The following is a 70,683-nucleotide window of genomic DNA, read 5'->3' on the forward strand; positions in this document are numbered from 1 at the left end:
GGTGCAGTCATCCACTAGCCCATTCAGCTTCAGACCTTTTCAGGCAGATGGCTCTCTCGCAGGTGAGGTTCTCCAAGAGTTGGTCATTGTGGGGACCAGGTCTGGACCCTGGGGGTGTGGTTGAGAACAAGGTCAGGGGAGACCAGGGCTGCCCGTTCCTAGATCCTGGGGCTCTCAGCTGCCACATTTGACTGGTCAGCCTGAAGGTGGGTTTTCTGGGAGGCTCTGGTGCACACCCAATCGCCAAGCTCCAAGCTCCAGGGTGAGTGTGTGCAGGTGTAACCCGAGCACAGACTGGCTGCTGCCTCTTGCCTGCCTGCAGCCCTCCCTTGATGTGGGTGGTTTTAGACATCTTCCCCTGGCCTGGGTGATTTCCTAGACACCCTGCCCAGTGCTGCCCCTGCCTGCTGTGGCACTGGGCCTTCCAACTCTTTCTACAGAGCCTGATGACTCTGGCCAGGTGCTTGAGCAGAAGGACCCACACTTGGACCTGCCAGAGCCTCACAGCCCAGTCAGGTCCACCACCCTCCCTGTAGGTAAATGAGGACTCCCAGAGAGAAGTTACCTCATCCTGGCCACTCCCTGGCCCTCCCAGTGCCATAGCCACAGCGAAACTCCCAGGACAGCACAGTGCCTACACACTCCACCTGCTGGGGGTGTGACCAAGCAAGGCCACAGATGCTTTGTCAAATAGGTGAGCCTAGCACTAGGGAACTTGCTGAAGCCCTGACTGCTTGTTCTTGGAATGAATCAAGAGGTCCTGCCCAAACAGTTCTGAAATTCACATGGAAGAAGCAGCAAGCAATGAAATACAGAAATTAAAAGTAAACAAACAAACAAATGTTCTGAGGTATATTGGCCATGTGGGATCCTAAAATATATTCTAAAACTACAATAATTAGCACAACTCATAGACAGCATATGACGGGAAAGAAAGAAAGTCCAGGAAGAGACACAATGCAAACATGGGAAAGGACAGGTTAAATCCAAGAGGGAAAATGGATTATTCAATAGATAATTCAAAACATGATTTTAGGACAACCAAACAGAAACTTTGGGATCCTTACCTTTCTTCTCAATACTAAATAAGTTCGAACAGACTGAAGATTTAAAAGTAAAAATGAAACTACAAAACTAGTAGAAGAAATAAAAAACATATTACCTTGAATCATTATAAAAATTATACTTAGAAGCCATAAAATAAAAGATGGATATAGTCAACCTCATAAAAATAAGAGGCAGATGCAGAGGGGGAGGCAAAATAAAAGATAACAAATTGTGGGGATATCTGCAGCTCATTTCACAAAGGGTTTTCTGTTACATGAGATGAATTCTTACACACCAGTAAGAAAAACACCAACAACCCAAGAGGAAAATGGGCTGAATAATGAAATAAGCCCATCACAATAGACTCAACTTCACTCAAAATGAGAAAGACGCAGTGAGATGCAGTCCCCTTAACCCCTAGCAGGGGGACAGGTTCATCAAAGTGGGGAACTCCCTATGATGAGAGAAGGGGCACTGTATGGACAGCTGGCAGGGAGATGCATGTGCATGTGGCTAGAGTGAAGGGAAGGAGTCATCTTCAGGTAGAGCTGGGGTGTCAGGTGGTTGGGTGTGGGGATGAGGGAGATGCTTCTTTGTGTCCTTTTGCTTCCACCTCAAAGGCTGGGGGATAAAGTCAAACTAGAAAATAAAGCACTACATTAAAATAAACCAAATGAGGACCTCCCCGGTGGCACAAGGGGTTAAGACGCAACCTATGAAGCTATCTGTAGCCACTGCAGTGCAAGTTCGATTCCTGTCCAGGAAGCTACCCACATGGCATAGCAGACCTCTCCTGTCTCACCCACTGCTCCCTTCAGCAGTGTAGTCTGCCTGTTCTGTTCCCCACTCTGTCTCTGGTGAATCCTCTCACCGCCCCCCTACACCTCTGGCCTGTATCCCAGTTTTTGTATGCATAAATAAATTTAAAAAATTAAAAAAAAATAAACTAAATGATACTCTGGATGCTACCACTGACAAGGCAGTGGGCAGGTGTTCTCTTATAATGTCCCACCTGAATGGAGCTGCCACAAGTTTCACCACCAAGTGCTCTCTGTGTCTTCATCAATGTCTTGTTAGCAGAAGCCTGTTTTCATTAATCTTTTGTCTTGCTTCTTGGGAGCAATGCAAAATTCAGCAGGGGTGTGTGGGTGTCCTACCTGGCCCCCAGTCCCTAACCATGAGTTTCACTACCACTCCTTGTGGGGTCCAGTTAGCTTCACCCGCATTGCCTATCACACACATCAGCTGGCCCCACTTGCCTCAGGCCTCCCATAGACTGGTCACCTGTCCCTGGGCATTCCTTTTGTCCCCCAAATCAGTTCCCTTGATAATAAAATAGGCATGAGACTAATTCAGAAGGAGAAGCTTCATCCCTGAGGGGGTCTTAGAGTGGGTTGGAGGTCAGCTTCCACAGTAGGCCAGGGGTTCCTGAATTTTCAGGCCTGGTCATAGGAGGTTGGAGAAGGGAAAAGTTACCCAGTAGGACTGCCTGGAGGAGGAGGAGCCAGATCACTGGTCCCTGAGTGCCTGCAATGACCCACCCATTCACCTCAGCCTGCCCAAATATGAAGAGGGTTACCTAGTGGGCCTGAGCTCTGGGAAGTCCCCAGGCTGAGCTTCAGGCACCAGAGCAAGGTGGGAGCTGCTCTCACTTGACCAGATCATGTGGTTCTTCTCGCTCTGTAACTTGCTTGTCTTGTCCTGGCAGTTTTCTGGTAAAAAGATAAGCTTTTCAGCTGATGCAGAGCTGGCGGTAAAAGGATGACAAGAAAGTGATGGCTGAAGGGAAGAATTGGTAGGTTTAGAGCTGGAGGTGGGTGAAAGTGGGAAAGCACCTCTAGAAGTGACTCCACCTGTAATGTCAGGAAATTCCTGCTGTGTGCCCCATGAGGAACAGGCCATATCTCCTCTCATCCCTGCCCTACTTGGGACCACAGCAGAGGAAGATCCTACTGGCAAGCTCCTGGGTCAAAGGAATCCATTCATGAGAGCATCTAATCACAGCTGCTATGGTCAGAGAAAGCAGGAGAAAGGCTCCGATACCTGCCCACAAGCACCTAGGACACTGCACCTGTGGCAGCAGCCTGGGCCCACAGATGAGGAAATTGAGGTCCAGGAGGGTCCTCATGGTACACAGGGAGTAAAGAACGGGGAAGGATGACAACCAGAAATGTGGTGGGTCATTTTCTCCACCTTAGCTAGGCCTAGTCTTGGGGAAGCCTTCTGAAAGCCTAGGGGGTCAGGGCATCGGGGGTAGGTAGCAGCTTGACACCCAGCAGGCCATCTGCACTTCCATGCCCCCTTGTTCTTGAGGAGTTTCAATAACTAAAGTCGGGCAGATCCTGCAACAGAAGAAGGACATAAGGTGAAAACTAAAGAAGCAGGAATAAAGTATGGGCTTCAGTTGATCATAACATCTCAATAGTGGATCATCAATTATATCATTCTAATGTAAAATGTCAACAGGGGAAACTGGGTGTGTGGTATATGGGGATTCTCTGAATGATCCTCTCAATTTTTCTGTAAATATAAAACTGTTCTAAAATAAACAGTATATTTTTAAAAAGTTTTTTTTTTCTTTAGCAAAAATCTGGGTTATATAGAACCAAGCAGTAGGCTGCCCTCTTTCCAGTGGTGACCTGGACCATTGCTCAGTCACCCATTTTTTACTCAGTCAGGCTCAGTCCGGTAGACTTCCTCTGCCCTCTTCTCTTGGACATGTGTCCCTGCCCAGAACATCCTCTGAAAGTCTCTTACTGGGGATGGGAGCCCTCATGGGTTTTACCCTCCATCCCCCACTGTCAGACATGGTGGTGGTGGGATCACAGGCTTGCTCTTACTCTGCAGAGTCTCAGCATCTAGGACCCAGCCAAGTCCCCTTCCCCATGGATGGGGTGACCATTGTACAGAGGACAGATGGAGGGATGAACCCTTCCTGCTCCCAGGATGTGGGGACAGTGGGCTCAGAGCAGGAGACTTCAGACCCCATCCCAGCCCCTTGAGCTTTCTATCTTTTCTTCTGCCGAAAGCAGCATGTGGAAGGGGGCACCCAAGTGTAAGGGTCAAATAGAATGGTTTCTGCCCCTACACCAGAGCCCTAGTCCTCCCTGGCTGAGTGGCTCCCTTGATGTGGCCGGGGCGCCCTTGATAGAACTGAACCAGTTAATCCTGGGGCACATGGGAGTGAGCACAGGGACAGTGGTGCTTAATCAGCTGTGTCTACCCAGGTTGGAGGTCAAGTGGGGATCCTCCTGGTGCAGGGGGTGCCTCTACTATATTGGGAAGCCCATATTAGCTCTGGCAACATCTTTGATCTCATCTCTGGGTAGGGAGTGGGGAGTGAGGGTCCAATTCTTTTAATTATCTCCTGTGTGCCTACCCACCAACCAGAGGATTACACAGTCAGTCTCAGCTTCCTCCCTTCCAGACCCATCCTGGGACCCAGGCAGGCCCTCTGGGACACATAGCCTGTCTTAGTCAGTTCAGGCTGGTACAACACTAGTGGGTAGTGCCTACAGGCAGCAGTGGTCCCTTCTCTGCTAGGATTGTGCCCAGTTATGTCATCTGACACCTCAAACTTGTAATTTACAGTTTCTTGGGTGTGTGGCACTTCCAGTCATGGGGGCCCCTTAATTGAAAAGGGGAGAGCCCCAGCATCCTTCCAGGAGGGATACCCTGGGAGGATAACATAAAACATCAGGGTTACCTAGATGCTGTGCTGGGCAACACCTGGCGAAGCTGCCCTGTCACCTTTCCTGTCCACATCATGGTTTTTGTGTCCACACCCCTTGTCTGCTTCTGGGGCCAGTACCACAGTGTCATCTGTGTGGCCTGTAAGCGTGAGGGTTCCCAGGGCCAAGCTATTTGGGAGAATGGGGATCCAGGCTAGAGAAGTGAGTATAAAGCCAAGGCCTTCAGGAGCCAGCCTGAGTACAGCCAGCTCTGCTGTGTCTCCTTGGCGCCTTCCTCCATCTGTAAACTCCTAGGGAAACCCTGATTGTCCAGCCTGCGGGGAATGGGGCGGGCCTGTGAGTGGTCTGCCCTCACCAGATTTCCTAGATTGGAGTAGGGAGAACAGGGCTTCTGATAAAGAGATGGGGTTTTCTGTTCCTAGGCCCAGCACAAAGCCCAGTCCCCCGGTGTCCGTGGACTCAGGTTAAAAGTTGGATAGTCTCACATCAAATTAAAGAGCTTCTGCACAGCAAAAGAGACAATAACAAAAACAAAGAGAAACCCCACCAACTGGGAGAACATTTTTGCACCCAACACTAATGATAAAGGACTGATCACAAAAATCTGCAAAGAGCTGATGAGACTCAACAACAACAAAGAAAAGAATCCAGTCAAAAAATGGGCAGAAGAGCTAAAAAGAAACTTCTCTGAAGAGGAAATGCAAATGGCCAACAGGCATATGAAAAAATGTTCAACATCACTTGCCATCAGGGAAATGCAAATCAAAACTACCATGAGATACCATCTTACACCAGTGAGAATGGCACATATTAAAAAAACTAGCAACAACAAATGCTGGCGAGGGTGTGGAGAAAAAGGAACTCTTCTGCACTGTTGGTGGGAGTGCAAACTGGTCCAACCACTGTGGAAAGCTGTGTGGAGATTTCTGGACCTACTAAACATAGAGCTTCCATATAATCCAGCAATTCCACTCCTAGGTATTTACCCAAAGGACACAGAAACATCAATTCCAAAGAGCACCTGCACCCCTATGTTTATAGCAGCACTGTTTACAATAGCTAAGCTTTGGAAACAACCCAAATGCCCCAAAATAGATGACTGGATCAAGAAGATGTGGTACATATACACCATGGAATATTACTCAGCATTCAAAAAAGATAAACACATGCAATTTGCAGCAACATGGATGGCGCTGGAAGGAATCATGCTCAGCGAAATAAGCCAAAAAGAAAAAGAAAAATACCGGATGGTCTCACTCATAGCAGGAATCTAGAGGACTTAAATAAGGGACCAGGAAAATGAATAACTATAAGAAAGTGAAAATCAAAATCAACAAAAAACTATGAACCAGAGACACTTTTAGGGGGGCGGGGGCGGGAGGGGAGGGATTGGGGTCAGAATGGGGGGGCTGCAATTGTATGGGGAATATAACAATAAAATTTATTATAAAAAAAAAAAGTTGGATAGTCTCTTCTGTTATGCAGGGGAGGAAACTGAGGTCCATTGTGAGGGTGATGGATCCCAGATGGCCATGCCAGGGTAGCGGGTGAAGATTGCTACAACCAAAAAAATCCTGCTATAGATTTTTCTAGTTGCATGAGTCTGAGGAGATGATTAGAGGGTGGATTATAGGGAGATAAAAAGCGTGAGCAGTGCATAGGAGATAGAGAAAGGGAGAGAGCCTCAAAGACCCTGCTATGCTCTCAACGGGGTAACTCAGAGGCAGATTCCACACAGGAAGCATGAGATTAGGAGGAGATAAACCGGGTACTGGATGCAGAGCCCCTTGCAGCCCATCCTGCCTGTTCACCCTGGGCTGTTCTGCACTGGAGGCAAGGTGGAATGGGATGCATCCCCCAGACTCATGTCCCTTCGGGCACTGAAGCAGAAAACAATTCACTCTACAGATGGCAAATTGAGTTGGCTGGTATGGAGGGCATGCCCAGAATCACACGGCTACTGAGTATGTGCCAATCACCATGCTGAGTTGCAGGAAGACCAAGGAAACAAGGTCTCCTCAGGGATTGATATGTCTCAGTTTCCCTTTTTATAACCAACTTTGAATAAGCACATCTATTCCAGGGTGGAGGCAAAGTTAACCACCTGCCCCAGAGTGAGAGGCAGTGGGTGGGCTAGCCTTGGCAGAGCCAGGCATTCAGATGGGTGGAGTGAGTAGAGGGCACCTGCCAGGGCTCAGGCAACCATCCCAACTACCCCCAACCCAGCCCATCAGGAGAGGAGGGAAGCCTTGAAGTACAAGGCCTTTGAATTGGCATCTCCATGGCAACGTGTAGGCACAAAGGGCTAGGCAAGCAGGTGGCTGTGCAGGCTGGAAGGAGGAAGAGAATCTTTTATTTATGAGGAAGGAGATGTCAGGGAACCAGCCTGCACTCAACCCCATGGCCAACCTGTGGTCTTTGGGCTGTGCCCTCCACCCAGTGCTTGGGCTCCTAAACCAGCACCTGCTGGCTCACCACTTAGCCACTGGCCTGTGTGGGAAGACAGAGTGTGAGCAAGTGGAGGGTAGAGCTGGGGCCAGCATGCACCTATCCTGAGAAGGGATTGCCAAACAGGAGCATCAGAACCCCTCCCTCCACTATCCTCCAGTCTCTCTAGAGCATGTGCCAGGACAGGTGCATGCCAGGTGCTAGGGCAGGTGTAGGCAGTGCAGCAATACAACCCAATTGGATGCTGCAGAAATAGAACTGAGGTGGTAGCCCCTTTAACAGGCACTGAGGACGCGCCTCAGTTCTGTCTCAGTTCCAGGAGGAACCAACATAGTTGAAAGAACCAGCAATGTAAAGGCCCTGATGCAGGACAGGATTGCCAATATGGGGAACTAGAAGGGGAGGACCTGCCTACTATAGTCTCTCTATCCCTCCTACACCCTGCTTACCTGGCCTCAGGCTCCAAACTCCAAGCTCCAGGATCCACCAGGTATAGTGCATCAGGAAGGGCATCACCTACTCTTGGCTTCCAGCTGCCAATCTTTTTTCTCCCATCAGCTTGCACCCTGTACCCTGAGCCCTTAAAATACAGGAAATTGCACTCAGGGTGCCATAAGGGGGGGAATTCTGACCCTAAAGACCTGGGGGAATGAAGCAGAAACCACCATCATGGAGCAGAGATTTTATTTCATGTATAAATTATTTAAACCAGATTGAAAGGGGAATGTTATAGCTATGTGATGACTTCTCTAGGACCTACCATGAAATAGTCCCTGACCCCTCTGGCCAGAACATCCCATCCCTTTCCTTGTAAATGTCTAGATGGGGGCAATATTTCATGAAATTCGGGGAAAGGCACTGGCAATTCAACACCAGTGGATACAATGAGCACAGTGTGTTCTCTGGTTTGAGATGAGGGAATAATGTTGGAAGCCATCCACCCTTGGGGTCTCTGATTTCAGTGAGGAGGCAAATCACCAGATTGAGAAGGGCTTGCAGGAAATGCCAAGACTCCACCACCTGAGATTTGGGTGTGGCATGCCTCGGGAAGCTGTAAGCATTTTGGAGAGCCTGGTGCTCTAGAACCATGTGACCCAGATGAGTCTTCATCCTTTCCCCAACATCTTGCACCTGTCCCTCTGGGCACTTGTTTCAGGCAATTTCAGATTTGAAGCTATTTGTCCCCACAACTTTGAAGACAATATCCCCTCACTCCCACCTCTGCCCCAGTCAGGTTGTCATGCTCTCTGCAGCTGTCAGTTTGGTCTCCCACACATTCTACTGAGGGGTCTGAGCACTGAGGCAGGGGGAAGGAGAACTTTAGGGGACCAGACAGGACTAAGGGAAAAGGGAGAATTTGGCAGATGGAGAGGACAAGGGCTGGCTGGTATAAAACCATGCCCAGTGGGAGGAGGATGGCAATGTGGGCTAGTAGGGCCTCAGAGTTCTTTCTCCCCATAGGTTCCATGTATGGAAGGGCCCTTGGCCCCACCTTTTAAAAAAATGGGGCCCTCTGGCCCAGGAAGTTGGAGTGATAGTCCCCAGATCACCCTTCTCACCATCCCAGATCACGTTGTCAGCGTCAACAAATGACACAGTCCTGCAGCCACTGCCCTCTGCTGTGCAGCTCCAGCTTAGACACGGCCCAACTCCTCTTCATACTCAGAAAAAGGGCTGTGGCTGCCATGTGCTCTGCCAGTTTCTTTGACCCTTCTCCCACCGCTATGGGCTTTGTCTTTCTGGACATGTCTCATCCTCTCATTTCATCTCACATCAACTCCATGGTAGAGGTCAGAAAAACAAGCAGTAAAGCTGTTTGAGGTCAAACAGCTAGTCTAGGCCAATTAAACTGCAGAGGCTTCAAGGGACCATCCATGAGACTGGGATCCTGCCAACCTCAGATATGATCTGGGCCACATTGATCCCACTCCATGGCTTGCTTCACACCACAATCTGGAATATGTGACCAGATTCCCCTTGGAATGATCTTGGGGCCCCACATACCTCATCTCCCTAAGCTGATGCTGTGCTGCTGGCATGGGTACTCTCCACCCTCCCTGGGAGGCTCTTTGCCTTGGACATCCTCAATGGCTGGGACACATGGCTCTTGCCCTGTACCTTGATGGGAAGAAGCACGAGACTGTGCCAACTGGAGACATCAATGTCCCTTTGGTGCCAAATTAGTGAGTGCCACAGAGAAGTACACAGTGGGGACTTCCTTGGGCATAGCAGAGACAAGGAGGTCCAAGATCCCCAGGGGCAGGACAGGGTGGGTAAAATGGAATCTGTCCAAATCAGCTTTAATTAATTAGTCTGACAAAGAAAAACTTAATCAAACCAAGGGGTGCTTGAGCCAGCACTGTGGCAGAGTGGGATGCAGGCCAGCTGGAGAGAAAGGCAGAGTTCCTTTACCCATCAGAGAGAAGGACCAGGTAGAAGACTGTCCCATATGGGACGGGATACATGCTGCCTTATTTGGTTGTGGCCTATTTGATTTTTGTAAGTGGAAAGTTGCTTTTTCAAAAATTTTCATTACAAAATGCTCCTGTCCTTGAAAATACTGTGCTTTATGGAGAGTGGGTGAAAAGATTCAGATCTGTCTCCAGGTGAATGGGCCTAAGACACACATCCCTGGAACTTGTTCCCCTGGGAAGGCCTTGGAATCAAGACCTGCTTGGCATATATAAGACCCAAGGCCCTCAGGCCTCTCAGGGAGGTTGTGGGCTCATTTGCAAGCTAGGCTGTCATTTACTCAGCACCCATACACTACCTTGGGTGTTGTCAGTTCCCACGCTCCAAGGAGGGATGCAACCTTTGGGATTTGTGCAGGTTCCTAAAGGGAGCTCGTAGATTTTACCTGCTTCTCAGAGCATGGGAGATCCAGCCAAAGCCACAACCCCAGCACAACATGCAAGTCACATCAAACCTGACGCCCCCTACCTGGTGCTCTGCATGTCAACAGGGGGCTCTTGGCATAGGCTCAGGAGCCTGGACAAAGGGCTGCAAGTCCCTGAGAATAAGAACATGAAACTGGATGGGGCAGTGGGGGGGGCACTGAAGCCCCTGTATATGCCCTCCAATGAGTATCCCCATTGGCCAGCTCTGGGCTCTAGGGGCCTGCCAGGCATCTCTGGGGCTTGCTGTGGTCAACCTGCATGTTCCATGGCCTGTGTGCCCAGCCTGTTCCTTGCTGCTTCCTCCAGAGGCAGAGGTATCTCTAGGAGTTGCAGGGAACCAATTTATCCCCAAGGTAAGCTGGCTGCATATAACTGGGTGCCTTTAATGAAGGCTTTTGGATCCAGGGTACATTGTCCACTCTAGGATTCTGGAACTTGGTGACATGGAGTGCCCCTGCGACAGATTAGGAGCCCCTGTGCACCACCGTAGGCTAGGGTAGGGGGCCAAATAGATGCCTCAGGACCCAGGAAGTGAAATCAGCAATCCCTTCCCCCCACCCCAAGCCCTCTTCTATGTTCCAGAAGCTTCTTCCCTTTCTTGTTTCAAAAATCACTGTAGTCGGTTAAGCCAGAGCTCACATGGCAAGGAAGTTTCCCTTCTCAGGAGAGGGGATATTTGCCTCTGTCCTGCTGGCTATACCCTCTCCCAGGCCTCTACACTTCTAATTGGCAAGGGAAAGGAAAAAGAAATCACCAAATTTCCTATTAAAACAGATGGAACCCTCCTGACATGACCCTGAGTTGTCATAACAACCCTCAGGCCCCAGATGAGAGAGGGGACCAGTGTTGCAACTTGTCCCAGCCCTGTGCTTCCCTGCCTGCTGCTGTCCGGGCTGCCACTGACCAATAAGTGTGGATAAGGGGGGCAGGACACAGGGGAACCTCCGACTGAATCCCAGACCTTCAGTTGAGGCTTTGGTATCCCCGGAACTCTTCTTCCTGGGTGACTTAGCTCCAGAAAATCCTCTACAAACTGGGTGGGGCAGTCAAGAGGCATCCTGAATTCACACAAAGGGGATGTGTGGCAGGAGGTCTTTCAGCTGCTGCTTGATCAGGACTCAGTTCTGCTCCTGAGGTTCCCTTGGCTGTGTTTCCCTGTGGACCACCTTGCCTTACAGGCAGTGCTCAGTCCATGCCTCAAACCTCAGCTCTCTAGCAGCCAAGCCACCCTGGCTGGGCTCTCCTCTGCCATGTGGCTCACAGCCACCTGGTTGACCCAGGCTCTGCCTGTTCTGGGCCAATGTGGCAGGGACAAGTCTGTGCTGATGAGTTGAGCCAGCCAGGACCAGGCCTCCCAATAAGGGAGAGCCAGGCTCAACCAGGATATAGCCCACAGGTGGAGTGCAACTTGTGATTGGGGAAGGGACTAAGAAGAGTGGGCACCTGGGGATGACTCCAAGTATAACAGGAGGTATTGGATGTTTTTCAGGATGCTCCTAACTGACTCTGGTAACCAAGTGAGAAGAAAGTAGAGGTGAGTGAAGGAGAATTGGGGGTGTCCTTAGGGTCAGTGGTTTTGTGGAAGGGCTAGTTTAAGACAGGTCAGGTGGGGGAGGCTGACAGTAGGAACCGGCCACAGGGTAGGGGTCAGGGGCCCTGGGAGTAGCTAAGCTAAAAGAAAACCATGTGCCTCACTATTTATAGGGTAAGTTCCAATTTTAGCCAAGACACTGGATGCCTTAACCAGATAAAGAAGGTGATAGTGAAGGCAAGGCCCTAATACTGAGACCATGGCCAACAGTGGGAGGAGGACTGGAGGAACTGAGGGCAAATCCAGAACACTATTTGAGGGTTGAGGAAGCTGGCAGAGCTGAGCCTGGGCTGGTGGGAAAGAGCTCTGGAAAGCAGGGATGCCAAGGGATGGGCCATCAGCTCTCCAACCCTCGTGATGCTGGACTTGAGGAAGCCTCCTGTGGGGCTAGCGTGTCACCACTACTGCTGAGGCTTCAACCAGATGTCAGTTCCTAAGGATGCTTAAACCCTGTTCTGGAGGTTCTCACTCTATAAAGTTATTCCCCACCTATGGAGGGGATCTCACTTAGAGGGCCCACACCCTGGGGGTCCACAAATGCCATCGGTGACCACACCACCCACCTGCTCAGCAGTTTTCTCCTTTGCCTAGAAGGTGTTTTCTTCCTTCAGGATGTATGGTACAGCAGTGGCAGAAATGTGCTTTATGGCCCACAGGATGTATTCATCATTAGTGCCACTTGGAACATTCTGGAGCCTCATCCCATCTTGTGGGGAACAGGGATACATGAGAGGACCCTATGGTGAGCTTCAAGCTGAACCAGGAAAGTGTCAAGAGAAGAGCGACCCATGTGTGTCATGGACCTAGGGGCCAGGTTGGCGGGATGGGGTTTATGGTCCTGAGAGCCCTGCCCTGGGGACAGAGCCTGAAGGGGAGGTGACCCTTAGGCCAGCAGGGGACCTGGAGTGGGGCAATGGGAGGGGTGTAACCTGACCTCCCCTTGCATCAGCTTGTCCTGGAGTTAGGATCAGGCCCCAAGGGGCAGGGAGCAAGCCAGGGGTGCTGCATGGCCCTCTGCTGCTCTCTGCTGGCAGAAGTTATGTCACTGCCTGTCCTGGAGGCTCTCACCCTGTAAAGTTGCTCTGCGGGCCCAGTCTCCTACTCTTGTGGGCTAGGAGCAGGCATGAGGTTGAATTCCTGATGTCTGAGGGGGCTGGGGACCTTGCCAACCTCCACCCAGCCTCACTCCTGCCAGGAGCTCCAGGTGGGCTCTCTCTGGGTGCCAGCAGGGGCAAATCTAGCATGTGTCCCCTGAGTAGAGCAGGAGAACCCTCTGTATGGCCACATTCTGGGGGATCAGGAAGCCCCACCCCAATAACCCTGCACTGTGGCTTCCTTTTTGGACCATGGAGCCTTTAAGGAGAGGCCACAGACAGGGGTTCCACTTCTCTTCCCCTCAATCGTACCCTGAACTTGGATCTGGCTCCCACCTCCCACCCCATTCTCTGTCCCCATGGACTCACTACCCAAATCCCTCTGAAAAGAACAGTATGTGCCCCAGAGCTCTGTACAGAGAAGAGTGAATTCCATCAACCTTGATGGTGCTTGATAGGCAGTTAAAATCCACAGCCACAGTCACAGGACTCAGGTGTGTGCTTCTGGTGAGATCCATGCACAGGACACAGCCAGGCCCTGTTGGAGTGCAGTACCCATCACAGTTCAACCCACATCTGGCTTTTGAGCTTAGAAAGGATGTGACAGAACTGGGCCTGGGGTGGGTTTGGCAGTAGGGACCAGGAGAGGTGGGGATCAGAAAGGAGGGTCTGATAATACTTGCTGCTGCTCCAAGTTCCTTCCTGCTGTGTAAAATGGGTTGTTGAGACCGTGGGTTAATCTAGTTTTGATGCTGACTTTGGTGCCTAGCCCTGGCAAACACTCAGTCATTACCTGACACAGGTAATGGCTGCTGCGCATCCTTGTGGGGTATGGTGGCTCTCAAGGGATGGGGTCTTTCCCCTGCTGTATGTTGTCAGTCTGAAGCGATCTGGTTGCCTCTGGACAAGGGGGCCTATTGGGTGCTGAGCTGAGGCAGGGTCCTCACCTGTACACACTGGGGGCCACGAGGAACACAGGGTGGCAAACTCTGTGACTCAGACAGACCTGACTGCTGAGAAGCCCACTGTTCCCAGGCACTCCCTCTCCTCTCCAGGCTTTCTGAGGCTCCTGTCCCTTCAGGACATCACTCAGAACCTGCGATGCTCTTTAAAGGATGGCATATTGGGTGTTCCCCGTTGCTGCCGTGCCTGCATCCCAGTTGTGTACAAGTCCTTGCAGCAGACCTCACTCACAGGCACAAGTGGGACAAGCACTGAGGGCGCTGAAGGCTTTCACATTCACCAAGCAGCCGTGAGTCCTCATGGGACTTGGGTATCCTGAGAACTCAACCCAAAGTAGCTCCGACACTGCAGCTCATCCTGGGCAGCCATCCAGGTGCCTGTGAGGACACAGACAATGGGAAGGAGCTCCAGGAACCCAGGAGTGGGAGCTGTCATGAGTGGGAAGTCCTAGAAAGAAGGAACACAGCTGGTGACAGGAGACAAGGGCTAGTACAGATATGTGGTGGATAATTTGGTGTGTATTGGGTGTACATACTGGTACACGCATGGGGCAGGGCAAGTACGTGGCATGTGCATGTGTGAATGTACATGGATCTGTGCATACATACTATGATTCATGCTTACATGTGTGTTATAGCAGCAAAGAAAAGAGACTGGAGAGAGATACAGCCTAATATCATTTCTGCCTACTGCTGCGGGTGCTGGCTCTGTTTCCCATCCTATTTATTAGGCTGTTTACAAAAAGCTTGAACTAGCTTTAGATAGTGAAAGGAAAAAAGCTTTTCTTAAACATCAGGGGGTTCTCAAGTCTCTCAAAGCCCTCTAAGAGGCTGAGGGTGAGTCCTGAGTGGTCTAGAGCCTGGCTCTGGAAACTGGAGGGGGTGGGCTTCTGTGTTAAGGGGGAAGGCATCAGTGTGGGGACCCTGTTTTAAAATTGTGTGTTTAGTGTTAGATTTCTCTGCCAGCCTCCCCAAAGCATCTGGGCTGTCTGTCCCCCCTTTCCTATGGTCCCCCACCTGGCTGATGTCCATATGGCCTGGACCTGTCTATTGTACCCCCCACAGCTGCCCTTTGCCATTTGGCCCCAACCCCAGCCCCTCCAGACTTATCCCTGTCCCCAGGGAACTCACTGAGGCTTGCCTGGAATGTTTCCTCCCTCCCCAGCCTCAGTCCCCAGAGAGGGCACAGGACCCTCCCAATTCCGTGTCCTCCTGCTTCTCCTTTAGCCCCATTAGCTGTCAGCCTCTGGGTGGCAAGGAACACAGATCTCTTCTCCCTTGTCCCCTACCCACCTATTGCACCACCCCATGTGTGTTTAAACCTTTACTGGAGGAGGGGAAGACATGCTGTGCTTTTGAAATAGCTCTAGCATATGACTTCCTCAATCCCCTTGTGGAAATATCTGTGGACACCTAGGAGGCCAGGAGGCAGGGGGTCAGGTCGTTTGTACCTTGGTGCATGAAACTTCCAGGAGGACGTCAGCTGTGTATTCTACTGGGGTTGGGGAGGCCAAGGCCAAGGTCAGCATCACGCAGCACCTGCAGGTACAGTGAGTTCTAGCATCAAAGCCTGGCCGCAGCCAGGAAGGAAAATCAATGTTGGGCTGAGGGATTAACTGAACATGCACAGGTTGGTGTCGGGGACAGGGACCAGGTGTCAGCCTACCTGCGCTTCTGGGTTCTTCCATCATTGGAATCTTCAGAAGGGATGGCCAGGCAAGAAGTGCCTAGGGTGCTTGGTGCCAGGGCTCTGGACAGCCCCTGTGGAGGTGGCCAGCTACTGGCCCCTCTGCCTGAAACAGAACTGCTGACTGTGCACACACTCTGATCCAGAGAGGAGCTGAAGGCCTTGAACAGCAATCAAAGATGCTCCTGGCCAGCGTCAGCCAGGCTGGGCCAGATAATCTCCAATAAGTCCTGGGCTGATAGACAGCATGCCCTGCCTGGGGGAATCCTTGTCTTCTGCTGGTGCTGATGATTCCACATTCGGGTAATAATAATGCCTGGAGTTAATGCTTTTGTAAAAAATGTACATTCTTTATAAAAGAACAATTTTGTACAAAAACATTATCTTAAAAAATGAGTCAACCTGGGCCTCCTCGGTGGCGCAAGGGCTTAAGCACCACACTATGAAGCAAGTCACAGTCTCTGCAGCACGAGTTCAATTCCTGGCCAGCCAGAGAGAAACCCACATGGCGCAGCAGACCTCTCCTGTCTTGCCCGCTGCTTCCCTCAGCAGTGTATTTCAGTCAGTCTGCCTGTTCTGTTCCCCACTCTGTCTCTGGTGAATCCTCTCACCCCCCACATCTCTGGCTTGTACCCCAGCTGTTGTATGCATAAATAATTAAATCTTTAAAAAAAACAAAAAACAAAAAACGAGTCAACATGCCTCCTGCCTTGCTTAGATCCTGCATTCCTGACCCATTCTCCATTCCTTTCCACAGTTTTCCCTGCATCCATGTGTCCATGTGGCTGACCCCCAAGGAAATGCTCGTCTTACCACCGTGTGGACACCTCACAGGGTTTGAACCTGTCAGCCCCTATGTTGACATTTAAGGATAGGCCAAGCCTTCCTTGTCAGGACCCTGCCCTACCATATCATGCCAGGCTTGCTCTGCCCCTGCCGTGAGTGACCCTCTTATAGGCCTGGGGTTGAAATGCCTACCACGAGAACCAGAGAAGCCTGTGTGGGAAACTTGAGGACCCGAAGGCTCTGGGGCAGCAGGAAGGACCTGAGCCTTCAGTGGTGATATGCACCACTCCCTTGGACCCTGTCCCTATCTAAGGAATCCATCTTGGTGACCCTGGTAGCAGGCACTGCTTCCTGAAGTTCTGATGTACCCGCTGGGGGATGAGGCAGGACAGGGATTTCCTGACCTTCCCCCAGGCCCCAGGTGAGGCTTGCTAATTTGGTACCTCTAATTTGAGATCTGGGACTTATAGGAGCTCGAGGGGCCAGGTCCATCCCTGAACTGCCAGAGGAAGTTGAGGGGACATGAGGGCACTTGTGGCAAAGAGCGACTAGTCAGAAACAGAAGATTTGCTCCAGAAACATGATGCTGACTGGGGGAGGGGACATTGGCAGGCTGGGGTTGTGTACAGCTGATAGAATAGGGGTGCCAGCCTCCCCATTTCATGTCAAGTCTCATTATGACCCCTGAGTCCTCAAGCTCTCCCTCACCAACCCAGGGTCCTTTTTGTCTCAGTTCAGCTATCACCTCCGCTGGGAAGCACCTCAGTCCTATACAGGTGCCCAGGAGGCGCGCGGATCCAAGGCCCTTGCTGGTGACTGGCTTGGCACACACAGTCAGGCTGGACTCTGGGATCATTGGGATAGGGGAACTGTCCCTCAGGGGACAGTTGGGGAGCTGTGTTGGTCCTACTTGTGCATGACATCTGGTTGGATGAAGCTATTTTCACCTATGTCCTAAACCACCTACTTGGGCCAATCCCTCATGAGTATCCAGACTTCAACCAGAAGTCACTGTTTTGCTTTTTGTCTCTATGGCTGTTATTTAAACATTTATTTATTTATTTTATCACAGACATCACACATGTTTTTAGGATAAAAAGATTGAAAGTATATCTTTGTATGTAAAGTAACAAACTGTTGCTGTCCCAGGAGTCTCTGCTGGGTCTGGGGCACATGCAGAGACCACCAAGCAGTCTGTTGCAGGCATTGCCACATCCCATGTTTCCTGGAGTTGCTGTGTGGGGTGCCCCCACCTTGCTTCCTAGGAAGGTCTCCACTGGGGTTGGTATCACTTCCACTGAGTTGGAATAGAGAGGCAATGGCTGGGCCAGGACATTCTGGGCTGCTGACCCAGTCACCAAGCTCTTGGTCAACTCACAGGATACATATGGCATGTTTCTGACATCCTACCCAGATCCATAGGCATTGCGTGTGTGTGTTGGGGCGGGGGTGGCTGACCCCAGGGAGGTCTGTAGGGAAGCGCCAGTGTCCCTGGAGGACCTTGCTCAGTGACTCTGCTCAGGGTCCATTGGCCTTCCAGACAAGGGCCCTGGTGGTCATCCACTGCTTCGCCTATCCCTTCAATCAACCACAACACAGGAAGGCTGTGGGGGCCACTGTGTATGTGGGCGGGGTGGCACTGCCATGTTTGTGTACCCAGGACTGATGCCAGCAGGGTATCCTCTTCCACAAGGGACCCTTGCCCTGTAACCTGTTCCCATTGCAGCTCTGCCTCCCTCTGTGGTTCAGTCCCCCTGCAGGAACCGGCCTCCTTAGCTTCCCTGCACTTCCCAGGTGCTCCTTGCATGGCTCTGGTGCTTTGCTGGGTGCTAGTGATACCAGGCAATAAAGGGAACTAAAATTGGCCAAGGACACTGTCCAAATAGTTTCCCAGTCACTGTCTGAGTTCTCCATCCACGCTCACAGTTGCAAGGCCACTGAGGTTCAAGGAATAAGAATGGGATTTATTTAACAAAAAAGGGAAAGCAAAGAGTCGCCAAGGCCACAAATGGCTGTTTACCTCACCTGAAGCAGTCCAGTGTTTAAAGTCCTAAACATGAAGACTCCCATGATGGCATCTTCTTGCCACTGAGGGCCTGGAGAACGTGGCAGCCTGACAATAGACAGATCCAACTCATGAACACAGCAGAAGACACAACAGGAAATATTCATGGAGCTGCTGAGATGCCCCTGCACAGCACCAGAAATGCGACACTCAAAACAGCAGCTGCAGCAGCCGAATGACCTGACAAACGGGCACACTCACGCAGCTCAGCGAGGTGCCCGGCTCTGGGTCTTCACTTTCCCTGCCAGGCTGTAACGGCAGCCAAACCAGGAACAGTTTCAGTCTCTCGGCTACCTGCAAAGCCTCCGAACATTTATTCTGTGAGGATGGCTGCTGGAAGCCTCTCCAAGTCCTCCAGAGACCTGCTACAGCCTTCTGGAAGATCTGCATGGTGGAGGTAGGAATGGCTGACCCTCAAATCGCTGAAGACCCCCAAATGCTGAAATTCTGAAAACACTGAAACTAGGGGGCTGCTTTTGCAGTCTTTTATATTTCCTATCAGATATTTTGCCTGGGGCTATTCATCCTTACCTGCTCCTCCCTCCTGGGGCCATCACCTATAACAGCCTTTGGCTTCAGCCCTGGCTATACTAGGACTTGTGCCAGGGCAACTTTGGTGCCCACTGAATCTAGGTGATGATTCTGATGGCAGGTATTATCATTCTTACTTCCTCATGGAAGTCCCAAACTCTTTGACTGAAAGCCTGTACTTCCCTCTGCCGTCCTAGACACAGGTTTGTACTCTGGACATCATGAGACTGGGATCCATTGCTCTTATTATTGGGTTATTCTGCTCTTTATGCAGCAGTTGTCTGCTTAGTCCTGTGAGAGGTGTCGGGAGCCCTGGACCTGCTGCCTTCTTCACATGCAGAATTTCAGCCTCAGCTCCATTGTCATTCCTGCCCTTCCTTTGCCCAGGCTGAGGCTAACCTCTGGCTTGGCCCCTTTCAAGGCCTGTGCCCAGGTTGTTCTCCCACATTCCTGCCTCCCTGACCTACAGCCCCATCCACACTGCTGGTCAGGGCTTGTCTGGTGCCAGACACCTGCATCCTCAGGGGGTGGCAGGCTCTGTAGCACCACTTGACAGTTGAAAAAGGTAGAAGTCTCTGGGGACAGCTACCCTGGCTTCAAACTCTACTGTGGGCCCATGAGCAAATTGCTCATCCTATCTGAGCCTCAGTTTCCCCTGCACAAAATGGGGCAGTAATGGTAGCTCAGGTAGGGGAAGGTTGGATTGCCATACTTGTCAGTATGTAGAGTATACAATGATTTTACCAGGAAAGAACCTGAGGGAAGGGAGGAGTTAAACACACCCCTCCACTGTCAGTGACCACATAAAGCAGCCTGAGTATCAGGCAGGACTGCATTTACATAAACATGGCACTGTGCTCTGGGATATAGCAGCCAATCTGAGTGTCACAACACAGGTGTATTATACTGGATCTGAAAATAGTGAATAAAATTATATAACTAAAGAGTGCTCTAGCAGAAGCTGTGGATGCTAGCATGGAGCAAATAATGGGGTAACCTGCTGGTGATGTATGGTGAAAGTGGGGTTCATGCCCCTGTTTGGTGCAGGCCAATAATGGAAGAAAAGCCCCAAATTCAAAAAATGTGACTAGCTCTTCTGTGTGTGGAGAAAATATATCAGTAAAAATAGGCACAGGGAAAGTGGCAAAATGTAATAAATCGGAATGAATTTTGATCCAGGAAGCCACAATTCAGGTAAAATAGTAACTTTGACAGAGTTCCAATGTTATGCTCATGGATGAAGTAAAAACAAGTATTTCATGAGATATATCCATAGTTATGAGTATTTCATGAGATATATCCATACTATATCCATAGTTATGGATATGGGACATGGGAGTAATTCTGAGGGAGAGCTGTCTGGGAAGAGTGGTGTCATGTGACTGTAGCAAAAGCGGATTTAGTAAGAGTCCACTAAGATCTGTCCCCTGGCCCTGCTGACTGGCCTGATATGGAGGGGCCATGACTATACACCCTAGTCTACTGAGATCAGGCCATCTCAGATGAGGCATCTTGCCCTCCCCAACCCTCTGTACATCCCCACCCAGCAGATGGTCCTTAGCGGGGAAGACCCACTCTCCCTCCCTCACCCCTCCACCCCATGCACAAACTTCCACTTGGATCTTTGGTCCTAGGGCCCATCCTTCCAAATGTGCCAGCAGCTGTCTGTGAAGCTTGGTTGTTTTATTCATGTTCATTTGGCAAGTGCTGTAACTGAGACTTGCTGTTTGTAACATAATAGGTGCATTTAGACACAGTTCACATACCATACAACTCAAGTATGTGAATACACTGTAAAACTTTCTGGGACACCCCCTTCCCGATCTAGCAAGCAAGAGAGCAAAAGCCATCCACTCTGTAGACTTACTCAGGAATCTGCTGCTTGAGGGTAAAATAGACTTTTAACCAAGAAGCCATATTTTGGCTTGCTCCACTGTGCATCCTTTAGAAATCAGGGAAATGATTAACTGCAGCATTTGCTTTTCTCTGTGTATAAACAACATCAATATATCTTTACATTTTTAATGCCAATAACTCAACTGTTTATACCTACAAAAATTATATTCAAACTTGTGTTTGTTGAAACATTGCTCATAGAGAAAGTGAACATTTCATAGAAAAAACATTTCTCACAGAGAAAGTGGCAAAATGGAATAAATCAGAATGCAGTCCGATCAGGTCAGCTTCCTGGATTAGAATCATTTGGATTCTTTAATAAACTCACTTAATTTTGCTTGTCTCAATTTATTTGGGCCAACAGGTTGAATTGTTACTAATATAATAAAAATGTTGAGCAAACATCACCACTCTGTTTTCAGGCATTTGCATACCCAAACTCCATACCTATTAGCAATCACTCCCCCATCTTCATGAGACAGCCTAGGTAAAAGAAATTGCAAGCTGGGGCCTCGCTGGTGGTACAGAGGGTTAAGATGCAGCACTACGAATCTATCAGCAGCCACTGAAGAATGAGTTTGATCCCCGGCCAGGGAGCTACCCACATGGCACAGCAGACCTCTCCTGTCTTGCCTGCTGCTCCCCTTAGCAGTGTATTTCAGTCAGTCTGCTTGTTCTGTTCCCCACTTCATCTCTGGTGAATCCTCTCACCCCCACACCTCTGGCCTGTACCCCAGTTCTTGTATGCATAAATAAATAAAATTAAAAAAAAAAAAGAAACTGCAAGCCGGTAGGATGAGTTGCCGCAGGTCTGTTAGAACAGGTGAACTAAATCATGAGTAACCAGATGACGGATGCGGGGCAAGATGGCTGGTATGCCTCAGCCCACCATAAGCAGTTGTTCCTCCCCACTCCCAGCAAGACCAGCTCCTTGTTTTGGCCATGGCTCTCCAGGACACACAGGCCCATGACCCTGCTCTGACCTGAGTGCAGGTTGGTTTGGCCATTCCCGCCTTTTATATCTGGCATTAGTATTCTAAATGGACCAATCAGGTGTGAGCTAAATGGACCAATTAGATTCAAGTTCAGTTCATTAGTTGGTTACTCAGATAAAAAATGGAAAATGAGCTGATTGGTAGTAAATGATCCAGTCAGATGCTTATGATTGAAAACAGTCTGATCAGGTCTGTTTGAAGGGTAGGAGACCCTGAAAAAATATAAGGCACAGCAAGAGCCAACTTGATTCATTCTGCTCCCTGTCTTCAAAGACCTTTGAAGAAGAATTCTGCTCCTGGCTTCCAAAGAAGGATTCAACAGATGGCCTTTTTTTTTTTTTTTTTTTGTGGGACCCTCACCAGTGGCTGGGGATTGAACTGGCGCTGCAGAGGTTGTGGGCAGCCTCGGAACTCAGCGCTCAACCACTGCGCCACCAGGGGAGGCCCTCAGCAGATGGCTTTAATGGGATTCACCAGCCCTCTATAGACTTCCATAGACCTGCAGACCTCCGTAAACCTGCACAGAGGTTCAGCTAATTTGCCTCTGACATCACCTGCAAGGAGCACCATCAGGCTCAGCCCAGAGTCTCAGAGAGGTGAACACAGCCTCTGGTTCTCTGGTACCACCTCCTGGTGCAGTTGAGTCCATGGCTATCTGGTTGTGCATTTGGCCCAGCCTTCAGGCTGCTGTTGTGGGCTGCTGCAGTCACCTCATCTTCCACAAATGACCTTTGTTTGGGATTTCTGGACACTGTGAACACTATCTGGGGTAAGACAGTCTGCCACTTGTGGCTTTAAAAACTCTTTCCTTTCCCCTAATCTCCTGCTTATTAAATAAACCCTGTTGCTATTGGAACCCTAAGCCTTAGTGGTCTTGCAATTGTGTGCGTGGATGAGAACCCACTGACAGTGATTTGTCCTTGAACCTTGTGCTCTGTCCTTGGACCCTGTTTTAAGTATTCTTTTAGCACTATTTCACATGGACTGGTGAGCCTATCCAGATAGTTTGACCCACTATGAGACACCATGCTACACAAAGCAATAGATCTTGACTAATGTTTATATCACAATTTCTTAGAGAGAATGGGTGGAGAGCCCACATGCCCAGTTGGTGTATAACTCATTTGAACATTCGAATGTGTAGCCCAGTCCAAAACAAGCTATGATGCTGCTCCTCTCCTCCTTACCTCGTGGATTGACCCTTTAAATATCTCTTCCTAACTCCTGGGAAGCCTGGGGAGCCAGGCTATATTTTCCTTTTTTTATACTGGCTCCCTCATCCATGAATCTCTAAAAAAGCCTTGCCCAGTTCAAGTACAACTAGCACTCTCTGGTGGATTCTTTTCCTAGAGGCCAAAGGACCCACTCTATGGGGTCAAGGCCCTGTAACAAAACTACTAATCTACTTTCTGTCTTTATAGATTTGCCTATTCAGCACACCTCATATCAATAGAATCCTATAACTAGTTCTGCACCCTAGTTTACAGTTATTTCAAGGTGACTGAGTGTAAATGAGGGCAGAGAACATGATACCTCCCCCTTTTATGGAGATGCCTCTGTTACACTTATTTATGGTCAAATAATATTCCACTATGTGAGTACACCACAATTTGCTTCTCCACTCATCTGTTTATGGGCAACTGGGTTGCTTCCATCTTCTGACTCTTGTGAAAAGTGATGCTATGAGCCTTGATCACTTGCCAATGTCCCCAGTAGCTGCTTGCCCTGGGTTGGGGAATGGCACTTGCTCTGCTAAAGGTGGAAATTGACTAAAATAGAAATTAACCAGCCTCTATCATCAAACTGTTCCATGAAGCTCTAAGTGGCCTTCTTCCAGAGTTCTGATATAGTTGCTTAGGATAGTTCTTGTTAGTTCAATTGCTGTTTGGTGGACGTATGGATTCCTGGAGTTTCCTATTCTACTATCTGCACTAATGTCACTTTTGACCCCTTTGCTTTTAAGTCACAGGTTACAGAGTGGTGCTTTATTATGAGAGGTGAGGAACCAAGTACTCCCCTCCCATCCATATGAGGCAAGTTTGAGTGTACTGTGGGACTGTCCCCCAGGTGGCTGGGGTGCTAGTACCACTTACAGGGCAGGGTAGGGGTACCCTGAAACCCATGCATACTCTGAATGGGTTCTGCCATATGCTACATCAAGACAAAACATACTCCAATGTGTTAGACCTACAACAAGAAATAGCTTTAATACAATTAGTGTGCAATAAAGAGAAGAGAAAGAAAAAAAAAAAAAGAAGAGAAAGAATATAGTTAAAATAGTTTCCAATTAAATACCCAAAGTTACCCCTCCCCTCATGGGCAAATTCCTAGCCAAACAGGGTTGTCCCAAAAGCTTGCCACAAATCTAAGGTACCTTCTGGACCACAGAGAAGGGGCAGAAAGGGCCAGGTAAGTCTGGGATGAAAGGAGCAAAATCAAAATACAAGTCAAGGTAAAGGCTGCCATTGTCAACCTCCCCAGGAGTCTCTCACCCACATCACTGTTTTTTTCAAGTGTATCCTTCCATGTCCCCCCAAGCCCCTGGTACAAGTTTGAGTAGCAAGAATAGCTTTTTCACATGTGTTTCTGCTCCATGTGCCTCCTCTGGGTCTTCCTGGTCTCTTTCTTTCCTTCTCCCTGTCTTCTCTACCTTCCCCTCTCTGCTCGCTCTACCCTTCCTTGGGTGGAGCAGGGAACCTGGAACCTCCCCTTTCCCTTGGATTGCCTTATTACACCAGGCTGGTGCCCACCACTGACCACTGCGGGAAAATGCCATGTTGTCTGTGAGCTTTGCCTTGAACTTGTCAGATGTGTTTGGCTTATAGTATGCCTGGTATTTCCAGTGTCAGAGGAGGGGACGGAGGTATCTGGTATTTGTTGCACTTGTTGGGGGGAGAAGTGCATGGACTGTCAGCCTATAAGTGAACTTGCATTCCAGGCACAAAGTCATTTTGTTGTGTGTGTGATGTAGATGGTTCTTAGCCTTCTCCATTATCAGTGCAGTGAGAGTTGAAACAGGTAGTGGTGCCAAGACAACCCCTTTCCCTGCCTCTGATCTGAGTGCACTAGAGATAGTGGCAGATCAACAGGATTACCCTAAAAATGGGCTAAGCATATTATTGTCAAGTCAGTTCATGTGCCTAATGCCAAATTAGACTAATCACTCAACACTGAGCATTTGAAACAGGGAAACACTTTATTAACCAGAAAATGGAGTCACCTGACGTGATGGGAGCCTAAGCTCAAATTCATCACCCCAAACCAAGAGTCTTCAAGGTTTCATAGGAATGAGTATGTGCTAAGGTAGGGGAAAGGAATTTAACTATTCCAAGAAAGTGTATAAATCTGCAAGGGGTTTAAGGAAGTAGGCATTTTGGCTCAAGTCATTATCTAAGTAACTCCAGAGTTGTTCCTTCCTGTTGATTACTGCAACACAGATTTCCACATTATCATTTCATGATGCAACCTCCTCATGCTTTTAGAAACACAGAGGTTTATGCTAAATAAAATTTTACTTCTAGGAAGGCTAGAGTACTGCTTCTTGATTCCTACTGAGACATGGTCAAACACAGTGCTAGCTCCTGGAGCAGGTTAGGGCTAGAGCTGTCTCTTCCCACTTTCTTCAGCCCTGTGTGTCAGCAGGCAGCACGTCACTGACATATGTCAATGTATATGCACCTGTTTTTCCTGACAGAGGGTGCCTGGGAAGGGCTGAAGATGGGAACCAAGGTCCTATCCTGGAAGGCAGATACTCCACGGAGATGATGGCAATGCAGGCCGGCCTTGGTGTGCTGATCAGAGATGAGAACATAGCCTCAAAGGAGTGACTGCTTGAAAAGCAGGAACCAGTGTACTGAACAAGGGTGGGGTTCAGGGTGATTAAAGGGTCAGGGCAGGGCCTGGAAGATGAATCTTGAACCCACAGTTACTATCCTAGAGCCGGAGGCAAACTTCCCATACCACACATGTTTCTTCCTTCCATAAAGACACATGGAGGAGGCAATGTGGGGCAGGTGGTTGGGACCCTGAAGTCAAGGTATCCAGTGCAAGAAGAGGGAGTTGTGACCAACCTCATACCTACCAAGTTGACCCTGAGAAAATGACATGGGTGACCAGGGAGCAGGAGGAGAAGTGCATTCCCAAGAGCAGCATGCAAATAGTCTGGAGCTGAGAGGAAGGGCCAGAAGAGTGGCCAGCAAAGATGAGAGAGTTATGGTGGGTGTGGGCAGGAGTCTGGCCATCAGGGCAAATGAACCGTGGTGAGCCTTGCCTAGATAGCAGCAGGGAGCCCCTGAAGAGGAGGAAAAACTGGAGCCCTACAGATTTTACAGGACAAGACTGGCATTTTCCCATTGCCACCTAAGCTGTAGAAGTTTTTGAAAAAATGTGATTATTTTCCCCATTGGTGCCAGAAGTTGCCGCCCATGGACAGCCCCTCCTCTGGGTACCAGCTTGGTTTTGAGTGCAGAGCCTGAGTGGGAGTTTTCTGCTGGCTGCTCAGAGTGCTGCCTCTAAGCAGCACCCAGGCCACCCTGCAATGTGAAGGCTGTGGAACAGCTTTGGTGCCTGGATTGCACAATGAACCAATGCGATTGGAGCAAAATGAACCAATTGTGTTCATCAGCTCATTATTTAATTGTTCAGCACCAGATGGACTGTGTGGTCTTAAAGTTGTCCAATTGGTCACTTAGAATTAAAAATGGTCCAGTGAGGCAGATATCAACTAGGGTAGGGGACCCTGAAAAATTACATAAGGCAGGACAGCTTGGAACTCTATTCCTGGCTCCCGAAGAAGAAAGAAGACAGAAGCAGCTAGGAGCTGAATTCTGAAGAGAAGTCAAAGAGCTTCACAGTAACTGGGTGGCTGCACCTGCCTCTGGTCCTACCATTGCCACCCCCTGAAAAGATCACCAAAGGTCCCAGGCCTCCTGTCTCAAAGAGCTGTTGTTGTGGGCCAACAACTCACAAAGAGTTGTTATGCTGGTGTTTCTAACACTGCCTCTGGTGATTGGGTGACCAGCACTACTGGCCAGTGTTGCCCAATATTGCTGGGTCACATTTGAGAGCTGCTAACATGGTGTATCTGATCGTCCAGCACTGACTCCTGGTGTTGCTGCCTCTATGGCTGCCTGGTCCAACATGTGGTATTGTCCATCCCAACCTTCAGGCTGTTGCTGTGGACTCCTGTGGCATCCTCTCAGCAGCCCTGGCTGTGAGCATCTCCAGGTGCAGTGAGTTGGATCCTGACCTGTTGCTTGCTAGCAAATCATGAGTTTCAGATCCTTGTTGGTGGCATAGTGCCATCTTTAATGAGTGGCCATTTGTGTAGGACTTCTGGACACTGTGGACAGCCACCTGTGACCTTAGAAAGTCTTTGTTTCCTCATTTGTTAAGTAACCCCACTGTTATTCCCTGAGCTTGAGGGATCTTGCAATTGTGAGCACTGGTGAGAACCCACAGACAGTGACCTGTCCTCTAGCTGGCCACTGTCTTATTGACCTGCTATAGCACCCCCATAGCCCTCTTTCAATGGGAAGATTATTATGAAAGAAAAATGGAGGGAGCTTGTGGCCATGCCAACTGCCCAGTTCTACCTATTCTTGGTGAGCTATGTTTCTGGGCTACTAGAACCCCTGAGTTGCTGCTTCTGGGCCTCAGTTAACCTGCTCTTTGCATTTCTCTCTGTTTCTCTTCAACTCCATCAGGAGGGAGAGGGGTCAGAAAAACCATGACTGTATCAGTAAGTTCCTTGCTCCATGTAAATGAGGGTAATGGTGTCCCACAGGGGATCGTAGTACAATCTGGGGAGGGTGCTACTGGCTGCGGTGGGCAGAGACCAGGGACATTAATAAACATCCTGCAATGCACAGGACTACACAAAGGCCAACAAAATGGAAGAGGTTAGGGCACCCAGAGTCCCAATGTGCATGGAGCATGTGCTGCAAAACAGGTGAATGAGGTAGATGAGGTGGCCCAGGTGGGAGGGGGTGAAGTATAGCTGTCACCCACAGCCAGACCTTGCACCTAGAGGGGAGGGGCAGAAATGTCTGAGGAATTACAGGAGGGACTTATGGGTGAATGAGGGGGAGTGGGGGCCATTATGATACAGTCCCAAGAAGTGATATCTTGGTCTGAGCTGCAGAGCCAAAAAGCATCTGAGGCTAATGGTGGGAAGGCTTTTAGGAGTAAAGGAAGGCTTGAGTTAACCTGCCTTAACCCACTGAGGGAGGTGACAAAGCAGGGGGTTTTGTTATCAACTCCAAGGGGTGGCACTGAGAGTGGAGCCTATAAGGGAGACTGAGGGGGAGGAACCATGGTCTGGTTTGGGAGGTATTGGGTTTGGAGAGTGGGGTCCTTGGGTCAATTCTGGGATAAGTTTCACCAGAGCTCCCCTTTTAGCAGCATGGGGCACCAGCGAGTTTCTCAGGTGACTTTCTCCACTCGACAGAGGCATTAGGACAGGTTTATTATGAAAAAAAGGGAGAGAAGAATAAAGGACATTTGCATAGACACAAATGGGCAGAAAGAGCTGCCCCTGAAAGTGTCAGGTTTGCTACATGGTCACAGGTTGGCAGCCTTGGAAGGAGAGCTGCCTTTGTTGCTTTGCAAAGGGAGAAGTTCAGTGAAGACCACTGGCATGGTCACAGGTGGGCAAGAGGGCTGCTGCCCTGAAGAGGGAGAAAGATGGTGGCAAGGAGCACCTGCACAGCGCAGGTGGGCAGAAAGGTGCTACCCCACGCTACTGCCAAAATTGCACTGATAAAGTCTTCTCTTTGAGAGAGGTTCACTCCTTTGTGGAGTTGTTAAATTTTGTTAACCTAATTACACCTAGCTAGGACCAGTGATTCTTTACAATGGTCCTCTATTTCCATTTCCCACCTCTGGCCTGCAACTGGTGATTCCTTCTATTCCTTCTATAGCACAACTGGCGCCTAAAGAGTTTTCATTTCTATAGCTGATTTAAAGACTATGTTAATCACTCCTACCCCCACTTCTGGCTTTTGGCCTTGTGAGCCAGGTTTCTGGTCTTGTGGTGCCTCTGTTCCAAGTTTTCTACCCTTAACCTCCATCAGTGGCTGTAGGGACTCCAAGGGGAGCCTGCCAGTCCTCTTCACCCGTTGGGTGGTCTGTGGGAATGGGATGACCAGAGTGGAACTGAGGCCCCCTTCCCACAATGGTGCAGCAGGACCTGTAGAGTGGGTGGATGACTTACCAAACACTCCTTCAAAGGAGAGGAGAAGCAGGACTGCTTCAGGCCTTCCTGAATTCTTTGCAGGCCTGGCCTCAGCTGTGAGTCCCTGTGGGTCAAGGACCTTGAGAAGTACCCAGCATGAAGGTATACAACCGCTCCTATAGCTGGAAGATTGGGAAGATGTGAGTTCGGGCTACTTGTCATCACTGAATACCAATAAAGTAGAAACAAGAATTGATTCTTTAAGGTGTGCTTTAATCAGACAGTTGGCAATCTGGAAGATTGGGGGGGTGGTGGTTAACACCCTAAAGAAACTGCCTTAACATTTCATTTCCAGCTGCCTTTTAGTGCGTTGAACAAAGACAGTTCAGCAGTAAGCAGGCCTTCACTGCTGCCAGGAGATTGTGATGTCCAGCCCCAGAGCTCCTTACTACCCTCCTGGACACCTGGCCTCATGCTCGTCCCGCCGTGCTGAGGCTGGTCTGCAACGAGCACTGGCTCCCTGCCCTCCTCCAGATGAGTCCTCGGGCTGGAAAATTCACTCAGGACAGACAGGCCATAAACAACACGATTGTGCAGATTCCTACTATACCATGCATGGTATCTTACCCATCTCCTCCCCTCCCGAACCTTATCACTCTGACCCCCCAAGCCAGGTAAAGACCTGAGATGCCGGGAGAAATCACATACCAGGTAGTAACTGTCCCTGGAGGTGCAGGGACTCATACAGGGAGGGTGGAGCTGGGGGTAGGCAGCCAAGGAGACAAGGTCTTGCTCAGGACAGTGGCCACCCATTAAGAAGCAGGGGCCAGAAGGGCCGCCTGCAGGCGGGGCTTGCTACAGCTCCACTGTGTCCCGGGCTGGAGCGTCTGGGGAGGAGGGCAGAGCTGGGGAGGGGTGGGCAAGGTGGGAGAAGGGAGAGAGGGGGGAAGAGGGGGGAGGAGGGGGAGGAGGGGGGAGGGGAGAAGGGGAAAGGGGGGGAGGGGAGGGAGACCAGGCGGCTCCCGAGAGGTGAGTGGCTCCGGAGCCAGGATGGACCTTCCTAGCAAAGGGCAAGGCTCCTGGCGCGGTGCGGCAGTTGGGGCCTCCCGGGGGCGGGGCGGCTAAGGCCGCGAGGTACTGAGCTCCCGAGTAGAGGAGTGGGCCCGGCGGGGCGCGGGGTGGAGCCTGCGGGCGGGGCCGGCGGCGCCGTACTTAAGCCGCTCCGCGCACGCCTGCGTCCAGCCATGGCTCTGCGGCGCATCTGGGCCCTGCTGCGCTCCGGCGCCCCCAGCCCCGCTCCGCCGTTCCCTGGGCCGGGGACCCGCGAGCCGCCGTTGGCAGGCCCAGGGCTGGTGCCCGGCCGCGGGGTGGCAGAGGCCGCGAGGCTGCTGCTGCCCGCGGTGGACTTCGGCAACGCGCAGGAGGCGTACCGCAGCCGGCGCAGCTGGGAGCTGGTGCGCAGCCTGCTGGTGCTGCGCCTGTGCGCCTCACCCCTGCTGCTGGCGCACCACGAACAGGTGCGCGGCCGGGAAGGGGGGGGGTGGGGGGCGCGAAGGGGAGGGGGCGGGCACGGGCGCGAGGGTGCGAGCTGGCCGGGCCCTGTGGGGATCTTCTGCCTGTCAGGGAAGCTTAATGAAGTTTCAAAGCGGGATCTCTTGAACATCGCCTGTGGCCCTGAGTCAGGAAGGGAGGTGTTTCCTGCATTCCTTTTTGGGCCTTGTGAGTTTTCCTGCGTATGCATTACTACCAACTAAAAACATGAATTTTCCTACATATCAGTTACTACCAACTGAAAGCAAAGACCAACTGAATTTTTTTTTAGGGTATGGTTATTACCTGAAATTTAAAATGGAGTGTTCTCTCTGTTACCCAAAAGGAAGTCTGGAGGTACTGAATGGCTCACAGCCTGTGATAGCTGTGACCCACCTGCTCCCCAGATAGGGCTGCTCCAGACAGTGTTAAAGGGTAAATGGGATGCCTCTTAAACATCCAGCTTTTTTTTTTTTTTAACTTTTAAAGACTTTATTATTTTTTTAAAGATTGATTTATTTATGCATACAAGAACTGGGGTACAAGACAGAGGTGCGGGGAGGTAAGAGGATTCACCAGAGACAGAGTGGGGAAAAGAACAGACAGATTGAAATGCACTAAGGGGAGCAGTGGGCGAGTTGGGAGAGGTCAGCCGGGCCATGTGGGTTGTGGGGGGATGGAACTCGTGCTGCAGTGCCTGCGATGGCTTCATAGGTTGTATCTTAACCCCTTGAGCCACCAGGGAGGCCCCAAACATTCAACTTTTAAAACTTTAAGCTGCTAACTTTGAAAAGTAACTTTGAAAACTTTGAAAAGGCTTTCAGGATATGGGAATTAAAAGCAGAACACTGTGTTAGCCAGTGGGGGTATAGAGATGATAATTATTTCACCCTGATCCTGGGACTGGCTATTGTGGTTGGAGGTGAAAGCAGAAGCCACAAGTTGGAGTTAGGTGACTCTGAAGGGACTGTGAGGGTAGAAGAGGTGTTGGCCTGGAACCCTTGGGGAGCTTCATGGTTGACTTCAGAGCCTAGGACTGATGGTAGCAGAAATGTTGGAGAGTGGGGGGAATCGTAGGAAGAAGGGGCCAACTTGGAGAGGTGGAGGCCTCAGGGAAGCTACCCTGAGTTTGTGGTGGCCCAAGGTAAAGTCATAGCTGGGGCAAATCCAGGTCAACCAGTGAGGAAGGGGAAAAGGAACACTTGAGGTCAAGAAAGTTGGTGGGGGGAGGTTGGAAAGTGATGAGAACCTTCTGGGGAGCACCAGCATCTGAGGGACAGCAGGAAAGGAGCTCAAGTGTTGGCAGTGCAGTGGTAACAGGAAGGAGGTACCTGGGGGACAGGTATGACTAGGGAGGAAGCGGTTGTCCAGGGGGTCTGTTGGCTGATTTTGGGGCTGAAGGTTTTTGACTTGCTCATGCTTTTACTTAAAATAGAGATTATTTCCTGCGGCCCTGATTCTAAGTGTTCCTCCCACCTCCAAAAAAAAAAAAAGGGGGTTTGAGAAACTTTGGGTTTTTCCTGCTTTGGAGCTGAAGTGATGGGCAGTAGACACAGGAATTCCCAGGCAAGTAGTATGTGTGTCCTTCCAGTCCTAGGAATCTCCAGTTGTCCTCATTCCTCCTGTCCTGGCTTTTCCCTTGTGGCTTACCTTAGCAAGCCCTCCTCTGTGAATCTATGTTAGCAAATACCTTCAGCTCTCATTCACCCAGGTACTCCTTCATTCCATATTCTGAATTGCTTTGTGGCAGTACCTTGCTCTGCCCTCATTTGCTATCTCCCTGCCACTAGAATGTGGGTACCCAGTCTGTTTTGTCCAGCCTAGAATTGTGTTGGGCATGAACCAGCTGCTCTGCATGTTTGATGCAGAATGATGGCAGAAATTTGGGGTATGGCAAAATGTGATTGGAGGAGAAAGCTGAGTGGGCAGCTGAACTGCTGGTCCCCTGTGGTCATGCATGATTGTGCCTAGTCCCTTAGAGGGATCTCATCTCACAGACCTTTGAGTTGGTCTCCTGGCTTATTGTTAGCCTTTACTTAATACCAGCTGAATTCACTCATTCTGTGTTTTTTATGTGATCATCTGTTCAACAAGTGGAGGGCCAGCACCTTGCCACTTTTAGAAACTTGGAATAAGGAGAAAACAAAAAGTTGCAAAATCTAGGTGCTTACTTTCTAGAAAATTGCAACAAATCTTCCTGTTGGCCAGTGTAGCCACTGAAGTATGGGCACAGAGCATGTTAGTACATGCATTCCTGCTGCTGTATCCAGAGAGACCAGCCATTTGCATCTTTATCCGCTAAGTGGTGGTCAGGCATCTGCTGTGTGCTGCTGGAGTCACCCCTGAGTCTGCAGAGAAGTGAGGCAAGAGTGGCCAAGGGGGTGACCCTTGGCACTGGCCACCCCTTGTGAAGAACATGTGACTGACAGTGGCTGTGAACAGAGAAGCAGGCTGTTTTGGGCAGTCTCCATTATAAAATCAGGACTGTGAGCTTATTTTGGTCCTGAGGACAATGTTCAAGACTTCATGGTTGGAGTAAAGTGGGTAGGATAACCTTCTGGGGGCAGGGGAGGTTGGGCCCAGGACAGCTACTTCCTTTTACCTTTCAGCTGCTCCACCTTGCCAGGAGACTTCTGGGGCAAAGGTTGTTTGATAAACTCATGAAGATGACCTTCTACGGGCAGTTTGTGGCTGGCGAGGACCAGGAATCCATCCGGCCCCTGATTCAGCACAACAGGGCCTTCGGCGTGGGCTCTATCCTGGACTACGGGGTGGAGGAGGACCTGAGCTCTGAGGAGGCAGAGCACAAGGAGATGGAGTAAGACCTGCCTGGGCATCTGCTGGCAACCCTAGAGTCCTCTGAGGTTGACCAGAGGCTAGGCTGTGACCTGGGCTAGGAGGAGACCAAGCCTTGGAGAATTTGGTTAACCTGAGTAGCAAAGGTCCTTTTGGATTCTTTTTTTTTTTTTTTTAAAAAAATGATTTATTTATTTATGCATACAAGAACTGGGACACAGGCCAGAGGTGTGGTGGATGAGAGGATTCACCAGAGACAGAGTGGGGGAACAGAACAGGTGGATTGACTGAAATACACTGCTGAGGGGAGCAGTGGACGAGTCAGAGGTCTGCTGTGCCATGTGGGTCACCTCTCTGGCCAGGGATTGAGCTCGTGTTGCAGTGGTTGCAGATAGCTTCATAGTGCTGCGTTTTTATCTATTAAGAGGTTGTCAGGCATCCACTTGCACCACCAGGGAGGACCATCTTGGGTTCTTCCTGGAGTTCTTGCATTTTGCCATGTGAGAATGGTGGGATGTCTAGTGTGTATGAGGCTGGAGGAGGGGCAAGGATAGGAATTGGCAAACTGTACTGCCCACTACATTGTTTTGTATGGTCTGCAAGCTAAGAATGACTTTTACATTTTTTAATGGTTGAAAAAGATCAGAACCGAAAAATGTTGTGACTCGTAAAAGTTACATGAAATTCATATTGCTTTTGCCAGACAAGTGAAAGCTGTTGAGTAGCTTGGCAGACATTGTGTGACCCACAGGCTGAAAATAGGTGCTGCCAGGCCATTTACAAAAACATTTGTCCACCCTGGTATCAGAGGATTCTGGCTTCCTCTCTGCTAAAGCATTTCTCCTTGGGGGAAGCACAGGGTGGGGTGGGGAGGGGATTCTTGACCTGCCCAACAGGTCTCACTTTCTGGACGCTGAGACTGTTTTGTAGGTGACAAGCCAGACCTGGTGCTTCTTCGGAGAAGGGACTGCACAGGCAGGAGCAGTGTGATATACCAGCCTGGGGTTTTCTCCCTGGCTCCCCCTGTGCTGTAGGGCTTGTCCTCTGGGCAGTGAGTGTGGGGAAAGGTGGCATCTTCCTCATGTGCCCTTCTGGGCCATAGGAAAGAATTAGAGTACCGGGTCACTGTCTGCTTCCCAGAGTAGTCGCCTCACTGGAGGTCCAGGCAAGACAAGCTCTTTCTTGTAAAATGCACAGTTTCTGTGCTGGTGCTAGTGGCCTCCAGGTGTATCCTTTCTTGTATTCGGGGCCTGGAGTCCTCAGCAGCAGTGCCCAACCCATGGGAGGTGTGGACAAGCCTGCTGAGTAACCTACCATCTCAGGCAGTGATGTTTGCTCTAGCCTGGGAGCTGGGAGGGGGAAGGGTCACATGAGCCTTCCTGCCTGGGAACGGAATGTCCGAGCCTTGAGCCTTGGAGTCTTGCCTCTAAGCCAGTGAGGCTAATTGACCTGGGGTGCCCTGCCCCTGCCTAGTGATTCGCTGTCTCGAAGGCGGAGTTCTCCTCTCAGACCCTGTGTTCCCAGGGCTGTGAGATGGGGCTGCTTTTGCTGAGGCTATCTGTTGAATAACTAATGGGTTGTGTCCCAGCCGCTTTTGGGTGTTTTCACCAGGGAATTTTCTCTCTGACATGAAAAGACTTCTTTCCACTCCCTGGTTTCTTCCCTGCCCTGCAGAGGGAGCATTGGGAAGTGGGTGGCTTGTGTTCTGCCTTCTATCTGTGCTGTGCTTGTGCACTCCTGCTTGAGCTGCACTCAGTAGGTTCTGGAACGTGAGCAGCAGTCCCTTAGCATCCTAACAGTGTGACTGCTGGCTGATGCTTATGGCAGGTGTCATGGATGCCCCCCAAGCTCCACTGCCTAGCAGCATCATGCCTTCAGAGGGGCCTAGGTTGGGGGGGACAGAATTGGACTTAAAGGTTCCACGGGAACATTTACATCTGGATGGTTTACTGGGAGTTCTGGCTGGGAGGGACTGTGTAACCCTTGAGCTGGGGAATAGCTTCTTATCCTGATGGGGCCCAGAAAGCCATTCTCCTATTTCTGATGGGGCCCATAGGCTCTTGGGAGAGCTGGGAGACCACTGCCCAGAGTAAGGCCGTGGTGGTGGGTGGGCATGGGTGGTATTGGCCTGACCTGGGCAGAACTGTGAGGCAGGAAATTATGGAAGTATCTGAATGTGCAGGAGGCCCAACAGGTGGGGCCCAGGAAGGGGGATCCAGGAGGACTGCCTCCAGGTAGAAAGCAGGAGGTGCACAAGGGAGGTGCAGCAGAGCCACTTAGGAGGGGGTGGGATAATGTTCCCCAGATCACTTGTTAGAAGGTAGAGGCTAGGGCCAGCCCACAGGGTCTCCCCAGGAGGCTGAGAGCTGCAGAGATGGGCAATGAGACTAAGGGCACATTCCTGATGCTAGGTGGTGATAGTAGCCTGGAACAGTGTGGATGGCAGGTGTGTCCATCCTGCTGTGCAGACGCTGGCTGGCGGGGGGTGGGATCTGGACCCTGACTCTCAGGGGCCATTTCCTTAGGACTGTCATGAGCAGAGTGACTGAGCACAGCCTGGAACCAGGAGCTGGGGGTCTGAGGAGTTGGCCTAGCCTCTAAGGTGGGAACCTTAGAGCAAGTGGGAACCTCCTCCTTGGACTTTGCTTCCACCTGTCACCCAATCTGTGTTTTCCTTAGGGAAGAGCTATGTGAGGGTGAGTGCAGGTGGTGCGGTCTCCCTTGCTTTCCTCCCCTTATATTCTTCTAATAGGCATCCAGCCAGCAAGTCCCTCATGTAGCTGAGAACTGATCTTTGGAAGCAGCTCAGGGGATGATCAGGGTCTCCTCACTGCCTCTTGTGATTGTTTCTGCCCCTTGCCTGCCAGAACACATAGTTCCCCTCTCCACACTGGGCTCCCCAGCCCACATGTGTGTGCCTACATATGTGTACATGTGTGTGCATAGACAGTCTCTTTTCCCCCTGATGATATGACCCCCCCCCATGCCTAGGATCTGCTCTGAGACAGCACCCCTTCCTGTGACAGTGCAGCTAGCCCAGCTCCATTGCTTGGCCCATTTCTAAAGTATTTCCTGTCTTATCTGTGCCCAGGAGGTTCATGGATGGAAATGGCTGTCCTGCAGCTGAGCCTGCTGGGAGCCTACGTGGAGGGAGCAAAGGAGCAGCCCCACTCCCCTGCATCTTTGGAGTCCAGCAGGCCATCTGTGGAAATGCTGAGCTTCAATAGGTCATGGCCCCTTTTGGAGAATGTTTTACCATCTGCCTAGAAGGCAGATGCACTGTGGTTCATGCTCACATTATCTGAGCCCATTAGATCAGGTCTCTGTCCTCATGATCCTTGCTGACAGGCCCTGTCCTGCCTTCCCCCTCAGGGGATGGCTTTTCCCTGGTTCTACCTATCTACAACCTGGGAGCCTGAAACTGTCATCATAGGTGTCCTTGGGAGTGAGCCCAGAGAGCTCCTTATCTCTTGCATAGATGTCAGGTGTTTGCATTCCAGTCAGACACTGTCCAGTGACGCCTCATCCTCTTCTGTTATATTAACCATGTGAGCCTGGTTTGCACAAGGCAGCTGGAGCAGTGACTGCCTGCCCAACCCCCAGCCCCATCCCCAGGCAGCTGTGCCACATGTGGAACCCCTGGCCCCTGTAGACTGGCCTGGCTGCCAGGACTTCAAGTCCTGACCTGGACATTCTGGCTCAAAGTCCTCAGATACAGACCTGGAGTGCACTGGGCCAGAACCAAGTTGGAGGGCTCCTAGAGGGCCCCCAGATGGTCGGACTTGTAGGAGTAGTGAAGTGAAAAAGTGCCATGGCCTGAGGCTACCTCTCAGTGGCTGCTTCTTCTTCTTCTTCTTTTTTTTTTAAAGATTTATTTATTTAAGCATACAAGAACTGGGGTACAGGCCAGAGTGTGGGGGGGTGAGAGGATTCACCAGAGACAGAGTGGGAAACAGAACTGGCAGATACACTGAAATACATTGCTGAGGGGAACAGCGGGCGAGTCAAGAGAGGTCTGCTGCGCCATGTGGTAGCTCTGTGGCTGGGGATCGAACTCAGCCACCAGCGTTATCAGTGGCTTCTTTTGTTTTACCTTTGCCACAGGTATGCAGGGGGAAATTATCATTGTTCTTTGCGGTGCATAGGCAGAGCACAGGGCCTGGAGGTCTGGGGTTTTAGGCTGCCTTGCAGCTACACTGAGCCATCTCCATAGTACTGGACAGCCTTGCAGCTACACTGAGCCATCTCCATAGTAACTAGTTTAAGAGGCTTTATATACCAAGTTGGATAATAGTGGAGGCTGCTGGGTGTCACCCCAGCCCCCGTGGGCAGTGACACAAGCAGTCCCTTCATTTCAGTAGATTTAACCATCACTCTCACTGCCTCAGATAGCACAGCCACTGTGAGGTGGCTGCTGTGATTCAAACAGGGGCTAGAATGGAGGGAGACAGGGTGGGGACGGGCCAGACAGGGCTGAGGAACAGTAGGGAGGCCAGTAGCCAGAGTGAGGGTGGGGTGGGGTAGCTAGGGCCGTGGACTGGGCTCCTGGTTCTGTCCTCACAAGGACCTAGGGGGCTTTTCAGGAGACCCCAAGGGAAGGTTTGGATTTTAAAAGAAAAATTCTGGTTGCTGCATGCAAAATAAGCCTCAGGGGAAAGAAGAGCAGGGCAGTTGGTGCTGGAGATAGGGCCAGTGGTGGACCTGTGTACTGGTAATTGGAGGAGGTACCCAAATGTGGGGGACAGCGGACACAATAAGGGGCCCTTGCTGCCCAACTCGGGATTTTGTGCCCTTGTCTCCATTTCTCTTCAGCTCTGTCTGGCCCTGTCTGCCCTCAGAAGGAATACCCTATTAGTTAGCTGCCTTCAAGCACTTACCTCATGCCTGGGGCTCTTCTGAGAACTCATTCCTTACCCACAGAGGCAGGGGAGCCACCCCTGAGGAACCTGAGGCTTCTCTAGGGCTTGGGCTTTGTAGGGAGTAGCTGGAGGCTGCACTGAATGAGACCTGCAGGCCTGGGTGGGTAGGCCGGGGGAGTATTCCTACTGTCCCAACTATTCCTTATATAGCCCTCCCCATCAGGGCTCCACACAGCCCCATACACCTCTCCTCCTTGATGGGGACAAGCTTATCACTGTGGCCTGAGGTGGCACAACTCCTACCTTTGCCTCTTCTTCCCACCTGCAGATCCTGTGCCTCCGTCTTGGAGAGAGAGGGCAGTGGTGAGTAAGAGGTGGGAACAGATCTCTCCCCGCTGCCGTCCCAGTCCATGCTGTGGCTCAGGAGCAGAGACAAGCCTGGGTACCCAGGCACAGTGCCCCGCTCTTCTCTGTGTCCATGGGCACCCAGGCCATTGCTGTGTGTATTTGGACACAGTCTTGTGGGCCTCCCAGGTAGGCCTAGGTTGGTTTGGGTTCAACCTTCTTGACCAAGGTTTGCTATGTGACAAGGGTTTTCCCAGGGAGAAGGGATAGCAAGTGCAAGGGCAGTAGGTTTGGGGGGACAGGCATAGTGTAGGCCCTCGACTGCCATGGATCCTCTCAAGAGGGCAGGGGGCTATGGGGTGTCAGCAGGACCCCTGGATGCCAGCAGCCCTGTTGTGCATTTTGAGTCAACACAGCAGAACCAGTAGTGTTTTCAGGTCCTCTGCCTGCTTCTCTAGGCACAAGTAAAAGAGAGAAGCAACACCAGGCCCACCGGGCCTCCGGAGACTATAGAGACCACGTCATCAGTGCCTGCACATATTTCTACGCCAACGAAGCCAAGTGTGATAATCACATGGAGACGTTCTTGCGCTGCATCGAAGCTTCAGGTAGGGGCCTGTTCTTTGCTGGCCATGATCTTCCATGCCCACCTGGGTTAACCCCTGGAACATGGAGATACCCCTGGAAATGTGAGCCTGAGGCTGGAGAGCTCTCTGGGGCTTGTTCTCTGGGACATTCATGACAACAAGCCAGGGTGACACTGGGAGCCATGGGCTGGACACAGGTCACGCACACATCCACTTCCTTCCTGAGGTGCTTGGCTGCCTCCAGGAAGTCACCTCCTGCCCCTCTCTTGGGAGCCAGGGGCCAGACTTTTGGGCAGTCTTGTCAGTGGTTCTGACTGGTTCCCAATCCTGGGCAGGGCTGTGACTCACTTTGCACTGCTTGGGAACTGGTGCCACATTCTGAGGAGGGAATTTCTTCCCCATAGCTTTGGGATGGGAATGGCTGCCAAGGGAGGTAAGCTAAGCCAGGAGGTGGTCTCCAAGTCTTTTTTTTCTTCAAAACCCACCGAGGACACAGTGTAGCCCCATTGTGTATCTCAGTGTTCCAGTAGGGGGAATTGGAACACTTGAAGGGGATGCGAGTGAGTGGCCGAGGAAACCAACCCTGGGAGACATGGGCCTTTTGTTAGTTTCTAGTGCAGGAATGTCTTGCTGGGGGCAGACAGATGGAGGGGGGGAGGCTTTGAAGCTATGAAGATGAAGATGACATCCAGGAGCCAGTAAGCTCTGCCTAGTCCTACATAGGCCTGATCATCATTCCCCTTCCTGCCTCAGTTTCCTCTCCCATGCTACGAGCATCATGGCTTCTCACAGGTGGAGCCAGAAATGATGGCTTCTCAGCCATTAAACTCACTGCATTGGGGAGACCCCAGTTTCTGGTAAGTGCTGCAACCTTCCTCCTGCAGAACAAGTTTGACATCATGGGCTTCCAAGACACAGAAGGGAGAGATGATGTGGTGGTTGAGCTTTTTCTGAATTGCTACCTGTGCTCTGTTGTGAGTTTCTATTCTGTGACCTCCCCTCCCCCCACAGTGGGCAGCTTGGGTGCTAATGGCTTGGGAGAGGAAATTGAGGCAGGAAGGGGAATGATCATTAGGGCTATGTAGGATGAGGCAGGACTTACTGGCTCCTTTGCCCACCACTTTTCTGGACCTATGTGGCCAGTGCAAACCCCATATCCACCTCTGGTGGGGCCTCTGGAGTAGCTGTGTGCACAGCGTTTATGGTTTGGGCAGCGCCATAGCCGGGGACACCGAAGACTGGGCCAAGCACAGGCTCCTGCTCCACTTCCCACCCCTCAGGGACTCTAATGACTCTCCCTGTGGCTTCTCACAGGTGGAGCCAGCAATGATGGCTTCTCAGCCATTAAGCTCACTGCATTGGGGAGACCCCAGTTTCTGGTAAGTGCTGCAACTTTCCTCCTGCAGAACAAATTTTCAAGAACTTGGGACTGCCCTGAGCACTGTGTGAAAGCTCATGTGCAGGTACCTTGTGGCTGGGATCCCTGCAGACACATGAGATGGGGAGGGGGTCCGAGGAACTGGAAACTTGGTGCATATGCTAGCTGGTGCTGAGGACTGCCTTTGCAGCTACAGTTCTCAGATGTGCTGACCAAGCGGAGGAGATTCTTTTACCAAATGGCTGCAGAACAAGGGAAGGCTGGACTGGCGGCCAAAGACACGAGGTTGGAGGTGGCGGCACTGCAGGTGGGGCTGTCCTTCCCCATGGATATGAGTGGAAGGGGTTTGGGAAAGCTCTGTCCCAGAGGAACCGTCTGGGCATTGTGTCAGATATGCTCCCACAGCTGCTTTGGGGCTTGTAGCCCAACCCTGGGATTGGCTGCTAAGGAGTCTACAGCAGAGGCAGAGGACATGTAGGTGGGGAGGCTGAGGGCTTTGGCTCTATAGGTAGCAAAGAGTTGTGGAGTGCAAGGATGAGTGGGGAGCAGAAACACAAGCCAGGTCTGTGTTCCATTCTTGGTAATGATAAAACCCAGTCAAAACATGACATACCAGTGGGGAGGGGACAGGAAATGTTAATGGACATGGCATGGGCTGATGCCTTCTCACTTCTCAAGGAAAGCATGGTGAAGATGGGTGTCGCATCCAGGGTGGATATTGAAAACTGGTTCAAGGCGGAGACCCTGGGTGTGTCTGGGTAAGAGCAGCCCCTGGTTGAGAAGATGGGAGCATCCCACCTGTTCAACCTTGGTTCCAGCTGGGCAGTCCCTGGAGCTTCCCCTGATCCTGGTTCCCCTCCTCACTTGCTTGGGCCTCGCAGTGATGTCACTGAAGCACCTGCTCTCTTGAGGCACACAGAGTGGGAGTGTTGGAGCCGGGAGTCCATGGGGGCCATGACCTGGCACTGGCCAATGTGGGTGCAGGGCTAGCCCAGACTCTGCAACTGGGAGGGCGCATCCCTGAACCAGCGGGACTTCTTACAGAATTATTCAAGCTCCAAAGTGAGGATGCTGCACCCATGCAGGCAAGTGACAGGTCAGGGCAGGTGAGATCCCAGGAGCCCCAGATCTCATTCATGAGAGCTGGGGCCCAGAGCACCAGGGACCCAGCATAGGTGACAGCATGTGACCACCTTGCATGTGCTGCCCGCTTCCTGCCTGATCTCTCCAGGGCACCTTTCCCCCACTCCCACTCCGCCCTAGTGTTCTTGTAGCTGCAGCCTCCCCAATGCAAAAATGCTTGTTTTGTTTTGTGTTTAAAATTTGAAAGAGGGGGCCATACTTAGTATTTTATCTATCTTTCAAAACTGAGCACTGTGGTGGGTTTTGTGAGGGGGCTGCTCTTTAGGTTGAATAAGCTGGTTTTGGGCTTGGGACCCCAACAGATTGTAGTGCATGCGAGTAAAGCTGGGAGACAGACTGAGAAGTGTCTGCCCCTGTGCTCACTTAACTTTCTCCTGCAGCACCCTGGACCTTTTGGACTGGAACAGTTTCACTGACATCAGAAATGAGTTCTCCAAGCACCTAGTGGTCCCCAACATGCAGGTGATGCCCCCTTGGCCACTGGACTCCATCTCAGCAGGATGTCTGTCAGGGAAATGCTCCCTTTGCCTACACTGGGCTGGCAGGTGGGGACCCAGAGTGGCTGAGTCTACTGTCCTGGTTCCATGAGACCCCAGTGATCAGGCGGAAAAGAGAGACCCACTAGTGCCCTTGAGTGTGACCAGACCTGTGAGGAGAGGGGTGCCTGAGGGTCCTTCCCCATGTCATCAGTTCTTGCAGGTCAGGTCACCCCAAACCTCAGTGACTGGAAGGCAGGTCTTGCTCAGGATCCCTATAGAGTCTACAGAGAATGGGGCTGGGACATTTTGGAGGGTTCCCATCACACAGCTGGTAGTTGATGCTGGTAGTTGGGCAGGGTTTCCCCAGCCTGTGGCTGACAAGTATCCCTGAAATGCAGGCAGAAACTGTCATCTTTTCCAGCCTCAGAAGTCCCATGGTGTCACTTCTGCCCATTCTATTCATTGAAATTAAGCCATGAGCCAGCCTGTATTCAGGGGCGAAGAATGACACTCTGCCTGTCCCTAAACCCTGTGGGAAGGTAATCAGGAATTGTTTGAAATCACCACCTAAGCTGTGATATGGAGGAGCAGAAGTGTCTTGGTTGCCCTCAAATGCTACCATTCACTAACTTGAACCCTAACCGAGGGCCCAGCCCCAAACTTTGAGCCACTGTTGGCCAATGAAGGGCATGCTCAGGGGCCTGCAGGAGCATGTGGGTAGGGGTCCAGTGCCTGCAAAGTGGGTGCCCCGTGGACACTGAACACCAGCCCAGGAATGACCTTAGCTTCTGGAAGTTCACCACCTGCGGATGGTGTCCCCTTCCCTGCTGCATGTCTGTGTGTTCTGCATGGCTGTCCCTGTTTGCCTGTAATAAAGTTTTTCCTCCAAATCCCTCTCCCTGCCCAAGGACTGAGCCTTTCCAGGTAACTGGATGAATCAAGGGTGACTTCCTTAGCAGCAGAAAGCCCCCCCACCAACCCCTACCAAGGGTACTGGGGAGTTTGTGACACCTTGGGTGCAAGCCTGACCTGAGCCAGTCAGTCCTATAAGTAGCAGCAGTTAGCTGACTGAGGGTCCAGGCATTGTATAGCCTGTGGCCTCAGGGGAGGGGGTACTGACCTTCACACAAACTGGCTGGAGGAGGGGTGGGAGGAGAGGTTTTCCTGGAGACCAGGCTCTGGGTATTGGCAGGCAGAAGTGACCTTCCCACCTCTGCACTTGGGGGTAGGCAATGCCCCTTGGCAGGGGGTTGATGGCCTCTACAGGTACAGTCTGGGGCCCACTGAGGGCTGACCATGTGCTACCCCCTTAGACAGGACAGCTGGAGCCCTTGCTGTCGAAGTTCACAGAAGAGGAAGAGCAGCAGATGATGCGGGTGCTGCAGAGGATGGATACTCTGGCCAAGGTTGATGCACATAGGATTTATGTGGGTTTGTGTATATTGGGATCCTGTCTTACCTGAGCCCTAGACAAACTTGCTCTTCTACCCTACACCTTTCAGAAGGCCACCGAAGCAGGTGTGCGGCTGATGGTAGATGCTGAGCAGACCTACTTCCAGCCAGCCATCAGCCACCTGACGCTGGAAATGCAGCGCAAATTCAATGTGGAGAAGCCACTCATCTTCAACACGTACCAGTGCTACCTTAAGGTATGGAGCTTCCCCACCTGCCACCTCCCCACCTGTCTTCAGACGACTGAGACCTGGGGTCAGTGCCTTGGGGTACAGGATTGAGGGTGGTTGGTGCCAGAGGAGAGGTTTCTGCCTTCTGTACCCTGTCACTAGCTGTGTGCTACTCCTTCTCTGTGCATCGGACTACATACAAAGGTTTTGAAAGGGAGGAGGGAGAGGAGGAACTTTGTTAAAGTCCACTTAATCCCCAAATTTCTAAGGCTTCATGAGTGACCATTTTCTCCTGCCCATTTTCGTGTGGATCTGGTGAAAGCACTGAGCTCTTTGATACTAAGTATTTGCCCAGAATTTTGCATGGAACTTAAGAGGACTCCTAACACCAACCTGGGTTAGGCTGCTCAGAGACTAGCCAGGAGTTTGGAGGATGCAGGGTGGGTAGGACTCAAGTCTGCAGGGGAAGGGGGGGAGTGGGGTAGGTGAGAGGGAAGTCCAGGTGATGCACCTAGCATGCAGCCCCCACCTCCAAGTCAGCCTGAAGAGACTGTGGTTGGTGGTATCTAGTCCGTCCCCACACAGAGTGTCTCCAGTTCAGAGGAAGCTGTGTCCCCTATCCTTTGGGGATAGACATCAAATGGCCTTTCTTCCCCACACCTCCTTTTGAATTCCCTGAGTGTCACAGGTGGGCAGGGGCACCTCCCTCAGCCAGCTGCTGCTAGCTTCAGGAAGCTCATGGGCCTGTGAAGACCCTGGGACGTGCAGGCTGAAGAGGGCCCTTCCTGGATGACTTTTGGTCCTGATCCCACAGGATGCCTATGACAATGTCACTGTGGACTTGGAGCTGGCTTGCCGCGAGGGCTGGTGTTTTGGGGCCAAGCTGGTGCGGGGTGCATACATGGCCCAGGAACGTGCCCGTGCCACAGAGATTGGCTATGAGGATCCCATCAATCCCACATATGAGGCCACCAACGCCATGTATCACAGGTATTCAAGCCTCCATAGTCCCAGAGCTTCAGGCTTCCTGGGGTGAGGTGTGAGTGATTAGTGTGAGGGTTTTGAACTGGGATCAGAAGCTTCCAGTAGGAGCAAGACTTCTGAGCCAGAGCATCCCTCTTCACTGCACTCAGCCTTTTTTGCTTTTTTTAATCTACATACTAGGGATTGTTAGCTGAGCTGTCTGCATCTGCTTTTTCCACTTGTTTATCATGATGATCTTGCCCTGCAGCATGGACAGGCCAGCCTTGTACTTTTTCTCTCTGATGTTTTACATATTGCAAAATCAAAGAGACCCCGGGTGTCCTCTTGCAGACTCCCCCTCCCTCCCTAGCTGTGCCCTACATTTGCATTGTGCACTCAGACCCCACCCTTGGTCTTTTATATAATGCTGGATTTGGCCATCCCCCGCCCCCCCCCCCCGCCTTGCTCCCCCTAGCCTGCAGAGCTGAAGTGTTATCCTAATAGAGTGGGGTGCTTGTGTTTATGTGCCCGTCTCTGTGAGGTTCCTGGTGGTTTGCTAATTAATCGTTACATCAGCAACTCATGGCACAGCCTGTCCAATCTTTTGTACCTATGTGCGAGGACGTAGCTGTTGCATGTACCTGGAAATGGAATTGCTGGATCAGAGAACATGTGCCTTGTGTCCTCATTGTCAGTGTGAAACCGTCAAGTTGTCCTCACTGTCAGTTGCTGTCCTGATGATTTTCCTCCAGCACAGGAGGCCCATTCCCCTGGCCTTTCATTTCCTCTCTGGGCCAGACATACATTCCAGGACCCTTTACGGGACACCCAGTCACCAGCGCTTGGGCATTGTCCTTGCTAGTGTCCTGTAGGTGTCCAGCCCTATGTTCACTTATGAGGTGTAGAGAAGGGACAGGTGTTCCTCCCCAGTCCTGTTGCCATGGGCATTACCTGGGCTCCCTTGCAGCCTCTGACCCTGCAGGACAGCCTGTCCAGGCCCAGACCTTAGCTCAAGCAGCATTCTCTCCAGGTGCCTCAACTATGTCCTGGAGGAGGTGAAGCAGAACGCCAAGGCTGAAGTGATGGTGGCCTCCCACAATGAGGACACAGTGCGTTTCACACTGCACAGGTAGGCACTGCCCCCTGCAGGGCTGTCAAGTGCATCTTGGTTAGGGAAGGGCTCAAGGTGGGCTCCGTGGAAATCTTTGCAGAGGGACCTGACAGGTGTGGTGGGTGTTTTGGGGAGACGGTCTGTGCATGAGTTGGGGATATGGCTTTAGAGCCCCCAGGTCCCCACCTCCCAGACCCAACTGGGATTTATATTAGCACTGCAGGAACAAAATGGCTATTTGTAGTTGCGTTGTTTTTAATTTAAAAGTACATTATTAAGGTTTGAAATTGGAAAAGTAAATTTCACTGGTGATTTAAATAGCTTATTGAAATGTGCAAATGCAGTGTGAAATCATGGAGTCCCTCAGGAGTCCTCTGACATGTCACCTTATTTATAAACAACTCTCAACATTTTAATCTGTTTCTTTTTAAATGCCTGTCTCATGGAGTAAAACTTGATGGAAACCTATCTAGTCAGATGTAGGAATAAGGTGAAGTATAGTTTTTAGTATTGTCATTGTTATTTCATACCTTAATGCAAGCATTGCTACACCAGGGGTTCCATCTCTCTACCTCCCTTCTTCTCCCCCTCCCAAGGGTTTGACCCTGGGTGGCAGCCTTACTGGCTCATCTTTTCCAGGAACAAAGCAGGGGGTCCCCCGAGCCTGGGGCTGGTGGCCAAGTAGGGCTTCCTGAAGCAACAGTGAAGGTGCAGGTAGGGCAGGGTGTAGCCAGGCTGGGCAGCCCAGTGTACTATGTGGAACTGACTGGCCATTCTAAGCTCATTCACGAATGTCACCATGTAGCCTGACTATGATGGTGCTATCCTTTAAGTCTGTGATTCTACTGAACACCATGATTTCTGCCACCCAGCAGTTGCAGCTATAATGGGTGGGACCTCGAGTTCCCAGCTGCCTAGGCCAGTGCAGATTGTTGCATCTCGTTCCCCAGTGCTGGACGGTGGGTGGGTGGGGAGCACAGAGTGCGATGGCTGCTGAGCAGCACCCCGCCTAGGCAGGACTACCTGCCTTTGTTCCATTCACCCAAAGGGACTTGCTCATTTTTCCTCTTGGACTCCTCAATCTTGCAGGTCTCAGGGCCAAGGGTACCTTTTGTGTTCAGCAAAGATTAGGCTGGCATCTTTGACATTTAAAAGGAATACACAATAGAATTGTAACTTTTTTTAAAAAAAAAGATTTATTTATTTATTTATACAAGCACTGGGTACAGTCAGAAGCGCGGGAGGGTGAGAGAATTCACCAGAGCCAGAGCGGGGAGCAGAGCAGGCAGAAGGACTGAAGTACACTGCTGAGGGGAGCGGCGGGCAGCAGGAGAGGTCTGCGCGCCACGCGGGACCCTCCTCCGGTGGCCGGGGAGCAGTCGGGGATCGAACTGGCACTGCAAGAGGCTGTGGGCAGCTTTGCAACCCAGCGCTCAACCGCTGCGCCACCGGGGAGGCCCTAGAATTGTAACTTTTAACACCAAATTTTTAACATCAGGTTCTTAACACCTCTTTTCCTTAGGTTTAGAAATTTTATTCTGAGTTAGAACCTTCATCTAGGTTTGTTCCTTATTGCACCAGGGTTGTCCATTAGAAGTCGTACACACAGAGCCTCCTATATCCATTTCTTGAAGCTCTAATGAGGGGTGGGGTGGGCGGTGGCAGCTGTGTGGAAGATGGCCACCTTCTTAGCTTTCAGTAAGCAATTATGAACTCATTAGCCTTTTGTTCACCACTCACATTTTAAGCTGCAATCAAAGGGTAGTTGACTTAGACACACATTACAGAGAACAAATTTCCAAAGGTCTCATCTGCCATCAGAAGAGCTTCCTTTCTCTCCTGATTTCATAATCTCGCCACTGAGAATGTCTGCCCTCACCATCTAGTTGGGCAGAGGCCCCTCCTTTCTTGGGTGCCAGCTGAATCTCTCCTTCCTCACTGCCTCCAGGGTCTATGCCAGGCTCCCTGAATTCTGCTGTCACTGAGTCACTGACAAGGCTTGTCCCTGCTTCTGATGGCCTTTCTTGGGTCCGCCTGCATCTGTGGTCAGCTGGTGGGCCTGAAATTTCTCATTCATGGCTGGGGCAGCAAAAGGGACTTCGCCATAAGTCTAGTATCTAACGGGTCAGCTCAGGCTTTGTCATGTGGTGGTCTCAGGCTTCCAGAAGCCCTGAGGGAAGGCCTTTGTCCACACCAGTTGTGTTCCCATTGGTCAGTGAGGCCCAGCCCAGATGCCAGGTAGAAAGAATCTGCACCCACGAGAGCATCCCCAGCACTGCTGCTCAGGCATGGTGGAAACCCAGCACTCATGGGGCTCATGTTCTCATGAGGGACAAAGATGCAAAAACTGAAAACCAGGGCCTCCCTGGTGGCGCAGGCAGTTGAGTGCAGCACTGTGAAGCTGTCTGCAGCCTCTGCAGTGCCGGTTCGATCCCTGCCGGCCTCGGAGCAACCCACATGGCAGACCTCTCCTGTCTCACCCGCTGCTCCCCTCAGCAGTGTATTTCGTCAGTCTGCCTGTTCTGTTCCCCTATCTGTCTCTGGTGAATTCTCTCACCCTCCTGTGCATCTGGCCTGTACCCCAGCTCTTGTATAAATAAATCTTTTTTTTTTTTTTTTTTTTTTTTTTTTGTGGGACCCTCGCCGGAGGCCCGGGGAATGAACGGGTGCTGCAGAGGCTGTAGGCAGCCTCGCAGCCCAGCGCTCAACTGCTGCGCCACCAGGGGAAGCCCCGTAAATAAATCTTTAAAAAAAAAAAAAACACACACACACAAAAACCCCTGAAAACCAGGGTGACACTGAATCCCAGTACCGAGGGAAGCAGGGGAAGGGCCTGTGGAACAAGCCTCCTATCGGTTGGGGCTCTCGGAGCTGGGGGTTGGGCTTGAAGGTGTGGTGGGAGGGTTGAGAACTTGCCCAGGGTTGGTGCTGGGTGGGTCTGCCTTCTGGGTTAGGGCATCAGGAATGGAGCCATGGTCGAAGGGCACCGCTAGTCCCTGGAGGGAAAGCAGGAAGAAAAGGAGCCCTAGAGGACTGAGCAAACACAGCAGAAATGGAAAGCTGGCTACCATGGGGCGAGGTGGAAGCAGCAGGGCAGAGGCTATCCTCCCCTATTAGGCAGACAGAGGCTGCAGTGGGTAGATAGAAGTTTGAAGTGGCAGGAGTGGCTCAGAGCCAGCAGAGGGAACCCAGTGCCTTACCTACTCACAGGATGGAGGAGCTAGGCCTGCACCCTGCTGACCGAAAGGTGTACTTTGGACAGCTGCTGGGCATGTGTGATCAGATCAGCTTTCCACTGGGTGAGCAGGGTCTGCCTGGAGGGGGCAAGGGGGGGGTGGAGGTGGTGGTAGGCGGGGAGGGGGAATGTGGGGCCAGAGGGCTGGGACTCACTTCCTCTGCCTGCACGCGCAGGCCAAGCCGGCTTCCCTGTATACAAGTACGTGCCCTATGGCCCAGTGATGGAGGTGCTGCCCTATCTGTCTCGCCGTGCCCTGGAGAACAGTGGAGTCATGAAGGGGGCCTGGCAGGAGCGCCAGCTACTGTGGCAAGAGCTCAAGCGGAGGCTCTGCACAGGCAGTTTCTTCTACCGCCCAGTCTAGTGCCCTCAGGCTACTGACACTACCTACCACCAGGCTCGACCTGCAGATGCCCCTCTGCCCAGGCTGCAGCTTTTCAGGGGTCTCAGGTCAGGACAGGGGCCTGAAAGTGGGGGTTGTAGGAAGCCCCTAGGCTAAAGCCACAACTACAGTTCACCTCAACCTCACAGATTCACTTTTTATATCCAAGACTGTGAGACATGCTCCGCCCCACCTCCCTAACTCTTTTCGGGATGTGGGTAATCAGTTAAGGGCTTAAACTTGCCAGAGCAGAGCTGCTGGAAACTGTACATACCCTGTGTCCAACTCCATACCCTGTGTCCTTGTACCCGAAGCACTGCCTTCCACCAGGGTCTGACTAATGTATCCCAAGCACCAATGTGGACAGTGGCCAGACTGGGGAAGCAGGCTGGTCAATAAATCACTTTTTGCAGCTAAAAGCCCTCCAGTCCATGCTTGCAAAGCTCTTTCCCATGTGAGGAGTGAATGGGATGTCCAGAGCAGTCTCTTCAGTGGGGGTGTGGGGAAGGTGTGTGCAGTTCTGCCACTACTTCCTTGCATTCCAGACCTGACCATGTAGGGTGCTGGACACCTCAACACCCAACTCTGTAAGCTGGGATAAACACAGGGGCCTATGAACTTGGACCACTACACAGGATGCTCTTAGGGGCAAGCACCTTGGGTCTCTTCTTCCTTCAAACACTTCTGCTGTATCTTTCACCCCGGTGACCTACCTCAGGCTCCTACTGTTCTGAGAGGAGCTGCCCCACTCCCATGGCCACATACACATCTGTGCTCTCTCACAGAAAGCACACTGGACATGGTCCTGGGGCTCGGCTGTGCATCCACTGCTGATTTGTCCACAGACCAGGGAGCTATCAAGTGATGCCCTAGCTGGGCCCTTGACAGACACAGAATTGTCACACAAGCCACAGGCAGGCCATACTGAGGCATCTTTATTTCTCTGGGTCACACAGGGCTTGGGCCTTGGAGCTTCTCCCACTTGGGGACTGTATATGCCAAGGGAGGAGCTGTGAACACATGCATAAAGTCTCAGGCTTGGCAGGGGCTAGATGTGCCCAACGGAGGGAGAAGGTGCTATAGACCCTTTAGCCTGCAGTCTGGGGGCAGCCGGCCAGAGGCTGGGCCCACTCTCCCCTCTGTCATGCCATCCTAGAATTTGGACAAACCCAGACTAAGATGGGCAGCAGGCACAGCCAGGGTACACCTGGTCTCTCCTCAGTCTGGTGACCTCTCCTACAGGGAGCTGGGAATATGGTGGTCATGGTCAGAAGTCAGGAAGACAAGCTTCTTTTAACTTTTGGCTGCTTATGGCCACAGTGGGAGAGTGCTGTCTTCCCAGCCACGATGAGCAGTGGGTGACCAACAGGGACCCCACCTGGTCACAGGGTTGCCTTCCCTGCCTGGCAGCCCCTCTGCTGCAGCTTTCGGATGAGTTCCAACAGGTTCATCTGCAGTGTCAGCTCCTGAGATGCAGAAAGCTACTGTGAGGATCAGAATGCTACCTGGTCCCCAGGTAGCAGCCAAAACTCCCTTTTCCCAAGGACACACAGGGCCGACTTCCACTGAGGCCACAACCTGCCAGGAGGGGACTGAACCTGGGACTCTACCCTTAAAGCAGGGCCCACAGCTGCCCTTGCTCAGTGCAGAGACATGTATGAAGAAGAGAGCCTGGGGAGGGTGGGCATGCCTCTGTACTGATTCAGCACAGAAACCCTTCCTAAAGCTTTTCTTACATCACCCTCATATCCTGAGCCTGTGTTTTTGGGGATCAGTCATAAAACCCCAGATGGCACTGGGTATTTGGGGCCCATTGTCACCTATGTCAAGGCATTCTGGGGGCACTGACCTGGGGGTTGGTAGTCACATAGAAGCCAGTGACCCCTGCCTTCTCCAGTGTGCTCTGCTGGTCGGCCACTTTCCTGTCCAGTTCGAGAACAATCTTCTGGTCCATTGCCCGCTGCTCATCATGGATCCGGTGCTCTACTGCCTGTCACCAAGAGACGGTGAGACCAAGAGGGTGTTTGTGAGACTCAGGCCTCCTCCCTAACCCCTCCTCATACATAACTTCCCAGCCAGCCACCTCTTCCAGCCCTCCCCAGCTCCAAGATCACCTATAGCACCATTCTTGCACCCACACGCCACTCCCCTCTGAACTATGTCAAACCCTGCCAAGGGCATCAACTGCCCCACCCAAATTTTCCCCTCCAGGACCTACCAATGTCCTTTGCTGGGTCAGATCTCTCCCAGCTGACAGCTTGGGACCACTATGATCTGGACCAGACACAGGCTTCACCTGTCTGCTGTCAAGTTGGCCACTGTCTTGGGGCTTTTATGATGCCACTACCCACTGGGGCTGCTGACAGACCCCAGCTTTGTGCCTCCTCCCTGCACACCTAGCTTGGGCTCTTTTGACACATCTCTGAGCAACCCCAACACCTGTAGCTTCTTGCTTATAGGTGGGTTTCCCAGCTATCCCTGAGCAGCCTGGGCAAGGATGTGTCCCTGCCGGTTGGCCCTGTCACCTCACTACTGCTCTTATACCCCCAAGCCATGGGCACAATAGTGCCCACTTAGCCTCTACCTAACCTACAAGGAGCCACAGTTGCAAGGAGCAGGTCTTCATTCTACCCATCCTAGAACATCCCAATCCCCTACAACAAAGAGCCACAAGCAAGGACTCAGAGGCCCAGAGCAGCCACCAGCTCTCAGGCCACCCTGCCCATACCCCTACCTCCAGCTCCCGCTGCTGAGCAGCCTGCAGCATGGGCAAGTTGTGGGGCCGGCAGGCCTGCTGGGCTTCCTGGTGCTTCTGCCGCAGCGCCTGCCTGAGCACTGGGAGGGGATGAGACCAGAGAACCCCTCAGCATGCGGTGGGGGCTGGTGAAATCCTCCCACCTCATTGCGTGCCCAGTTTTCCCACCAGAGTGGAGAGGCATAGGCGCAGATGTGTGGGAAGGCCCATCTGAAGACTATAGCCAGTCCTGAGGTCCAAGGGAATACCTAGCACGACTAGCTAGCTCAGTCTTGGCTCTCACCCAGGACAGGGCCCTTCTCTAGCAGCCAGTCTCCAGGGGATTAGGGAAGGCACAGAGTGTGCTGGAAGGAGAGCAGGCTAGCATGGGTGTGGGGTCAGAGCTGCAGCCCAGGCTGAGGAGACCAATTAGGGTGCTGGAGGTACCCGGGCTCAGACGGCCACAGGCCAGCAGTCCTGGGTGTGACCTGCTTTACCATCCATGAGCTATCCACTGAGGTGTGAGGAGACTACCCAGGCAAAGCCCTGGAAAGGAGAGGGATTTCTCTGCCCGATCATGGCATGGTTCTGCAATCACTCCCCGATTGAGACCTGTCCTTCAGAGTGGGCAGAGCCACCCTGCTCCTTCCCCAGCTCCCAGACACATGGCAGCAGGATAGGCACAGATTTTGGAGGGCCAAGGACAGGAGGTGCCAGCAGAGACCTTGTGCTGGGGAATCTCTGTTGCTTTGAGAGGGACTTCCACACCCACTAAGCAGTGGTCCTATGGTCTCTGTTAAAGTGCCAAAACCACGAGCATGTGCAAAACTGTCCAGTCTGATTTGACTGGGCAGAGGAAAAAGATGTTATGGTATGGAAAGATCACAGCCACAACACAGAATACTCAACATTATGCAGCTCAATTCCTGTGGAAAACATCAGCCCTCACTCTGTTCTAAGAAAAGACATTATTGCTTTTCCCAGGAGGGTCCCCCACCAGGAGTTTGGTACCTGCTGAGCCCACGGCCTTTACTAGGCTCCTATTTCTTGGAAATTCTGTGCATACCTTGACAATTATCACATTAAATGAGTTTGAGACCAAAAGCCACCCTTGAGACATCTCCACAGGAACAAAGACACACCATGGAGGCAGGATTCAAGGAAAGAAATGTCATCTCTTGAGCTCGGTTTTGGTTTATCAAACATTGCTACAAATCCCAGATCAACTCCCAGATTCTACTGGGGGAGCAACCAGAGGTAGGAAGAGAACTGCATTACCCTTATGCCTGTAGTCATGACCTGCAAATCAGAGCAGAGGAGAAGCAGGAAAACAACACAGGGCACTGGGGGCACCAAAAGCTGCTATAACCTTCCAAAGGACAAGTATCAAAGTATCTAGAGTTATTAAAAAAAAACAAAACTTCCCACTGATTTCCCTGCCCCAAAGCTCCTAAAAATGGAGCTTTCATATGATCCAGCAATCCCACTCCTAGGAATCTACCCAAAGGACATAAAAACATTAATTCAAAAGGACACCTGCACCCCTATGTTTATTGCAGCACTATTTACAATAGGTAAGCTATGGAAACAACCCAAATGCCCCCAAAATAGATGACTGGATCAAGAAGATCTGGTATATATACACAATGGAGTATTACTCAGCAAGCCAAAAAGATAAACTCATGTCATTTGCAGGAACATGGAGCATGAGCTCAGTGAAATAAGCCAGAAGGAAAAAGAAAAATATCAGATGGTTTCACTTACAGGAGGAATGTAGAGGATCCAAATAAGGGATCAGGGGGAAAAAAGGTAATTATAATAAAGTAAAAATCAAAATCAACAAGCAACTATAAGCCAGAGACATTCTGCAAGGGGGGAGAAGGGAGCAGTATCAAAACAGGGGAGGGAGGACCATGGTGAAGGGACCATGGTGAAGGTTCACGAGTGAACGGGTGGTGGGAATTTCATGGGGACTATAACCGAGATGAAAATGCATACATTGTACAAAAATGAAAAATGATGGGAAAACTATATAAAATAATCAAAACAAAACACCTCCGCACTGAAAGAAACCAGGGCCCTGCAGAGAAATGGCTAGTTTCCCCTTAAAAAAAATTATTATGAATGCTTTTATTTGTTCCCCAGGCTACTAACCTCTGTGGCTATAGATTACCAAAAGGTGAGTAAGTGCTGCTTATTGACAGCAAGAATCAGTGGCATTATCACACTGCTGGCATTTGGCAGATTCAAATAAACAGCAAGGCAGAGAAGTTGGAAAGCCTTAAAGAGAGGCAATGTGGAAAGCTCATCTTGATGGGAGGTTGATGGTGTGAGAAAGTTGGAGGCAGGGAAAGAACAAGAAAAGATGAGCCTGACAGCCTCTTCTACCAGAAAGGAGAGACGCATCCTTAAAGAAAGAAAGGAACATATCAAAAGGACAATAGCAGCCAGCCTGGAGTTCTTACCCTGGTTAAATGTGGCACAATCGAAGCATTAAAAAAGAATCAAAAACTATGTACACTGATTTGTGACCTTACGCATTTTATACTTCAATAAAAATGTTTACAAAGGCAACCACCCAAACATTTAGGGAAGAAGTAATATCAGTTCTACAAACTAATCTGGAAAACTGATGAGGAAAAAATACTTGCCAACTCATCCTGTGAGGTCAGCATTACCCTGATACCCAAACCCTGCAAAGACCTCAAAGGAAAACTACAGACTGATGCCTATCATGAATACAGAGGCAAAGATTAAGATTTTAGCAAATAAATTACAATGTATATAAAATGGATAATACATACCAAGTACAATTGATCCCAGGAATGCAGTTTATACCAGGAATTAAAGAATGTATTCGTATTCACCTTAGTAACAGAAAAGCCAGATGACCATCTTAATAGACACAGAAAAGGGATTCGACAAAACCCAACATTGATGCCTGGTAGAAACATATTCATCCTGAAGCAGATAGACATTGCCCTCTTGGGAAGGGACCTTACATCGATAAGATAAAATTTCGGCTACAAATGTTTAACCTGCATAATCATCAGGCTGTTCAGTTTATAGGAAAGAGGTTGGATAGATTAAATTACAGCACGAGGAAGCAATTCAACAGACAATGGGGATATGCTATAGGTAGAAACCTCTGGACTCTTCAAAAACAGAGATCAAAATAACCAGTTATAACCCATGCATGTACACTGCATTCTTATAAAGTATTAGATAATTTGAGACAAGTTAGGTAATGTGACCACGGATTGACAGTCACAAGACACCCTGGAAAGGTTAATTGCTCAGGAGGCTATCCACTGCGATTATGCAGGTGGTTGTTCTAGAGCACTGATTCTCAATCCTGGGCCATGGGTGACTGGAGAGATTTTCCCTTGTCATAACTGGGGGCGGTGTTCCCTATCTAGTATATAGAAACCAGAGATGCGCTAAACATCATACAATGCACATGAACGCTAATCTAGTCACAGATATTAACAGTGTGGTGGGTGAAAACCCTGGTAAAATACTGGAAACTTGAAAAGCCCTATAGTGTGGTGTATATTTAAGAATATAAAGAACTTTGGCAAAATGTTAACTATTGAACCTAGGAGATTCAATAGAATTTTTAAAATAAGGATTTGTGGGAACCAAAAAATTAACAAAGGTGGGGCAGGGAGATCTGCCTAGCATACCTGCAGGAATATGCTCCGGAGTGGAGACCCTTGGGAGGTGGCCAACGAAACTTTGGCTGGGAGTGTGGCTCACATGGGAAAGTTTTCAGGTCCTGTGCACACAGTGTGTGGGCTGTCCATGCACTGCTGGTGTGGGGCTCTGTGTAGCCAGAGAGGGAACTGAACATAAAGGGCAATGCAGAGTTGACAACACTCTGGGGCATCACAGGTTAACCAAGCACTACACCACCAGAATCTTCTGTGGGATTACCAAGCACAGAGGCCTTGGGCCATCCTGCCTCAATGGCGTGCAAGCACACGGGAGCCCAAGCATGGTGTTATGCTAAAGGGAACTGTGCAACAAACAAAACCGGCCAGACCCATTTGTCATCAAAATAGCGCCACCGAACGACTCTCGGCGTCCTTATCTGTTCAATTTAAAGGATTTCTTTCGAGCGACGACCAGGGAAAAGCACAACCGGCACCGAGGCCTTTGACTCCCCGGGGAAGGGGTTTGCGTCCCGCCGGCCCCGCGCACCTCGGTGATCGTTCTGCAGACGGAGACGCTGGTTGTACAGGCTCTTCTCGGTGAGGTGCTGGATCTCCAGTAGTCCTTGCACGATCTCGAACACGGTGCCGTCGAGGAGTGCCAGGGCCAGGTCGCTGAGCGTGGTGTAAGACAGGCGTTGCTGGAAGGAGCTGCAGACAGAGGCGTGAGGTGAGCGCCTAAGCTGGACCAGGGTGGCCTCAGTCGCTCGCCCCACCCCGCGGCCGCACACCTGGGCAGCTCTTTGACCAGGCTCTGCAGCGCTGACAGCAGCTGGTAGTGCCGCTCCTGCTGCCGAGCCCCGTCCACCGCCTCCTCGAAAGCACCTGCGTAGCGCTCCATGGCGCCCGCGCCCCCTACCTCCAGACGCCGGCTGAGGCGGCGCGCACTCCCATACGTCAGTCCAGAGCGCTGCGCATCGGCCCCCTTTTACGACAGTTCCTAGAGCCGTGCGGCCCCTTTTACGACAGTTCCGGGCACGGTGCGACTTGGCCTCTGCGGCCTTGAGAGCGAGTTTCACTTCCCTGCTCCACTGACGGGCCTGAGCGGGTACCCTGTCGTTCAACGGGTACCCTGTCGTTCAACCACTACCCTGCCTCCCGGCCTACGCTGCCGAGGAGCCATAACTACGCAGTTTCAAGGTCGCGAGATTTCGAGCGAGCCCGTCACACGGGCGCAGATTGGGCGCGGCCTGGCGGAGCCGCGGCGGTGCGTAGTAGGGCGCCTGCGTCGCCTGAGGGGTATCTGAGGCAGCTGCTGTGTCTGCCTGGACGCTGGCCGCCCAACTCGTTGAAGTTACCGAGCCACGAACTCCGTCAGTGCAAGTGGCGGCATCTTGAGGCTGTTACCTTTGGCCATCAGCTTTGTCTTGCAATTGTGGGACGTTTGTTAAGTCTCCCAGTCGCGCAAGCGCCCCTCCTCCGTCCCCTGCGGCGTTTGGGAGCGGCCAAGGCTGTAGTCCAGGAGCGTCTCTTCCCTGGGAAGGCCTGATGCCCTGAAAGGGAGCTGCTAAGAAAAAGAAATCTTTCCCTGTTAAAGAGTCATAGACCTGGAAATGTAAAGTAAATAATAAGTTTGCTTCCATAATAAGCATATCTAAACAAGGTCTGGCAGCTGGCCATCCTGAAAGATCTGTATCCTTCCCCTTTTCCTGTGTGAAGAATGTGTATGCTAACTAACCAACTTTATCAATGTAAAGTGGTTGTGTATAAAAGAAACTCTTTGGCTCTAGACCAGTGCTCAGACCTTATGGGACTACCCAGGTGTGAGACCTCATGCATGAGAAATAAAGCTTTCCTGACCTCACCATTCCTAAAGTACAGCTTGTTCTTCCCCTGCCTGGGTAAAAGGCTAGAATTTATTTCTGCAACAGCCCCACCCACATTTCCTCCATAGCCCACCCTCAGTGTGGGGAAGAAAATATGGCTCAGTGCCTCATTCCAAACTCGACAATACGTTTCCCGCTATCTACAATCACACTTTTCAAAATTACAAATGCTCGCCCCCAAATAATTCAATCTGTGAACATCGTGTCTCGTTCATGGGGCCAGGGGTGGGGTATTGCTGCCATGGTGAACTAGCATCCTGACTTTCTCCTCCCGGGGAGGGAATCCAGTGCTGACAAGAATTGGGAGGAAGCTGCTGTAATGTAAAAGTAGGTAGAAGGGCAACGGAGAGGTGGTGGGATGGAGGAAGGAGGAGGATGGCCCCAAATGATGGCTTGTGTGATCAAGCTGAGGTGAGGCAAGAAGGGTCCCAGGACAAGGACAGGACAGGATTCAAGCACAACGTAACTTTGATGTTCTCAGGGGTTGGTAGGTAAGAGGTTAAACCTGATGCTCTAGGCCCTGATGGTGGCTGCCATAAATTTCCTTGGCGCATTGTTTTTATTGTTGATTTTCTCCCAGTCTACATTCCTGAGCTATCCGTACAGCTCATCAAGTTAGTGGTTGTGGGAAAATAGAGCTATCATCCTGAGAACAGACGGATAAAAACTGGAGCAGTGGGCATACAACCTCTGTGAGATGTTCAAGAGCCTGCACAACCACTAAGCTGCAGTGATTAGCAATAATAAATGAACCGCACTTGCACAAAGAGAACTTTAGCCAAGTCCACTCTCCTTGCTTTCTCAGTCAGTTTGTTCTCAAACCCTAACCCTAAAACCTATCTAGCCCTGGCACCTTGAAGAGAGAATCTCATGCCCAGTGAGGTCTCCATAGAGTTCTCTTCAATTGCTCTTTGCTAATCAATAAACACTGATTCCTTGCCTGCCCTCACCCATGTTCCTCTTTTTCAATTTTGACTAGAGTGTCTCAAGATCCTTTTCTGGCTTGTGGCAGGGCCCTTTAGTCCATCCCTCCTATTTTCAGCAGGTGGAGATGTGGGAACTTGGATTATTCTGTGCTGTAACTATTCTGTGTCTTTGCCTTGACTATTTCCATGCCTTTCACTCAGAATATGAACAGGGAAAGTTTGAGATAAGGAACTTTCAGGGCAAAAGTCCTGGCATGAGGATCTATACATGCCGAAGATAGCATGTGCTGAAAACAGCAATAGATGTTACACTTGGAGTAGCAAAAATGCTGAGGCTTCCCCTGACTCTCTCCCTGATTTCCCAGTCGTGGATGGGGCTAGATGGTTATGCATCCCCCAACCACACACACTTGTGCATTCCCCGTTTGCCTGCTTACTTCTTTGATCTTTTTCTTTTTCAGCCTCTGTTTAATTCTAAATAAAAACAACACTGTCCTTAGGGCTGGGCTGTACCTTCTTGGTGTCGTTTCTCTAGGCTTCTCATTGCTGCAATCCACTTCTGCTCTGAGTGATCTTTTTTTCATCCTGCACCATATATTGTAACAAGACTGACACAGTGGACAGTGGCTGGTATACGTCTGGATTAGCTGCTTCTTGTTGGAGGATGGGAATCAAACTGATGGATCCCTGGATCCTTTCTTTTGCCCAATTAAAACAATAGTAAAACAGTGCCAAAGGACAGCGCCAAAGAAGGCAACAGGTCACTCTCAGTGGGTTTTCACCAGTACACTGACAATTGCCAGACCACTTAGACTCAGGTTGCAACTACAACAGGGTTTATTTAACAAATAAGAGGTTGGAGAAACAAGAGAGTTTCTAAGGTCACAAGTGGCCCCAGATAGTGTCCACAGTGTCCAGAACCAATCAACTTGTTCCTATTTTCAATTCTCATAATGAGTATAGTGGGAAGAAATATTGGGATGAGGTTGGAGGTATGGGGTGAAAGAATTCACCAGGCACAATGGAGAACAGGAAAGGCAGATTTATTGAAATACACTGCGAAGAGAAGCAGTGGGTGATATTGGAGAAGTCTGCATGAATGAGGATTTGAAGTTCTCTTTTATACTCTGTTTTCATGTACCTTCTAACTTGGGGCACTAGTTTGAACCAGTTACTGCTGAGATGTCTGCTCTCAGGTGCCGGCCTTTGACACAAAGTATATCCTTGCTCTGACTCTGAATTCCTGGAGCTGGGCTGGTCTTTCTGGTCACAGAGGTGGGTCTTATGGTCTTGTCCCCAAGGCAACCTTATCAATTCCCTTACCAATACAAGCTGACTCAAAGACTGTTACAAGTGGTGACCCCTGGAGAGGATAGATAGCCCCAGTGAAAATGCAAAGTATCTGTGAGGCAGAAAAACTACTCAAAATTTTCAACCAGTTCAGTAAAGTAGCAGGATACAAAATCAACACACAAAAATCGATAGCCTTCCTGTACACAATCAATTGGAAGAAGAAAAAATCAAGAAAACTTTTTATAACTGAAACAAAAAAAAAATCAAATACTTGGGAATAAACCTAACAAAAGAGGTGAAAGACCTATACAAAGAAAATTATAAAGCACTATTAAAAGAAGTTGAAGAAGACACAAAGAAATGGAAAGACATCCCCTGCTCATGGATTGGAAGAATCAACATTATTAAAATAGCCATCCTCCCATAAGCAATATACAGATTCAATGCTATTCCCAATAAAAATCCTAATGACATTCTTCAAAGAAATAGAGCAAATACTGATGAAATTTATATGGAACCACAAAAAAAACATGAATAGCCAAAGCCCTAGTGAGGAAAACAAAAGAGAAAGGAGGCATCACACTTCCAAACTATACTACAAAGCCATAATAATTAAAACAGTTTGGTATTGGAACAAAAACACACACAGACCAATGGAACTGAACAGAGAGCCCAGAAATAAAGCCACACTTACATGAACAACTAATCTTTGACAAAGGAGCAAAGACTATGCAATAGAACACGGACAGTTTGTTCAATAAATGGTGCTGGGAAAACTGGACCTCCACATGCAAAAAAATGAAACTAGACCACTACCTCTCAGCGTGCACAAAAATCAACTCAAAATGCATAAGAGAACTGGACATAAAGACCTGAAACCATAAAATATACAGAAGAAAATATAGGTAAAACACTACAAGACATATATCTCAGAATCATCTTTAAAGGTTCATCACCCAAAGCAGTGATAGTGAAGGCAAAGATAAACACCTGGGATTACATCAAACTGAAAATCTTCTGCACAGCAAAAGAGACATTAACCAAAACTGAGAGACACCCCACTGATTGGGAAAAAAGTCTTTGTACTCCATTCAACTGATAAGGGACTGATCACAAAGATATACAAAGAACTCACAGGGCTCAACAAAAACAAAATAAATAATCCAGTCAAGAAATGGGCAAAAGAATTCAAAAGACACTTCTCCAAAGAGGAAATGCAAATGGCCAACTGGCATATGAAAAAAATTTCAACATCCCTTATAATCAGGGACATGCAAATCAAAACCACCCTGAGATACCACCTTAAACCAGTAAGAATGGCACATATCAAATAAACAAGCAACAACAAATGTTGCCGAGGAGGTGGTGAAAAAGGAACTCTCCTACATTGCTGGTGGGAGTGCAAACTGGTCCAACCACTGTGGAAAGCTGTCTGGAGGATCCTCAGTCTACTAAAATGGAGCAACCATATGACCCGGCAATTCCACTACTAGGGATCTACCCAAAGGATACAAAAACATTGATTCAAACGAGCACCTGTGCACCTATGTTTATTGCAGCACTATTTACAATAGGTAAAACCTGGAAACAACCCAAATACCCAAATATAGATGACTGGATCAAGAAGATGTGGTATATATACACAATGGAATATTATTCAGCAATAAAAAAGATAAACTCATGCCATTCGCAGCAACGTGGATGGAGCTAGAAGGAATTATGCTCAGTGAAATAGACCAGAAGGAAAAAGAAACATATCGGATGGTTTTACTTATAACAGGAATATAGGGGAACCAAATAAGACATCAGTGTAAAAAAAATAATAACAGTACAAAACACAGCAAAGCCAAAACAGACAATTATAAATCAGAGACGTACTGCAGGTGAGGAGGAGGGAGAGGGATGAGAGGGAGCACAGGGAACCATGATGGTGCATGGATACCTTGGTGATGGTGCATGGATACCTTGGGGAAGGAAATTCTATGGGGACTCAATCTGTGGGGTGGGGGATAAGCAAATATTGTTTAAAAATAAATAAAAAGTTTGAAACAAAACAAAACAAAGTATATGTCGGGGTGGAGACTCTGATAAGAAATAGAAGGACTGAAGAAGCAGCCCCCAGGATTCAGTGTTCAGAATTCAGGATTTCAGCATTTTTGAATCCTCAGTGATTCTGGGGTTAGCAGTTTCTAGCCACACCATGCCTATCTTCCAGAAGGCTGTTGTGGGCCTCTGAAGAACATGGAGAGGCTTCCAGCAACCAACCTCAGAGAGGAACAGTTTGGAGGCTTTGCAGGTAGCTGAAAGGCTGAATCTGATCCCCATTTTGCTGCTGTTACAGCCTGGCAGAGAAGACCCGGAGCTGGGCGCCTTGCTGAGCTACATGAGTATGGCCCTTTGTTGGGCTGTTTGGCTGTTGCAACTGCTGTTTTGAGTGTTGCTTGTCTGGTGCTGTGCTGGAGCATCTTAGCAGCTCTATGAGCAACTTTTGCTTCCTCCACGAGTTGTACCCCGCCCGGCCTATAGTGTGGCTGCCACGTGCTCCAGGCCCTAGTGGCAGGAGGATGCCATCTTGAGAGCATTTGTGGTTAGGACTTTAACACTGGACACTTCTTCAGGTGAGGTAAATGGTCGTTTTTGGCCTCAGTAACTCTTTGTTTTTTCCTGGCTTGTTAAATTAATCCCATTATTGTTGTTCTCTGAACCTGAGTAATCTTGATACAGAGCAGCAAGGGGCACTAAAACTGGCGAAATAGTTTACCGGTCACTGTCTGTGTTCTTCACCCAGGCGAACAATTGCAAGACTACTCAGGCTAAGAAAACAACAACAAAGAGGTTTACTTGACAAACCAGGGAAAAACAAAGAGTTACTGAGGCCAATAATGGCCTTTACCTCACCCAAAGCTGTGTCCAGTGTTTCTCAGTCCCTGCACAAAAACATTTAAAATGGTTCTTCCCGCCACTGAGGATGCAGAGCTCCTCTCCCTAACAATAGGTCACATGTCAAAGATAGCATCTTCCTGCCACTGTGGACACACAGCAGACAGGCTGTAGGCCAGCTTCCGATCACAAAGACAGCAGAAGATACAACAGGAGATGCTCCATGAGCTGCTGAGATGCCCCAGCACATTACCAGACAAGCAACACTCAAAACAGCAGCTACAGCGGTCAAATGACCCGACAAATGACTACACTCATGCTTCTTAGAAGATGCCTGGCTCTGGTTCTTTGCCTTCTCTGCCAGGCCACAACAGCAACAAACCAGAAACAGTTTCAGTCACTTGTCTACTTGCAAAGCCTCTGAACTTTCCCTTTCAAAACAGAAGTTACTGTGGTTGAATAACTGTTACAGAGCACCCCCGATATGAAACAGATTGCGTTGATTGTGGGTCCTCACCCAAACACTTAAAAGGGACTTATTAATGCTAAACAGCAGGCACACACAAAAGGTTAATAAAAGGTTTATTTACAAGAGAGGAGGAAATTGGGCCTCCCCGGTGGTGCAGCAGTTGAGCGCTGGGCTGTGAAGCTGCCCGCAGCCTCTGCAGCACCAGTTCGATCCCCGGCCACCGGGCGAGGGTCCCACATGGCATGCAGACCTTGTTAGGGGGAAAAGGATGTCCCAAAGCAAATTCCATATAGGCTTTGTGGACTCCACCCCCACCCCAGGTCAAAGCCAAAGACACTGGGAACTCCAAATCCCATCACCACCAAAGGGAAGGTGGCTGGGACCTGAGGGTGGGGTTAAGCAGCCAGGTGGATACAAAAGGCAGACACGTGGGCTTTGGGGCCCCCCATTTTGGCTCTCCACCAGCTCGCAGCATCCAGCCAGCTCTGAGAGTGACTTTGGGTTTCCAGGTCGTGGGATCGGGTAGGACGCATTAAAGACTTTATTTCCCTATTTTCTCCCTGAGTTGTACATTTTCCTTATTTCCTTTTCTCTTGTAAATAAACCTTTTATTAACCCTTTTGTGTGTGTCTGCAGTAGAGTATTCATAAGTCCCTTTAAAGCGCGCGGGTGAGGACCCACAGCCAGGAACCCGTTTAATATCGGGGTTGCTCTATAACAACCTCTCCTGCCACACCCGCTGTTCCCCTCAGCAGTGTACTTTGTCAGTCTGCCTGTTCTGCTCCCCACTCTGGCTCTGGTGAATTCTCTCACCCTCCCGCGCTTCTGACTGTACCCAGTGTTTTTATAAATAAATAAATAAATAAATAAATAAATAAATAAATCTTTAAAAAAGAGAGAGAGAAGAGGAAATTAAGAAATGAATAATTCAGGTAGAAAAAGAGGGAGATAAATTCATGAAAGCGTCCCCCACATTCTGCTGACCTGGAATTCCAATGACCTCCTGAGGGCTGGCAAAAAGCCAAGCACTGTGAAGCCAAGAGAGTGACCCCTGCTCACAGGGCTGGTTATATACCCAGCCCCAAAACATGGCTGCTTAACTCCACCCTCAGTTCCTCACAACCCTTCCTTTGGTGATCATGGGATCTGTAGTTCCCAGTGTTGTGACGGAGCGGGGGTGGAGTCCACAAAACCTGTATGGAGTTTGCTCAGGACATCCTTTCCCTCTGACACGATGACCACACTTACCCATCTCGGTAAAATGCCTGGCTCCTGGGTGTTCGCCTTTTTTTCTAGGCTGCAACAACAGCAAGACCAAAAAATGGTTTCAGTTGCTTGGCTTTTTGCAAAGCCCCAGAACTTTTCCTCTCTGAGGTTGGCTGATGAAAGCCTTCATCTCCAGAGGCCCACAACAGCCTTCTGGAAGATTGGTACAGTGGGGTCCCAAATCCACTCACCCCTCATGCTGAATCCCAAAATGCTGAATTCTACAAACTGAATCAACCCAGGCCCCTGCTGCAGTCACTTGTATTGCTTATCCATTGTTCCATCCCATTTTTTTAGTATTTTCTTTGGGGCTATCTATCTGCACCAACACCCCCCTCCAGGGGGCATCACCTGTAGTGTCTATGGGTTCAGCTACCGGTTATAGTCTTGCAATTGTGCATGCAGGTGAAGAACTCAGATGGTGGCTAGTAAACTTTGGGCAGTGTCCTTGGCCAGTTTTAGTGCCTCTTGCTGCCCTGTATCACTTTCTGTGATCCAGGTGATAAATATAAAAAGGCTAGCAATATGCACACCATCAAGCCCCACACCGGCCTTGGTGTAGCCATGCTGGAGGCTGCAAAACAGCTTTGGTGCTGCCCAGAGGCAGTGCTCTAGGCATCCAGCAGGAAACTCCTGCTCAGTCTTTTAACTCAAACCTGGCTGCACCTAGGAGGGGCTGCCTACAGGTGGCAACTTCTGATGTGGGTGGAAACCACTTTCCAATGGCTCCTTAAAGCCCATATACAACCATAGCTCACAAATGAAAAAAATAGATAGCCTGAAAATCCTTAACTATTAAAGAAATTCAATTTGTGGTTTAAAATCTTCCAAAGTATAAAAAGAGAAAACTCCAGGTCTGTATGGTTTCACTGGTGAATTTTACCAAATATTTAAAGAAGAAATGCCACCATTTCCATGTAGTTTTTCCCTAGAGAGCTCGAGAAGAGGGACCACTTACCAATTTGTTCTATGAATTCAAACCACCTGATGGTAAAACTAGAAAAGAAATACTACAAATGATCAGAATTTTTTCATGACCAGAGAAACAAAAAAAAATTCTGATCATTTGTAGTATTTCTTTTCTAGTTTTACCATCAGGTGGTTTGAATTCATAGAACAAATTGGTAAGTGGTCCCTCTTCTCGAGCTCTCTAGGGAAAAACTACATGGAAATGGTGGCATTTCTTCTTTAAATATTTGGTAAAATTCACCAGTGAAACCATACAGACCTGGAGTTTTCTCTTTTTATACTTTGGAAGATTTTAAACCACAAATTGAATTTCTTTAATAGTTAAGGATTTTCAGGCTATCTATTTTTTTCATTTGTGAGCTATGGTTGTATATGGGCTTTAAGGAGCCATTGGAAAGTGGTTTCCACCCACATCAGAAGTTGCCACCTGTAGGCAGCCCCTCCTAGGTGCAGCCAGGTTTGAGTTAAAAGACTGAGCAGGAGTTTCCTGCTGGATGCCTAGAGCACTGCCTCTGGGCAGCACCAAAGCTGTTTTGCAGCCTCCAGCATGGCTACACCAAGGCCGGTGTGGGGCTTGATGGTGTGCATATTGCTAGCCTTTTTATATTTATCACCTGGATCACAGAAAGTGATACAGGGCAGCAAGAGGCACTAAAACTGGCCAAGGACACTGCCCAAAGTTTACTAGCCACCATCTGAGTTCTTCACCTGCATGCACAATTGCAAGACTATAACCGGTAGCTGAACCCATAGACACTACAGGTGATGCCCCCTGGAGGGGGGTGTTGGTGCAGATAGATAGCCCCAAAGAAAATACTAAAAAAATGGGATGGAACAATGGATAAGCAATACAAGTGACTGCAGCAGGGGCCTGGGTTGATTCAGTTTGTAGAATTCAGCATTTTGGGATTCAGCATGAGGGGTGAGTGGATTTGGGACCCCACTGTACCAATCTTCCAGAAGGCTGTTGTGGGCCTCTGGAGATGAAGGCTTTCATCAGCCAACCTCAGAGAGGAAAAGTTCTGGGGCTTTGCAAAAAGCCAAGCAACTGAAACCATTTTTTGGTCTTGCTGTTGTTGCAGCCTAGAAAAAAAGGCGAACACCCAGGAGCCAGGCATTTTACCGAGATGGGTAAGTGTGGTCATCGTGTCAGAGGGAAAGGATGTCCTGAGCAAACTCCATACAGGTTTTGTGGACTCCACCCCCGCTCCGTCACAACACTGGGAACTACAGATCCCATGATCACCAAAGGAAGGGTTGTGAGGAACTGAGGGTGGAGTTAAGCAGCCATGTTTTGGGGCTGGGTATATAACCAGCCCTGTGAGCAGGGGTCACTCTCTTGGCTTCACAGTGCTTGGCTTTTTGCCAGCCCTCAGGAGGTCATTGGAATTCCAGGTCAGCAGAATGTGGGGGACGCTTTCATGAATTTATCTCCCTCTTTTTCTACCTGAATTATTCATTTCTTAATTTCCTCTTCTCTCTCTCTTTTTTAAAGATTTATTTATTTATTTATTTATTTATTTATTTATTTATAAAAACACTGGGTACAGTCAGAAGCGCGGGAGGGTGAGAGAATTCACCAGAGCCAGAGTGGGGAGCAGAACAGGCAGACTGACAAAGTACACTGCTGAGGGGAACAGCGGGTGTGGCAGGAGAGGTTGTTATAGAGCAACCCCGATATTAAACGGGTTCCTGGCTGTGGGTCCTCACCCGCGCGCTTTAAAGGGACTTATGAATACTCTACTGCAGACACACACAAAAGGGTTAATAAAAGGTTTATTTACAAGAGAAAAGGAAATAAGGAAAATGTACAACTCAGGGAGAAAATAGGGAAATAAAGTCTTTAATGCGTCCTACCCGATCCCACGACCTGGAAACCCAAAGTCACTCTCAGAGCTGGCTGGATGCTGCGAGCTGGTGGAGAGCCAAAATGGGGGGCCCCAAAGCCCACGTGTCTGCCTTTTGTATCCACCTGGCTGCTTAACCCCACCCTCAGGTCCCAGCCACCTTCCCTTTGGTGGTGATGGGATTTGGAGTTCCCAGTGTCTTTGGCTTTGACCTGGGGTGGGGGTGGAGTCCACAAAGCCTATATGGAATTTGCTTTGGGACATCCTTTTCCCCCTAACAAGGTCTGCATGCCATGTGGGACCCTCGCCCGGTGGCCGGGGATCGAACTGGTGCTGCAGAGGCTGCGGGCAGCTTCACAGCCCAGCGCTCAACTGCTGCACCACCGGGGAGGCCCAATTTCCTCCTCTCTTGTAAATAAACCTTTTATTAACCTTTTGTGTGTGCCTGCTGTTTAGCATTAATAAGTCCCTTTTAAGTGTTTGGGTGAGGACCCACAATCAACGCAATCTGTTTCATATCGGGGGTGCTCTGTAACAGTTATTCAACCACAGTAACTTCTGTTTTGAAAGGGAAAGTTCAGAGGCTTTGCAAGTAGACAAGTGACTGAAACTGTTTCTGGTTTGTTGCTGTTGTGGCCTGGCAGAGAAGGCAAAGAACCAGAGCCAGGCATCTTCTAAGAAGCATGAGTGTAGTCATTTGTCGGGTCATTTGACCGCTGTAGCTGCTGTTTTGAGTGTTGCTTGTCTGGTAATGTGCTGGGGCATCTCAGCAGCTCATGGAGCATCTCCTGTTGTATCTTCTGCTGTCTTTGTGATCGGAAGCTGGCCTACAGCCTGTCTGCTGTGTGTCCACAGTGGCAGGAAGATGCTATCTTTGACATGTGACCTATTGTTAGGGAGAGGAGCTCTGCATCCTCAGTGGCGGGAAGAACCATTTTAAATGTTTTTGTGCAGGGACTGAGAAACACTGGACACAGCTTTGGGTGAGGTAAAGGCCATTATTGGCCTCAGTAACTCTTTGTTTTTCCCTGGTTTGTCAAGTAAACCTCTTTGTTGTTGTTTTCTTAGCCTGAGTAGTCTTGCAATTGTTCGCCTGGGTGAAGAACACAGACAGTGACCGGTAAACTATTTCGCCAGTTTTAGTGCCCCTTGCTGCTCTGTATCAAGATTACTCAGGTTCAGAGAACAACAATAATGGGATTAATTTAACAAGCCAGGAAAAAACAAAGAGTTACTGAGGCCAAAAACGACCATTTACCTCACCTGAAGAAGTGTCCAGTGTTAAAGTCCTAACCACAAATGCTCTCAAGATGGCATCCTCCTGCCACTAGGGCCTGGAGCACGTGGCAGCCACACTATAGGCCGGGCGGGGTACAACTCGTGGAGGAAGCAAAAGTTGCTCATAGAGCTGCTAAGATGCTCCAGCACAGCACCAGACAAGCAACACTCAAAACAGCAGTTGCAACAGCCAAACAGCCCAACAAAGGGCCATACTCATGTAGCTCAGCAAGGCGCCCAGCTCCGGGTCTTCTCTGCCAGGCTGTAACAGCAGCAAAATGGGGATCAGATTCAGCCTTTCAGCTACCTGCAAAGCCTCCAAACTGTTCCTCTCTGAGGTTGGTTGCTGGAAGCCTCTCCATGTTCTTCAGAGGCCCACAACAGCCTTCTGGAAGATAGGCATGGTGTGGCTAGAAACTGCTAACCCCAGAATCACTGAGGATTCAAAAATGCTGAAATCCTGAATTCTGAACACTGAATCCTGGGGGCTGCTTCTTCAGTCCTTCTATTTCTTATCAGAGTCTCCACCCCGACATATACTTTGTTTTGTTTTGTTTCAAACTTTTTATTTATTTTTAAACAATATTTGCTTATCCCCCACCCCACAGATTGAGTCCCCATAGAATTTCCTTCCCCAAGGTATCCATGCACCATCACCAAGGTATCCATGCACCATCATGGTTCCCTGTGCTCCCTCTCATCCCTCTCCCTCCTCCTCACCTGCAGTACGTCTCTGATTTATAATTGTCTGTTTTGGCTTTGCTGTGTTTTGTACTGTTATTATTTTTTTTACACTGATGTCTTATTTGGTTCCCCTATATTCCTGTTATAAGTAAAACCATCCGATATGTTTCTTTTTCCTTCTGGTCTATTTCACTGAGCATAATTCCTTCTAGCTCCATCCACGTTGCTGCGAATGGCATGAGTTTATCTTTTTTATTGCTGAATAATATTCCATTGTGTATATATACCACATCTTCTTGATCCAGTCATCTATATTTGGGTATTTGGGTTGTTTCCAGGTTTTACCTATTGTAAATAGTGCTGCAATAAACATAGGTGCACAGGTGCTCGTTTGAATCAATGTTTTTGTATCCTTTGGGTAGATCCCTAGTAGTGGAATTGCCGGGTCATATGGTTGCTCCATTTTAGTAGACTGAGGATCCTCCAGACAGCTTTCCACAGTGGTTGGACCAGTTTGCACTCCCACCAGCAATGTAGGAGAGTTCCTTTTTCACCACCTCCTCGGCAACATTTGTTGTTGCTTGTTTATTTGATATGTGCCATTCTTACTGGTTTAAGGTGGTATCTCAGGGTGGTTTTGATTTGCATGTCCCTGATTATAAGGGATGTTGAAATTTTTTTCATATGCCAGTTGGCCATTTGCATTTCCTCTTTGGAGAAGTGTCTTTTGAATTCTTTTGCCCATTTCTTGACTGGATTATTTATTTTGTTTTTGTTGAGCCCTGTGAGTTCTTTGTATATCTTTGTGATCAGTCCCTTATCAGTTGAATGGAGTACAAAGACTTTTTTCCCAATCAGTGGGGTGTCTCTCAGTTTTGGTTAATGTCTCTTTTGCTGTGCAGAAGATTTTCAGTTTGATGTAATCCCAGGTGTTTATCTTTGCCTTCACTATCACTGCTTTGGGTGATGAACCTTTAAAGATGATTCTGAGATATATGTCTTGTAGTGTTTTACCTATATTTTCTTCTGTATATTTTATGGTTTCAGGTCTTTATGTCCAGTTCTCTTATGCATTTTGAGTTGATTTTTGTGCACGCTGAGAGGTAGTGGTCTAGTTTCATTTTTTTGCATGTGGAGGTCCAGTTTTCCCAGCACCATTTATTGAACAAACTGTCCGTGTTCTATTGCATAGTCTTTGCTCCTTTGTCAAAGATTAGTTGTTCATGTAAGTGTGGCTTTATTTCTGGGCTCTCTGTTCAGTTCCATTGGTCTGTGTGTGTTTTTGTTCCAATACCAAACTGTTTTAATTATTATGGCTTTGTAGTATAGTTTGGAAGTGTGATGCCTCCTTTCTCTTTTGTTTTCCTCACTAGGGCTTTGGCTATTCATGTTTTTTTTGTGGTTCCATATAAATTTCATCAGTATTTGCTCTATTTCTTTGAAGAATGTCATTAGGATTTTTATTGGGAATAGCATTGAATCTGTATATTGCTTATGGGAGGA

At 49.8% G+C, this 70,683-nt stretch overlaps 2 protein-coding genes across 3 annotated transcripts; one reads left to right on the plus strand and one right to left on the minus strand.

Annotated features, from left to right (window-relative positions):
- Positions 1–30,070: 30,070 nt before the first annotated feature.
- PRODH (proline dehydrogenase 1) lies at positions 30,071–49,285 on the plus strand. Its single transcript, XM_084245816.1, has 14 exons — positions 30,071–30,382; positions 33,005–33,213; positions 38,379–38,413; positions 38,854–39,003; positions 40,297–40,361; positions 40,551–40,667; positions 41,039–41,118; positions 41,884–41,965; positions 43,296–43,388; positions 43,485–43,631; positions 44,419–44,594; positions 45,598–45,696; positions 48,889–48,977; positions 49,090–49,285. Exons 1-14 carry the CDS (start codon positions 30,110–30,112, stop codon positions 49,275–49,277), a joined length of 1,803 nt encoding a protein of 600 aa, XP_084101942.1. The 5' UTR covers positions 30,071–30,109; the 3' UTR covers positions 49,278–49,285.
- A 1,392-nt stretch (positions 49,286–50,677) lies between these two features.
- LOC311179086 (protein DGCR6) lies at positions 50,678–56,583 on the minus strand (the record flags this gene model as incomplete). Of its 2 annotated transcripts, XM_084245981.1 has the most annotated exons (5): positions 50,678–50,761; positions 51,145–51,285; positions 52,030–52,130; positions 56,233–56,393; positions 56,474–56,583. In XM_084245981.1, 5 exons carry the CDS (start codon positions 56,581–56,583, stop codon positions 50,678–50,680), a joined length of 597 nt encoding a protein of 198 aa, XP_084102107.1. The 2 variants fall into 2 exon arrangements, with proteins under 2 accessions (XP_084102107.1, XP_084102108.1); XM_084245982.1 differs by lacking the exon at positions 51,145–51,285.
- Between the last annotated feature and the right edge of the window lie 14,100 nt (positions 56,584–70,683).

This window comes from Talpa europaea, assembly GCF_964194135.1.
Source record: "Talpa europaea genome assembly, chromosome: 10".
Taxonomy (NCBI): Eukaryota; Metazoa; Chordata; class Mammalia; order Eulipotyphla; family Talpidae; genus Talpa; species Talpa europaea.

What these genes read in the sequence shown, in the direction of transcription:
- PRODH (XM_084245816.1), top strand. Translation starts at nt 30,110, where the DNA reads ATGGCTCTGCGGCGCATCTGGGCCCTGCTGCGCTCCGGCGCCCCCAGC. An exon ending in TGCTGGCGCACCACGAACAG is followed by an intron (nt 30,383 to 33,004) that starts GTGCGCGGCCGG and finishes TTTACCTTTCAG; the next exon opens with CTGCTCCACCTTGCCAGGAG. An exon ending in CGTACCAGTGCTACCTTAAG is followed by an intron (nt 43,632 to 44,418) that starts GTATGGAGCTTC and finishes CTGATCCCACAG; the next exon opens with GATGCCTATGACAATGTCAC.